The sequence below is a fragment of the Ostrea edulis genome, chromosome 1 (assembly GCF_947568905.1).
Source record: "Ostrea edulis chromosome 1, xbOstEdul1.1, whole genome shotgun sequence".
Taxonomy (NCBI): domain Eukaryota; kingdom Metazoa; phylum Mollusca; class Bivalvia; order Ostreida; family Ostreidae; genus Ostrea; species Ostrea edulis.
The window spans coordinates 34,130,976-34,203,064 of record NC_079164.1 but is presented as its reverse complement, the minus strand read 5'-3'; the positions used below and the strand labels follow the sequence as shown (position 1 = coordinate 34,203,064).

The window sequence follows — 72,089 nt, the reverse complement described above, 5'->3', positions numbered from 1 at the left end:
GCATCAGGGAATACTGTAGTGTGTAGAACATCATGGGGGTTGTCATGCCTTTTTGTCAAATACTGGTGAAAACTATTGGATTATTTATAAAGACCAGGATTCCAGAGATTGCGAACCTCCGCCAAGGTTCCCCAGTCTCTCCTTGTCTGTGACTGTTCTTGTATACACAGATAGCTTCCAAAATTTATTCAGTTCTGGACAGTCATAGAATTTAAGCTATCGTTTGTGAAAATTTGAATGAAATCCAAGTTGTAATAAATGCATGTACATGCAATAGGATCGAAAGTACTGGTAACTGATATGGCAAAATGAATTCTCATTTGTACTAGTAATTTTTTTTTTAATGAAATATTCATAATGTCAGTAAAATACACAGAACCAAAAGGGTGTAATTGGTCAAGAGATACACAAACTTAAAAGAGATTCTTGCCTAGTCTACAAATACAGTACTGTTGTTGCATTTTGTTTTTTAGGTGATTTTTCCCTCCTTTCCTCAATCTATTGGTGAATTACTATTTAGAATATATGTTGGAAAACAAATTACAAAAATTGCAGAAGAAGTCATGATTCAAGATGAATGACCTTGATTTCATTTTGTGTCCTCATATATTATACATTTTATGTATATCACATTGAATTTACTGATTTATTGATTTTTATTTTCTCTTCTCTTTCCAGATCAATTCATTTCCTCTTCTCTTTCTCTTTAAATGAGTCAAATGACATAATATTGTATGTGCTTTAAAGTTACAGTTTCTTCAAAGAGTTTTGTGATTTTTCTCCCTGATACTCTGATTGCTTCAGTGTTTATTGATCACACATTGTGCAATGTTTGTTCCTCTGTGTACTTTGTGATATTTGTATTCAGCACATTTCTGATATTTAATACTTCTTTGAAAATACATGAATGTATTATTTATTTAATTATGATATATTTAATATTTCAAGATATGATCATGTTGAGGTGACATTGATCCTGGACAGTCACAAAGTCACGGCTGTTGATAGACTTTATATTTTCAGAGAAACTTTCACTGTATAACGTAGAACCTTTAGATACTTTAACACCCCCCCCCCCCCCCCACCACACACCCTAATTCAACTGCATATGATGTAACAGTATAGTTATTGACTGGGTTTGAGGACAACAGCTGTTTTGTTTGACCCGAGAACGGATCTGTTGCCCGAAGCCGTAGGCTTAGGGCAACAGATTCATTCGAGGGTCAAACAAAACAACTGTTGTCCGAGGACACCGTCTATAACTGTTTTGTTATACATCTTCATTTTTTAAAGGTTGTTTTTACGAGATGCACATGGTTTGTTAACTTCGAACTTTTAGCAAGACAGTGTAAATTTAATTGCGTATGTTTATCAACGAATCCACTAGTTTAAAAGAAAACATACCCAATATCCGAATTAATAATCAATCTTTACATTTTTCGTATTCCTGTTTAGCGTTTCATCTAAAAGATTCTGTATTTCATTATCAGTTAAATCACTGAACCTCGCCATTGCGTAAGCAAAGCAGCAGACCGATAATCACATGACTTGCGTAGCCAATGGAAAGAAGGCAGACTATTGCCTGGTCAACAGATCGTAAACTGTTGACCGGTCAATAGACATGAGTGTGAGAATTGGTTTAACAGTTAAAATGTTAGTTCTAAATCGTATTAGTTTTATATAGGAAAGAAAATGAAGGTGTATAACAATAAATACTAACACAATCACTGCTTTTATTATCAGCCCATACAGAAGATTATCCATCCAGTCTATTTTGGTATACCTCTGTTTGGACTGAGTGCCCACTATAGTACACAGTAAGCAAGTCATTTATAGCTTGTTCAGTATCTATCACTTCCAGAGAATAAGAGCTACATCATAACTGTTATATATGTATTGGGCAGGTAGTCTCCACTGGTTTGACCTTGGGTCTAGGTGAAGGTCATGCAGAGGAAACTTTCAAATGTCTGTGTTTTAGCCTTTGTGTCTCACTCATTTGTTTTCAAATTTCACAAAAAATGAATTCTGTGTGACTAGTGCTTTGTACAGCACGGAGTGATAATTGTAGCATCTGCAATTTTACAATGTTGACTATAGAGGAGCATCTTGTAAAATATAATTTTGTTTTCATTAAAAAATCAGGGTGCGCAGTGGGAGGTAAGCAAAATGATTTCTTTTTTCCATGTAGAAGTTTCTGTAGAAATCGAGGAAGCGATGGAATGCATGGACACATACAAAATTCGGGCAATATCAGGTTTTAAAACGCTGTTTTTGGGGGGATTTTTGGAGTTGGGAAGAATATTTTCAGTATGTCTTGAACAAGCTCTTAGTAATGTTTGCCTTACTATAGGCAATTGTTATTGATTGGAATGTTCATTTGATTGGTACATATAAAGTTGGTGATGGTCCAGTGTTGAATTCATTGTGTAAAAACTAATTCTTTATCAGCTGGAAACTTTTACTGAAAACGTACTCCACCGCTTCTTTAGAAAATTGTGCAAGGATTTTTCATTAATGTTGGTCCTAATCTATGTCCCCCTGATTAGATTTTATTGTATATAAGTGTAAAGGCAGATACAGGAAATGGACTGCAATGATAGGCAGACTAGTCAGGAAGGAACTACCTGGGACATGTTTAGTGAAAGACAAACTTTATAATAAAATTATTATAGAGAATGGTTTTTAAAGAAAAAATTTTTAAGAATACTTCAGGGAAGTTACTGTTGGCTAAATTTAAGGAAAACTATTTTAGATGGGTTGGGCAATTTTTGTAAAACAGTAATATTTTGTTTATTAGTCACAAGGTCACCTACTAATTGTGAATACCGCATCATGATGTAGTAGATGTACTTATAGTGAAGTGCTGACAGCAGTCATAGTCAGTAATGGTGGCTTACTAACTGATATGGTGAATTTTTGTAAAACAAATTTCAGAAATCAGGTGCAGTTCATGCAGATGACTTGCCATTTTAAGCTTAATTGTACTATTTAGGAGTGGTAATGGAGAACACATTCTGTCTAATAAACTTATTGATGAGAATTTTACTAGATATTGATATTTTTCATGGAATAGATTACCAAATAATGAACATCCCTATTGGATTAGGAGCAGATATTGGAGGGGGTTAGTTTCAAACTTACAGATAAAATGACAGATCTAAGACATAAATGTCTTTTATTTTTGACATATTTATAGATGCATGCAAATTTTAGTTCCTCCATAACTAAAAGTGCATATATTGTATTTAATTTGTATTGGAGTAGAATTCGTTTCCTGTGATTATACAAATAGATAAAAAACCAAATATATAAGCTCCATTCCAGCCAGACCAATTTACAGTGAAAGGCATTCTCAGATTTTGCATAAGTCGCCTCGCCAGTTTCTTTGTTCCTAGTGAAAAAAAAAAACTGTTTGTTAGTCATTCAGTATTATACAGTGTAGATTTCATTTAGAAAGTGAATTATTTATTTGTTGAAAATGCCAATGTATTCTGTGTTCATTTCCGTCTCAACTGCTGAGTGGTTTGATTGTTTAACTTTCCATCTGGACAAGGGAAGGGTGCTTTTAGGATATTGAAGTTATAATATGTATAAATATTTGATAAGTAATTTGTTAATATATTGTATATTCGCCATCCCAAGTCACATTTATTGTGACATAAGGTTTGTTAGTTAATACTTTTATATGATAGTGCTTGCTATAAAACTATGATTAACCCATTAATAATTCAAATCTGATAATGTCACAATGTTAGTACATGTAGTTGTACTACTAGTACTGCTAGTACTTATACTACTGTGTCTATGTGTTTTTTAAAAATACACATACTATTGCTTCTATCAGATATACTTTGTAATTATAAGTATTCCGCAATACATTCCCGCTGTAAGTTTATTTATTCCACTGGGTAATTTTTCTACTGTACAACCCCCCTCTGTTTTTTGGTTACTTTGAATAAGATCTTGTTATAAGCCATTTTATATATACATATTTGGTTTTTGAATGTGTTCATGTTTAATCTGTGAACTTGTTATTTGTAATATTTTCTACAAATAAAAACCCTGTTGACATTTCTGTTTAGCGACTCGTTTCTTGAGAACAATATTTAGAATTTGGTTTGTATTTCCCACCAGTAAGTTGCTGGTGTGTAACTACTGTTGGGTATGTTAGAGCTGAAGGCTCAAGTGAGCTTTTCTGATCAAAATTTGTCTGTTGTCTGTTGCCATCATCGTTGTAAACTTTTCACATTTTCATCTTCTCCAGAACCATTAGACCAATTTCAACCAAACTTGGCACAAAGCATCCTTGGGTGAAGTGCTTTCAAGTTTGTTCAAATGAAGGGCCATGTCCCCTTCAAAGGGGAGATAATTACAAAAATGCAAAGATAGGGTGGGGTCATTTAAAAATCTTCCTCTCAAGAACCACTGGGTCAGAGGAGCTGAAATTGACATGAAAGCTTCCTGACATAGTGCAGATTCAAGTTTGTAAAAATCATGACCCCCAGGGGTAGGATACCACAATAGGGGATCAAAGTTTTATGTGCAAATATATAGGGAAAATCTTTAAAAATATTTTCAAGAACCACTGGACTAGGAAAGTACAAATTTACATGAAAGCTTCCTGACATAGTACAGATTCAAGTTTGTTAAAATCATGGCCCCTGGGGTTAGGTTGGGGCCACAATAGGTACCATAGTTTTATATGCAAATATATATAGGAAATCTTTAGCTATGGACCAAGGTGACTCAGGTGAGCGATGTGGCCCATGGGCCTTTTGTTTTAAAATCTTGGTGCTGACCAATCTGACTAAAGTACAGACCTATATTATATATATAATATAGGTCTGTACTTTAGTCAGATTGGGTGCTGACTAAAGATTAAAGAAGCTGAGATCTTTCTTTTAAATGTGAGGATAGGTTTTGATATTGCAAAAATAAAATATTCTCATAGGAAGTCAATACCCCACCCACCCCTTCTTCCCGCCTCGTATGATAAAATGTTTTTAAAATTAACGAAGAAAACCCCGTGAAAAAATCATAGATTATGTACCCCCCTCCAAACTTTTCACCCCCTTCATTTTATATTGCATGCTTCCTTTTTGGCAAGGCGTACATGAAAGCTCCCCACTTCCTCTACCATCGCTACACGAATGTCTCGGGACACTCGATAATAAGGAAATCGTCTTTACATAAGAATCAGTTGGAGGAATACCGTATAGTAAAATCATGCCCCCCCCCCCCCCCCCCCCCCCCCCCCATTGCTCATTAGCTGGTAGTGCAGAACTGTATCTATCGGAGAAAATTTAGTGACAGATCAGTCCCAATATTTTCTCAGGACTACAGTTCTGCAGCTAATTCGCTGGAGCATTCTTGTTTGATTTTTACACAGACAAGGATAGTTTGTCATATTCAGATTTCCATGGTAACTTCACTGCCTTTACATAAGCTTTTGCAACAGATAAGGATTAATTGATCGAACTTTTAATAGTATAATGATTAAATGTTTTTTTCAAGAGGTCTAAAAATATATCATGGTTATCTTCTTTTTTCAGCAGTTTCCGTCTTGGTGATGTTGAATGTTCGGATATTCTGATTGCCGAAGTCGTGGGTCGATACGGGTTTTATTACTTACGTGTGTGAACTATAGAACATCGTAAACATGCACGTATAATCAGGGAGGGGATAAGACTGAATCCTCCACCTTCCCTCTCCACGAATTAGGATTTATGAAGATCAGGTACCCTCCCCCTCAGGTACCTCCCCCTTCAGGTACCCTTTCCCTCTTATTTTTGCTTGTTAAGATTTTTAGACAAGCTAACTTCCAATTTTACCCCCCCCCCTCCCCCAACTTTGAAAAGTGATGATGCGGGCTTGATGGACAACATTTTTGTGTGGTGTTGACTGTCGCAGACAGGAAGTAATAACACTTTAATTTCATGTCGATATTATTTTGGGGAAATCAATAGGGTAGGGGGGGGGGGCAAAATTGGTATAATGATAGGCGGATCTTCAACTCTTAGGTTTCGTAGGGCGTATAACAATTACACTTCCCACTTTCTACGTGGTTTAGAAAATTTAAGACAGAATTTGAAATACATGTGTACACGGAATACCAACATGCCAGCACTCAGTAGCACTTGAATAATAAGAATAAAGTACTCATGCAGAAAATTTTCCACTTGGGATATTATAACATATTTAAATATTCAGTAAATGAGTTATTGATTTTTTTTATTTATTTAAGTGCCAGACTTAATGTCATTTCATCCCTAAGGCTCTTGGTGAAGGGTAACAAATAACAAACACAGTGTAACTATGTCCCGGAATCAGCGACAGACACTGTTTGTGTAAGTGGCTCGTGGTTTGGGTTTTTTCTTTGGTGGTAGTGTTTTTCGTTTTGTGACTGGTCCTTTTTCGGGCTTTGTGTGCACGGTGTCGATGCGGCTTCTTCATTTGAAACATCCGTCAGTTAAGATATGTACTACACAATTGTTGACATTTTGGAGGTCATAGACTCGATACGATGTTTTAGTGACCCGAGATGTTCAATTGTCACCGAGCCTGTATTTACGAGGGCTATACGGCATAGTTTATTCGTTAAAATACCCATACATTTAGTTTCTAATCTATGTTTTATGTATATGCTAGCTTCAATTTAACTCCTAAAATCAGGACTATTAAAGGGAAAGGCGACCCAAAAAAAAATTCACATGATAAATGACAAGTTCAATTATATGATAAAGATTTTGTCATACTATTCTGTTAATATACGGCCTAGATAAGCTTCAATACTAATTTGAAAACGTTTAAAATTGATATTCCCGCCATCTATAGAGACTGCTATGATGTGGAACTCTTGTATTCAAGACCACAAAAATCAATAAGTTTGACGTCACACCCTCTGTTACGGTTTTGATGAGATTCTAAGATCATCAAAGATGTGCATGTGGCAGATTTTACCAATACATTGTTAATATGTTGATGACTTCCTGTCAAGCAATTAATTACACTAATGCGAAGGGGAAATGTGGAGGGGGGGGGGGGGATCTAGAAATTCCTGACCCAACCAAGTTATCTGATAAGAAAAGACTATGTAAACTGTGGATCCATCATTTGCGTAATGACAAGTTGGGGTTCGAGACATTTGTGTGGAGAAACGTGTACCGTCTGCCTGGTCTGCGACTCGACTGAACGTCTTCTTGCGAAAGAACGGGCTCAAATCTATACAGCTCCAAACTCAACTGTTCGTGACTTCTCATGTTCACAGTGCTGCTGATGAAATAAACCGGAACCGACAATGTGACGTCATAAATTAAACTTCAATGTCCGCTTTCTTAGCGGCGGGTAATTCAAAAATATTGATTTAATTGTTAAGCAAGGATTTTTGTTGTTAAAGACTATCATTTATGGTATTATTTAGTAATACACAGTGTACTTCATTCATAAAAGCAACAATTGTAGTTAGGGTTGCTTTCCCTTTAAGATCGAGTACAAGAGAAGAAAATGATTTATTGCAAAACGAAGGCGTTATAACGCGAAAATGAAGCGTCATAACGCGAAAATGGGATTTAGGAAAGGCTATTCCACTTTAGACAATATTATTGTACTTCAGTTTTTAACCAGTACTTTTGTCAATAGCAAAAAGAAATTATTCTGTGCATTTATAGATTTTAAATTTTAAATAGGCTTTTGATACTGTTTGGAGAGATGGACTCTGGTGCAAACTTTTGAAAAGTAGAATAAATGGTAAATGCTTCACATATATACAAAATATGTACAAAGATATAAAATCAAAGATATGTGCTAATGGTATATCATCCAAATATTTTAATTGCAATATTAGAGTTCGACAAGGAGAAAACTTATCCCCATTTTTGTTCTCAATATACATAAACGATTTAGAAGATTATTTGAAAGACAGAAATGGTAGTGGTCTTACTACAATTACTGAGGGTATTGAAGAAGAATTATTTTTGTATATGAAGATATTTATCTTGTTTTATGCGTATGACACAGTTATTTTAGCAGAGTCTGCAAATGATTTACAGTTAGCGTTGGACGAATTTGATAGCTATTGTAAATTATGGAAAAATACTGTGAATATTAGTAAAACAAAAATTGTAATAGTTTCAAAAGGTCGACAACCGAAATGTGTCTTCACTTTCAATGGTCTACATGTTGATACAGTCAATGAGTTCAATTATTTAGGAGTTATTTTTTCACGATCTGGTTCATTTTGTAAAGCAAAGAAACGTCTGTGCGAGCAAGCACAGAAAGCTACGTTTGGAATCATAAGAAAAATAAGATTATTTGATTTACCATTTGACTGTCAGTTAGATTTATTTGATAAGGTTGTGGTGCCTGTTTTACTGTATGCATGTGAAATTTGGGGTATGAAAATATTGATATTGTTGAACGTGTTCATTTACGTTTTTAAAACACATACTTAATCTTAAAAATAGCACACCAAGTTATATGGTGAAACTGGACGATTTCCTTTGTATATAACAATATTTACTAGAATGATCTCATTGGGCCAAACTTATCAACAGCAGTGATAGCAAATTGAACACGGTTATTCATATGTATATACGTAAATCGTCTGACGAAGGAAAAGTAACTAATCCATGGATTTCATTTTTGAAAAGTATATTAGACAAGTGTGGCCTCTCAAACATTTGGTATGAGCATGGAATACGAAATTATAACCCTATGTGGATTAAGTCAACTGTTAACCAAAGGCTACGAGATCAATTTTTACAAAAATGGCACGAAGATATATTTACGGCCTCAAAGGGGGTGATTTACAGAATTTTTAAAACAAATTTTAAATGTGAGGAATATTTGACATTATTACCAAAAAAGTTACAAAAAATCTGTAATTTTAGAACTACAAACCATCACCTTCCTGTTGAAGTAGGCAGATGGAGTAATATTGAAAGAAATGAACGCTTTTGTACATTATGCAAATGTAACCAAAGTGGAGATGAATTTCATTATATTCTGGAATGTAAAGCTTTGTGCAAATAAAGTAGAGAATTTTTAGATATAGAATATTGTTCTGCCCCAAACACAAACAAATTTTGTGAACTCATGTCTTCTAAAGATTCGGTATCTCCAAGAAAGCTATGTATGTTTATTTTGAAAATCAATAATGTTGTCTGTTCTCCAGATTTTTCATCTGTTTGACCCCTGTTATTGTATATATGTAAATATGTTTCATGTACCTCATGTACCATTCCATGGTTTTATTGAAATAAACTGAACTGAACAGAGAGTGTAATTGAACGTGAATCAAAGGCATCATGATGCAAACGAAAGATGTAATAAAGTGTACGTAATAACGTGAAATGAAGAATAACAAACGCAATCAAAGGCGCAAAAACGTGAATCGAAGGAAAAATTACGCGAGTAAAAACGTGAATCGATGGATGGATAGATAACGTGAATAAAAATGTAAAAACGTGAATCGAAGGATGAATAACGCGAATCAAAGGCGTGAAAACGTGAATCAAAGGATAAGTAACGCGAATAAAAACGTGAATCGAAGGACAAATAACGCGAATCGAAGCGTAAAAACGTAAAATCGAAGGATAACAACGCGAATTGAAGCGTTAAATGTGAATCGAAGGATAATAACGCGAATAAAAAAGTAAAAACGTGAACTGAAGTATAAATAACGTGAAGCAAAGGCGTAATCACGTGAAGTGAATATATATTAAACACAAATTAGTTTTTCTAAGCTCTGTATATTACCATGTAGCATGCAAGCCATTTAGACGTGACGTAATGTTTTGATCCTCTTCTACGAGGCACAGCAATTAATTATATCTCCCATTCATCAAGTTGCTCTGCTTTTGAATATGAAAAAGAATAATTCTTTTTATAACACTAATTATTTAAGAGATGCCACTTAATTTTCACCAGATAATTTTTAAACTAGGAAAGTACAAGATCCCCCCCCCCCCCCCCTAAATAGAAAGGGTACAGTCCTTATAATTGTGCAGTTTAATAATCTAGTTTTGTTGGTAAAAATCAAAGATCTAGGCGGAGGTGAGAGTCGCACCCCCCCCCCCCCCCCAAACCCCAACCCCAGTCACAAATCTAATGAGAGCAGGTTGATTTAAGAGAACATTGTCGTCTATGGATGGCGTTGTAATAATTTTACACAATAACTACAGTGTAATGTAATGATGGGTGTATGGTGGTTTGGTTTCAATAAGAGCATGCCTTCCTCGTCTGACTCAGTGCACATATAAAGAGGAATTGCATTTTTTTCTGGCCTTTCCGGTAAGCGGAAAAACAACGACAAATACATTCTGTTCTTTGCTGAAAAGACTTGAGAAGTTGTGATTAGTGTCTAATTTCCTCATTTGAAACCGGTGAAAAAAAGAAAATAACTTCGTTGCATATAGCTCATCCGTCTGATAACCTATATAGACAGGCATCCTCCCAACTCTGCGTAATATGTTTACTTCCTATGAAATATTCAGATATTTCCTAATGTATGACTGAGCTATATTTTTATTTATCACATGAAGATTTCTGGTTGACTGAGATCCAACGAACTATGACGTCATACTCACATTCATGTGCTTTCGTGGTGTAGATATAATGAACAGTGTCAAATCAATCTTGTATACAAGCATGGATCCCTGGATACACCAGAGGTGGGATCAGCTGCCTAAAAGGAGCAAATATCTCCTTGCATACCGGTGACACCCTCCTCGAGGTCTATAACATTTGATTTTTCCAATAAATTGGGAATTCCCTACTTGATAGATTGGTTATTAGGTTTTGGTCGTCCAATAGAAGCTCGAGTCTCTAATCACTCTCGACCAGGTCTAGCACTCTGGCTGTAAACAATGATGACCAACAAGGTATCGTTTTGTAAGCTCTAGCGATCGGTTTAAAATCATAAAACAATAATTGCTATTCTCTCGGTCCATATGATGCAATAGCTATCCACGAAGTACAGAATCTACCTCGCCCACCGGGCTTTGTAAATATTGTACTACCTAAGTAGTTAAACATCGTAATGACCTACCGGTCGCGGTAGCTCAGTGGTAGAGTGTTCGCCCCGTAACAGGGAGGTCTTGAGTTCGAGCTCCGCTCGTGCCATGGCCGCGTCAAACCTAAGACGTAAACATAGGTAGTGATTGCTCAAACGCCCGGCATTTAGAAGTGAGAATCATGGGTCTTTTGGATATGACCTTAAAAATGGAGGTTCTGTGTCGCGGTAGGTGTTGGCACATTAAAGAATCTTCACTGCTACGGTCCTGAGCGCTAAGCATAGGTCTAAATATTCGTGGTACTTCACATACAACTGATGACATGTCAGTATGAGTGAAAAATTCTCGAAGGGACGTGAAACAAATATACAAAACGTAAAAGAAAAGTAGAGTATTTATACTTTAACCCATGTATGGAAGGATCGGGATTTCAAAGGATAGATTTGTAGACATCAACTCCCCATTGTTAACAGTACGCATACTGGTGACATTGTAAATACAGACAGTGGCGTAGCTTCCATTGAGGCAACCGAGGCAGCTGCCTCGGTAAAAAAAAAAAAAAAAACACCTTTTACGTTGTTAAAATGTCGATAGTAATATTCCTCGGTAATATTCGAACCCAAGCTACGCCTATGACAGATGCTTGAACATACAATAAATTATCTTATTGCAATTGAAAATTCAGCAAGTAAAGATTTGTACATTAATGTACTGACTTTACACCGACACTTTCATATTTCTGTTGTAAATCTGTTCACCCTTTCTCTACCGCAACGGTCAAACTGTTTAATTTGATTGCGAGGATTTTGTAGTCTTTTAAAAGACACATCAGCTCATACATTTAGAATTTCCTATTTTTGACTCTAATCTAGTGAGAAGGGTCGTCAGGGGCGTAAATTAACCTTCAATTTGGAGGAGGCAGGAAATTAGGCGGGGGTCTGATTTTGTGCACACTGAACACGTTTCGTGCAAAATCCTTGATTCTAGGGCCTTCTAAGATGTTACTTGACTAACTCATTCTAAAAGAAAGATTTGGAATGCTTTTTAAGGGAGGTATCATGTTCTTAGTTATTGGAAACAACATAAATTCTAATGAACTTTAAATTTTAATTTTTTTTTGGCTCAAAAGTTGGAGGAGGCAGCTGCCTCCTCCGCCTCCATGTAATTTACGGCCCTGGTCGTGATATATATAATTCAGGGGTTGGGAAAATCTGCACTTACTTATTTGACCTTTGATCCCGTCGATCTCTTTGAGGTTGTAAGATACCATGACAAATTTCATGAAAAATGTTTCCTGTCAAATTCCTAACGACATTTTATGTCATATACCTACCCCAAATCAGATTTAAATCGATTTTAAAGATATTGTCATTTAGTCTTTAAAAACCTCTAAAATGTGCCGGTAGAGAAAGGGTTAAGTGAGATTTTACCAAACTTTCATGATATCATGTCACTTGAAATACTTGTCCATCATGGAAAGATGAGTTCTTTTGAATTTCATCTGGTTCTACCTTCAATTTAAGTGCAAACAAAAATCGAAACCTTTTAAACTGATTGGAACAGCTCCGTAGATGAGGCGGAACTCGTCAAAGAAGAAATGAAAAAACCCAAAAGAGTTGAAATATTTTTTTTTTTTTTTTTTTTTTTTTACATGTAACGGCAGATCATGTCACCATCTAAATATGAAATAATACACTTCAAGGCATCTAAGAGCAATGGATGTTTCATTCTGCTTGGCGAACTTCAAATTGACTGCACAAGGAAAAAGTACAGCAAATTTCCCCAAGTCAAGTCGTCTGGTTGTCTCCAATATTCCTAGTATTCCTCAAAATTCATCACGAAAACATAAACTTTGAAAACATGGTAAAGCAATGTAGGAAATATCAATGAATATATCTACGAGCATTACAACAAAGGTGGAGGAAACCAGGGCCGTAAATTAACCTTCAATTTGGAGGAGGCAGGAAATTAGGCGGGGGTCTGGGGGCCGCCCAGGCCCCCAGACGCTGAGCACATTTTGTGCACACTGAACACGTTTCGTGCAAAATCCTTGATTCTAGAGCCTTCTAAGATGTTACTTGACTAACTCATTCTAAAAGAAAGATTTGGAATGCTTTTTAAGGGAGGTATCATGTTCTTAGTTATTGGAAACAACATAAATTCTAATGAACTTTAAATTTTAATTTTTTTGGCTCAAAAGTTGGAGGAGGCAGCTGCCTCCTCCGCCTCCATGTAATTTACGGCCCTGGAAACTGTGTATTTGCATTAATTTTCTAAGTTCAAGGGCCATAACTCGGCAAAAACTAAAAGGACTGCAACAAAATTCGAACTTGGTCTGTAATTTGTCAATGTTAAGGCAATGTACCAAATATCAAATGAATATCTGCAAGCATGACGAATAATAGTGCGGAAAACTGAGTAAATATGTATATGTGTCATTTCTAAGTCCAAGGGGCATCAAATTCGAATTTCATCTAAATCATGTCATGATAAAGCAATGTACCAAATATCCAACGAACATCTGCAAGCATAACGAAATAAAATTGCGGAAAACTGGGTATCTATTTGTCATGATAAAGCAATGTACCAAATATCAAAAGAAATATCTGCAAGCATGACGCAAAAAAGGGCAAAAAACTGATTCTCTGGTATTGACAGACGTCCAGACGGACGGAGTGCGCAAACCTAAAGTTCCCTTCGGTTCGGTCGGTAGGGGACTAATAAAACGCAGGAAATTCAAGATTTATATCTTTGATATAAACTTGATGTGCCTCAAAACACTAATCCATAGTAGTATTGAAGGAAATATCGCTCACAGTAAGTTGTCTGCTGACATAGATGCAAATCCTGGTTGAATCATTTTCATAACTTACACACCAGTACATCCTCGGAACCTCATGAAATTTTCCCTTTGTTACACACCCATGAAATTTCCCCTCTGTTACACTACAGTCGAAGGTAGTGAAACGATGAGAAAGCACGGGGAGTTCCTGTGATGGGAGCTGTAGGATGTAGGGGAATTATTAATTAAAGGGACTGGTTCACGTTTTTCGAAAGAAATGTTTTTCACATATGATGTTAAAAATTCAAAATATAGCTCATTTAATGTTGACAACCAAAATTTGGGTCGTCTGAATGCAAGGATAAGAGCAATATTTTAGCTTTGATTCTGTGTTATGTAAACAAAGACTCGAGTCTTTAGACAGTTTATATTATGTTACAATGCAGTGTTTTTGTTCGTCTGTTCTTTCATTAGCTCCTTCATTGAACTAACCAATGCATTTTATGTTTCCATTAAGTACCACCCGGTCTTGGAAGTTCTGAAGAAACGTATTCCCATTCTTCATACTAACCCAAGAATGACCGGGGTCTTCAAAGAGCCTCCTATGGTTACCTTCAGAAGCCCTTCATCAGAAGTCATTCATCTAAAGTCATGATGGCGCGACTCAAATTGGAAATTCCTTTGCCCATTGGGGGCTTCAAAACTTGCACTGATGGCAGACGTCTAGTGTGCAAAGACAATGTGAGCACGGACAGTTTAAAGAGTCCTGTCACCAGCCGATGCTACCGTATTGGGGATACATCCTGTAACACGGACAAGTGACTCTACCTCATAAGCTGCAAGGTCTGTGACAAACAATACTATTATAATAGATGAAACTAGGGATCTACGTAGAAGGATCAATAACCACCGGTCTACCATTAAAACCAAAAGGGTCATGGAACCCGTTGCCGAGCATTTTAATCTTGCAGGACGCAGTTTGGAAGACATGACAGTAGAGGTAAGACATGACAGTAGATGTTATTGACCAACATTCACTGGACCGAGAAGAAGAGCAAGGAGAAACTATGAATGCTTAAGACTTTTATTCCGCCTCAATGGCATGGGTAAACTCGATGACTTCAGCAGAACGAATGTTGCCTAACTTACTCAGTGTTGTTCTGTCTACGTGGTTAATGTGACATCTCCTCTCTCTCTCTCTCTCTCTCTCTCTCTCTCTCTCTCTCTTAAAACTTCAGAGAATGTATTTACCTGCATATTCTTATATTTAAAAGAAAATGTCTATCATCGAAAATTCTCCTTATCTATATCTTTTTGTAGAGAGACACCAGTATTCTTTTAATGGATTTATATCTAATTCATTTGATAAAAACTATCAATTACACATTTGTTTCGGTTAGAAAATCCATGTATTTAGTTATATATTTGCCAGTAATGCTGGACTATCTTTTAAATATCATAAGAAAAGAACCCCCATTAGAATCGCTGTGCGGAGTAGACCTGTCAGATAAGCACTACGGCAGATATAATCCGAGTAAATGAAGAAACTCGATGTCTAATGAACACAAGTCACTGTATAAGCAGCTAGCTAATTATGGGGCAAATAATGAACATATCTTAGAAGACAGCAGACTTCAATTGGAAGGAAAGTGTTAGTCTCCTATATTGACGACTGTCTTGGGAAACTGTGAGGGAAGATCATATAACAGTTTTTATGAATAGGAAATACAGCAGACCATGGACTCGATATTCCCCAAACCAACAAAGAACATGTGTTTTGTAACAAACCCATTGGTTTCCTCAATATTCACCACAATAAATGTATTGTAGATGGTTAGAATGGGATTCGCATATAATTAATCGTTTTACGTCCCCCCTTGAAAGTTGTCTTCATCATATTAGTTAGAAATTTGTACATAAAAGCCCGACACTATGACCGAATTACCCAATATCGATAACCTTAAATTGTAAAAAGTGCTCCCTCTCTGTGTTCGTGTGTCTGTCTGTATGTGTGTGTGTAAATGTTTATTCTTTTGCATCGATGGAGTTAGCTATGGTTCAGCAGAACGCGCACTTGACCGTTTGACCAAAGGTCTGTGTATGCGTATCACTGTATAAATTAGGTTACATTGAACCCGGCTGATCAATAGGTTGGTTACTTGATCCAGCGTCACAATCAACACACGTTACCGCTCTGTTGAGAAACCGCCATGAAAGAGCTCGATTAGTTTTCTTTTACTGCGGGGAGCCTTGTGTATAAAGTACGTGCACACCTTTTGTCTCTATAGGTGATAAATTAGAACAGAATCTGTCACGCGGATCAAATATCTGTAATACATACCAGGGTAAAGTGATAGATGTACCTGAATTCTAGATTATCACCGCAAATAAGTTTGCATTATTTTGTGTTATGTAAGAATTCAAAGACTGCCACTCCTGCTTTCACAGCCACACGAGGAGATGCAGCGACCGGACATGACTCAAACTGGTACAGCCATCGTCTCTCGAGACGGAAGGAGGCCGACGACGACGATAAGAATTCATAATTGTCACAGTCATATAATGAACAGTTAATTAAAGAAATGCTGCATCATACAATAATTCGAAATGCAAACATCCCCAACTTTGTCAAGAAAATAAGTCGGCTCAATGTAACACAATAGCACAAACAATCCATAGCACGAATGAAATCATAAATCTTCTTTTCCCTTATATACAGAATATGCTTTGATTCTTACGAAATCATAGTACAAATAGCATTATATCTTTTCCCATAAAATACTCATCTTTTGCTAGATGTTCATATTTAGGAAAATAAATTAATTCTTGCACTTTTCTGGTAGATTTATTGTCATTATGACTCCCAAAGATAATTTTTCACTCACGTGAAGACGTCACCATGAGCATTAGGTAAGCCCTACAGGCTATATAGCTCAACCTGATGAAGTTAGCTTTCTTCGTTATGTCAGCGCCCACGGCGACTCGGGACCTCGGTTTTAAGGAGAAATAACATATCATAATGATTGACTTCGATTCAAAACAGAAAATTAATGGTAAATAAATATCCCTTGCCTTTGAAATTCATCACATAGTCGGGTAGCTCAATGGGTTAACACGCTGACTACCGATATGAAGATTTACCGTTTTAACGTTTTTAGGCGACTTTTTAACTAAAACTGCATTTTGTTTTCACTGAACCAGGTAGGCCTAATTTAAATTTTTCAATTTCAAAATATCAATGTACATATCATCCACTTTCCACCCTTATCAGTTTTCTCTAGTGTGTCATTCATCCTTAAAGGCGTCACTCGAAAGACCCGTGACTTTCACTTTTAATGCCGTGCCATTGGTGAAAGGACAGTCTTGAACTATTATGACTCGGCTCTGTCGCGGTCGAGATTTGAACCAACACCTTGAAATGATATCTTTCTTTTCAAACATTGTTTGACCGGAAGTGGTAGCTAAGCGCTAGGGGTACGTGCTCACTTCGCAACCTGGAGACCCAAATTGGATTCTTGATCCCGGCGCCGCAGTCGAACCTACGGCGTTTATAATACATACATGTGTACAAGCAGTCATTATTCCTTCGCCAATTAAGCGTCCCACAATTACAAGTTAAATTCACTGGTGTCTGGGATTTATCATATCAACGGATTCTCTGTCACAGTAGACAAACCCTCACTGCTAAGATTTATTGATTGATTGTATCTTGTTTAACGTCACACTCTAGAATTTTTCACTCATATGGAGACGTCACCATTGCCGGTGAAGGGCTGCAAAATATAGGCTTATGCTCGATGTTTACGGCCATTGAGCAGGGAGGGATCTTTATCGTGTCACACTTGCTGTGATACGGGGCCTCGGTTTTTGCGGTCTCATCCGAAGGACCGTTTGAGTGCCATTCATAGGTTGGTAGAACTGCACCTAAAGCATGTGATGTATCTACATGAGTGAATGCAAACAAATCGAATACTGTTTTACGTAATTCACGAAAATAAAAGGGAAACTGAGAAAATAGAGTATCTGATTTCTCAACAGACTGCCGTTATTACAACAGTTCTGCCTGAAATGGGCTCTATTTTCTTATTTATTGAATGCTTCATTTGTATTGCCGCCATATACTTCTCTATTATGATCAAGTGGAAATGGAGTCATCTTTGTAAGCAATGGCTATTAATTGTTTTCATTACCGATAATGCCGGCTTGTCCTGAGGGAGGTTTACAGCGAAACAGAGCCCAACATTGGTACAACATCAGAACACTACCTGTCAACTCTGATATTAACCAATCAAATGATTAAAAACGCTGATGTAATAACCTCCGGTTTACGATGCTTAAGCCGCCAGTCCTAGTTACATCGGCTATATTGAATTGTGCTCACTTCCTTTCACGAGAGATGAATATATTGGATGGCCACCACACACGTAAACGTTGATTTATGGACGTTGTATCAAAGTTAATATCAAATTTCGCCGACTCCCATGTTGAAAATGCAATATACATTTTTTTTCTTTATGAGAAAGACTTAGAACTGCATGCAATAAAGTTTGTCAATTGTCAGCGGAAACACCAATAAAAGGTTACACAGTTGATAAGAAAGTACAAAATTGAAGACTAGAGAGAATGTTATACCAACTTATCAATCTCATGTACGTGTCGTTGAAAATCATTTCGAAACTGAAAGACGAAAAATCGTAATCCCTATAAATAATACTCGAAAGTATGCAACTGCTGACTAAGTTGAAGGGCACAGTCGTTAGGTGACCCCCGGGGGATGGCCAAACACGAAGCCCCCCCCCCCCCTCAGTTCAACACCCATTTCTGTACTCTAAACTTAGAATTTAATGGATTATCGTGGTACGATTCGCTGCAGTGATTATTTTCCTAAACGATGATGTATTTGTCGCTGGTCGACATGTATTCTAACAAAAGAAAACGATAATCAATTAAATTCTAAGTTTAGAGTACCAAAAAAAAAAAAAAAAAAAAAAAATTAAAATTTAAAAAATCGATTTTTTAAAAATTTTATTTAATTTTTTTTTATACGTTTCTGTACTCTAAACTTAGAATATAATTGATTATCGTTATAACGAGTTAATTATCTCATTATAACGAGTTCGTATCTATAGAGACGTTAAATCAAAAGGATTTCATCTATTTAAAAACTCAACATAACGATTAGAAATTATTGAAATCTATAAAAATAAAGTCATAGAATCATTCATTACATTGGATGTGGGAGAGAAAAATCTCACTGAGTGGACAAGATTCGCCATCTGGTAATTATATGAATAAATAAAATCTCTGGCTTAATATAGACGATTATTTTACGATGAAAAACATAACAAATGAATAGGTGACGATGTGTTTTCTTGAATACAACAAAAAGACGGAGTTGAAGTGACATTATTATTAATTATCGTTTTAATAACTAGTCTAATTGCAAAAATGGTTTGTCATAGTTGTAAAGTTAAATTGGTATTTGAGTGAATGGTCAGCAAGGCTAGATGTATATTCAAACCAATATATTATATAATCATTCGTGAAGATATACCAGGAACATGTAGCAGTAGCTGCAATAATGTAGCCCTCTTCGAGATGGGGGGGGGGGGGGGGGGGACTTCAACTCCCTAGGATCTCCGTAATGGTGCAAATGCGGGGGTATTTTTTCCAAGATAGCGATTTTTGTCCCCTTTATTGATACGACAAGTACTATTTGCAGGAGGTAAGATTTAAGCGATCGTGCCGGCATCTTTAGCCAAATTTCAAAGGTGATTTTTAAAGAGGATTCTTAATTTTTTTATTTTCCACAATCCGGAAAACAAGCCCCTGTATTCGGGACCTCTCGGTTCCTTCGCCAAGCACCACGACATTAGAAGTGGAAGTCGTGTTGTTTTTTTTAACGGAGGTCACATCTCGTACTAGGCCTTGGCATGATCCAAAAACCCCGGTGTGCACAACGGCATTCAGTATCGTCCATAGGTCAAAATTTGTGGCACTTCACCTAAAGTCGGTGACGCGACGTTTCTCTGTCCACGGAGTATTAGAGTTATCTTTCTTTGCATGTACTTTTTAACGTCCTTTTGGTTTTCTTAGCATAACTTAAACTCGAACTCGAAGTAAACTCTGTTCTTAGTACAGCGTGGTTATATATATATGGATGGCAGTAGTGGTTAGACAAAATAATCATAATGATCTCTCTTCTGAATGTTCGTTTTAATGAGAAAAATAGAATTTTTAATGCCATAAAACCTATGTGTTTTGAAATCGACTGGTGCATGGTGGTCCCAGAAGTTGGGCGGCTCACTTTAATTATTCAACAATATTTTGAGTGACGATGCATCATCGACCATATGTGACGTGACGACTCCTGTCGGTTCCCCTCTTACATTGATGAAACATGACCCTGGGCACGGTTTGTTTGTTCTATTAGTCTCTATACAGGAAAGTCATGAACTCCAGCTGTTCCGTCTAAGTTACCGTTGTCGACCTCCATATCGAGGACGGGATTTCCTCCGGTTACCAGCACAGGTGCTTGTGGACAGGACTTCCGGTACCCCCCTTCTTTTATTTTTAAATGTTCAATTCCTTGGGTATTTTGGACGTATTTTTGATAAAATATGTAACTTCAGAGGTTATCTATTTCAATGGAATACACAAATCTCGCATAGAAACCGTTTTTAAAAATGTCATATCACCGATCATAATATATGAACAAGGTGTGCAACTCAGCCAGCGACATGCTGAAAAAATCTACACCTCGCTGAGAAATCCTATTGAAAAAACACCAATAATGCATATACCAACTGAAAAGAACGGTCATTCTAAATCTACTGATGATTCGTGGATTACATGCATCGCTATTTGGTGCGCAATAATTACTTCACATCGCCCAATTTCATCGTTTTAACCTCGCCACTTCTCATTTCTGACTATAACGAACGGAAGTTGTGATGTTGGAATATTTCTGTCGCAGCCAACTATTTTTAGAACGAGAAAACCCGAGACGAGGTCTTCCGAATACCATTAGCTACACGAAAATGGAAGAGAATACCGATCATAGTAATCAAGTCTAGCTACATGTAATTTCATTTAACTGGTCAAGTCGGTTGTGGAAAGACTAGCACATCCCTCATAGTGTTGGGTAGGTAATTTATCATGGAAATCAGAAAGAACCATGAAAGCACAATATATTGACACTGTTCCACATTTCAGTTATAAGGCCAACTATATAGCATTGGCTAACATTCGTTTTTTAAAAGGAAACAAAATAGTTTATCAAGCCCCTTACATATGATCAGATCCAAATTCGATTAAAAAGATAAAAAGTAGGGGGGGGGGGACAAATTAATTGATAAAGGAATGTCAAAACTTTATGTTATAACTTAAATATAAGATTAAACAAATATCAACAACCAGCACTTGTGCATGCATCGCACACATATTTTGTGTATAGTTCACATCGTGATAAAAAAAAAAACTACCGGCTTCTACCTCTACCCCACTCCCAATATCATTTTAGATAATTATAATCAAACATCGATCTGTTCAGTATGACCTAATCACAGGGGTTCAGGCCCCCACCTTTCTCCGAAGAACATACATGATTCGACTTTTTGGTTGAAACTCTCTACTGCTTATCAGCAATGTCTTGCAAACACAATAAAGTCAACCCATGTAGGTTATTCGGGGGGGGGGGGGGGGGGGGGATTGTGTCAACACCATTATGATCCAAATCATATCGTATAGGGTTAAGACTTTACAATGATAGTATATTTGGATATATCAAAAGTGGTATGGTTCCAATAATGTGTAAGTGTGCATGTCTTTAAAGTCTTTCCACAACCGATTTGAAATATTTTGATCGGTATTCTCTTTCCTTTTCATGTAGCTAATGGTATTCGGAAGACCTCGTCTCGGGTTTTCTCGTTCTAAAAATAGTTGGCTGCGACAGAAATATTTCAGCATTACAACTTCCGTTCGTTATAGTCAGAAATGAGAAGTAGCGAGGTTAAAACGATGAAATTGAGCGGTGTGAAGTAGTTATTGCGCACCAAATAGCGATGCATTTAATCCACGAATCATCAGTAGATTTAGAATGACCGTTCTTTTCAGTTGGTATGTGCATTATTGGTGTTTTTTCGATAGGATTTCTCAGCGAGGTGTAGATTTTTTCAACATGTCGCTGGCTGAGTTGCACACCTTGTTCATATATTATGATCGGTGATATGACATTTTTAAAAACGGTTTCTATGCGAGATTTGTGTATTCCATTGAAATAGATAACCTCTGAAGTTACATATTTTATCAAAAATACGTCCAAAATACCCAAGGAATTGAACATTTAAAAATAAAAGAAGGGGGGTACCGGAAGTCCTGTCCACAAGCACCTGTGGTTACCAGTACTTCCATATAATACAAGCATTTCAAGTTCCTATTCTACAAGCATTTTATAATCCGTACGTTATCAACCATCGACGTTAATTCTTTCCCCATATATTTCTCATGACGATTATTAACGGAGAATTTAATCGCATCCTCTGATTTCCTTCTCATACGTGTTCAGCGTCCTACACCTATGTCAGATATAAACATCGTTATTCTAATGATTACTGTATAAAACTTTTATGATATATACATCGTTATACTAATAATTACTGTATAAAACTTTTATGATATATACATCGTTATAGTAATAATTACTGTATAAAACTTTTATGATATATACATCGTTATAGTAATAATTACTGTATAAAACTTTTATGATATATACATCGTTATAGTAATAATTACTGTATAAAACTTTTATGATATATACATCGTTATACTGATAATTACTGTATAAAACTTTTATGATATATACATCGTTATTCTAATGATCACTGTATAAAACTTTTATGATATATACATCGTTATTCTAATAATTACTGTATACAACTTTTATGATATATACATCGTTATTCTAATGATCACTGTATAAAACTGTTATGATATATACATCGTTATACTGATAATTACTGTATAAAACTGTTATGATATATACATCGTTATTCTAATAATTACTGTATAAAACTTTTATGATATATACATCGTGATACTGATAATTACTGTATAAAACTTTTATGATATATACATCGTTATTCTAATAATTACTGTATAAAACTTTTATGATATATACATCGTTATTCTAATAATTACTGTATAAAACTGTTATGATATATACATCGTTATTCTAATAATTACTGTATAAAACTTTTATGATATATACATCGTTATTCTAATAATTACTGTATAAAACTTTTATGATATATACATCGTTATACTAATAATTACTGTATAAAACTTTTATGATATATACATCGTTATAGTAATAATTACTGTATAAAACTTTTATGATATATACATCGTTATACTGATAATTACTGTATAAAACTTTTATGATATATACATCGTTATACTGATAATTACTGTATAAAACTTTTATGATATATACATCGTTATTCTAATGATCACTGTATACAACTTTTATGATATATACATCGTTATTCTAATAATTACTGTATACAACTTTTATGATATATACATCGTTATTCTAATGATCACTGTATAAAACTGTTATGATATATACATCGTTATACTGATAATTACTGTATAAAACTGTTATGATATATACATCGTTATTCTAATAATTACTGTATAAAACTTTTATGATATATACATCGTGATACTGATAATTACTGTATAAAACTTTTATGATATATACATCATTATTCTAATAATTACTGTATAAAACTTTTATGATATATACATCGTTATTCTAATAATTACTGTATAAAACTTTTATGATATATACATCGTTATTCTAATAAAAACTTTTATGATATATATACATCGTTATTCTAATAATTACTGTATAAAACTTTTATGATATATACATCGTTATTCTAATAATTACTGTATAAAACTTTTATGATATATACATCGTTATACTAATAATTACTGTATAAAACTTTTATGATATATACATCGTTATTCTAATGATCACTGTATAAAACTTTTATGATATATACACCAATGTTCTGATATTAACAACTATATAAAACTTTTATGATATATACATCGTTATAGTAATAATTACTACATAAAACGTTTATGATATATACATCGTTATAGTAATAATTACTACATAAAACTTTTATGATATATACATCGTTATACTAATAATTACTACATAAAACTTTTATGATATATACATCGTTATACTAATAATTACTGTATAAAACTTTTATGATATATACATCGTTATACTGATAATTACTGTATAAAACTTTTATGATATATACATCGTTATTCTAATGATCACTGTATACAACTTTTATGATATATACATCGTTATTCTAATAATTACTGTATACAACTTTTATGATATATACATCGTTATTCTAATGATCACTGTATAAAACTGTTATGATATATACATCGTTATACTGATAATTACTGTATAAAACTGTTATGATATATACATCGTTATTCTAATAATTACTGTATAAAACTTTTATGATATATACATCGTGATACTGATAATTACTGTATAAAACTGTTATGATATATACATCATTATTCTAATAATTACTGTATAAAACTTTTATGATATATACATCGTTATTCTAATAATTACTGTATAAAACTGTTATGATATATACATCGTTATTCTAATAATTACTGTATAAAACTTTTATGATATATACATCGTTATTCTAATGATCACTGTATAAAACTTTTATGATATATACACCAATGTTCTGATATTAACAACTATATAAAACTTTTATGATATATACATCGTTATAGTAATAATTACTACATAAAACGTTTATGATATATACATCGTTATAGTAATAATTACTACATAAAACTTTTATGATATATACATCGTTATACTAATAATTACTACATAAAACTTTTATGATATATACATCGTTATACTAATAATTACTGTATAAAACTTTTATGATATATACATCGTTATTCTAATGATCACTGTATAAAACTTTTATGATATATACACCAATGTTCTGATATTAACAACTATATAAAACTTTTATGATATATACATCGTTATAGTAATAATTACTACATAAAACGTTTATGATATATACATCGTTATAGTAATAATTACTACATAAAACTTTTATGATATATACATCGTTATACTAATAATTACTACATAAAACTTTTATGATATATACATCGTTATACTAATAATTACTGTATAAAACTTTTATGATATATACATCGTTATACTGATAATTACTGTATAAAACTTTTATGATATATACATCGTTATTCTAATGATCACTGTATACAACTTTTATGATATATACATCGTTATTCTAATAATTACTGTATACAACTTTTATGATATATACATCGTTATTCTAATGATCACTGTATAAAACTGTTATGATATATACATCGTTATACTGATAATTACTGTATAAAACTGTTATGATATATACATCGTTATTCTAATAATTACTGTATAAAACTTTTATGATATATACATCGTGATACTGATAATTACTGTATAAAACTGTTATGATATATACATCATTATTCTAATAATTACTGTATAAAACTTTTATGATATATACATCGTTATTCTAATAATTACTGTATAAAACTGTTATGATATATACATCGTTATTCTAATAATTACTGTATAAAACTTTTATGATATATACATCGTTATTCTAATAATTACTGTATAAAACTTTTATGATATATACATCGTTATTCTAATAAAAACTTTTATGATATATATACATCGTTATTCTAATAATTACTGTATAAAACTTTTATGATATATACATCGTTATTCTAATAATTACTGTATAAAACTTTTATGATATATACATCGTTATACTAATAATTACTGTATAAAACTTTTATGATATATACATCGTTATTCTAATGATCACTGTATAAAACTTTTATGATATATACACCAATGTTCTGATATTAACAACTATATAAAACTTTTATGATATATACATCGTTATAGTAATAATTACTACATAAAACGTTTATGATATATACATCGTTATAGTAATAATTACTACATAAAACTTTTATGATATATACATCGTTATACTAATAATTACTACATAAAACTTTTATGATATATACATCGTTATACTAATAATTACTGTATAAAACTGTTATGATATATACATCGTTATACTGATAATTACTGTATAAAACTTTTATGATATATACATCGTTATACTAATAATTACTACATAAAACTTTTATGATATATACATCGTTATAGTAATAATTACTGTATAAAACTTTCTGTTTCTGGCCACAAACTGAGAATTACTTAAAAGAAAATTAAAGATTCATATCATGAAAGGCGAAGATAACGAACAGTGATCAATCTCATAACTCCTATAAAGGTGAAGATAACGAACAGTGATCAGTCTCATAACTCCTATAAAGGTGAAGATAACGAACAGTGATCAGTCTCATAACTCCTATAAAGGTGAAGATAACGAACAGTGATCAATCTCATAACTCCTATAAAGGTGAAGATAACGAACAGTGATCAGTCTCATAACTAGCAATACAAAATGGATAGTTGGGCAAACACGGACCCCATCCTATATCTTCACCAGTCAAACGTTATTAATTCGTTAACTCGCACTAACCTTGACATCAGTCGCTATATAAAACTTGGGCTCATTGGATGCAATCCACTATAAATAACACATCCAATGAAATCACTGCATCTTATTATGGTGTACATGGATATAAATGACGCGATCTCATACTGCTGTATTGATAAACACGCACCATTGTAATTTTTACGCCACTAATTACGTTTATTGATAGTAGATCAAGTTTGGAAACCTTTTTGCTTAATACAATATTGCTTAAACGATTGAAATTAATAGCCATAGCCGTAGGTATCAATACACATGTTTTTATTTGAATATCTCGCTTCGCGTTGTTATAAATAGAACCACATTCTCATTGGTTCCCATTCAATCAGAACGAGCCCGACTTTTTGATAATCACTGATGTCAAGGGTTAGTGCGAGGCAACGAATCAATAACCCTTGACTTGTGAAGATGATCATCCTAAGACTTTTGACGTTTCCGAGCGTTGCATCCTTATTGGAAATATTATTCACTATTTCTTTAAAGGTATAGTTATGTGTAGATTTTCAATCTGTTATCCTGATGTTCTACTGGATCTAAGCACGGCACTATGGGTCCATAACGAAAAGTAATGTTTTTACTCTTTTATTTTATGACCCATCTGATAATTTTTCACTCGTCTTTCAACATCACCAGCTGCTGTTCCATAATTACACATATGCTTGGCGCTCAGGGCTATAACAGTGATGACTATATATCGTGCTAACGTCTGCCGAGACACGCGGAACCTCCGTTTGTAACGTCATATCCGAAATACCGGCGACATTCATTTCTAAGTGCCGAGCGTTTGGCGAAAGGACAGTCACTACTTATTTTGACGTCTTGGGTTTGATATGGTCAAGGTACAAGCAGGGCAAGAACCATGGTCTTCTGGTATTAAAGAGAACGCCGTAATCACTGGTGACGACAACCGATGAGGACACCGGTGACGATAACATCGAAAAACACTGACGAAGACGCTGTTGAGATATGTTGAAATAATGGTATGAAATAATCACTGCAGAGGTGCTATATTAATGGAAGAGAAGAAACTACGCCTCCGTTGACAATGGTTTTCTCAGGGCGAAGCAAAATTATTTGAAAACGAAAATTTAATTTTAGTGCCTAATGAAAGAATATAATTATGATATTACATATGTGATTTTTTTTCTAAGATATATGCGCGTTTCTAGGTTTCATTTTTAAAACACTTGAATCGTTTATAAACATTCGATTTTAAAATCGTATGATTGAGACTAAAAGACATTGAATGTTATATTTTCTGTTTCTAATAAGTTCTTTATGTTGTTTAATTTGGATGACCCATAAAATAACTTTGTTTTGGCGGATGTAGTGTACCAGTGGAGCTCGGTGTTGGAAGAAACTGGAAAAGTTAACTACTTGATTTCTAGCCGGCTACTACAATGAAAAGGATGAAGATAAAGACCAATGATTAATCACAGAAATCCTGTAAAGCATTCAAAATTCGAGACCAGGGCTAACTCGGACCCCTGAACACACCAGAGGTGAGATCAGGTGCCAAGGAGGAGTTAGTATCCCCTGTCGACCGGTCACATCCGCTGTGTTCCCTCTGTTTTGATCAAGTAAATGGAGTAATTCGTTGTCAATATCAGTGTGAAAAGAAGGACCTAGCAATTTGTATGAAACACCATTCAAGTTAGAAAAACTAACAACTAGTAGCCGGTCATTTCAAGAGAGGAAGACTGCGGCTTATATTGATCATCTACAAGAAACAGGCTAGTGGGTTTGACTATAAAAATAGATGATGAGAAAATGATAAATACAGCAGGGGGTGCTTACTCCTCCTCGGCATCTGAAATATTGATATCAGATTGCTATACATAAAGATTAGTAAATTTTACATCAAAATCTGCTATAAAATTTAGTTAAGCCAGCCACCCATTTTCAAGTTTTCTTGTAAAATGATAAAATAAAAGTACCCAGAACTTCCTGATATAATATTTGGAGTTTTATTAACTTATACCTTGTGATGGTATCATTTAATCTTCCTTAAGCAATCTCTAGTTACTGGGTGTTTACTTAATTCAGGGTTTCAGATACCATGCTTGGGAATATCGGACAATTTATGGAATATTCAAATGTATGAAGCCCCGAATTACATTTTTCTTTTAGGTAAACATTCAAGTACCAAAGATTTCAATGGAAAATTGAAAGTTAAGGGTATTATCCATCATCAAAATGGATAAGTTTCTAAATTTTTCAAGCCTGATATCAGATACTCTGTGCAATACTCTCATATGAAAATGTATTAAACACTGAAATTATCATCTAATGGAATCAAAATGGATTTACGGCGTGCTGGATGCCGAAGCTATGGACGATAAATCTCAATCACTAGGGGGCGTGTACTTCTTGCCGAGAGCGCTGTGGGATAGGTAAGACCGGTCAGCGCGCGGGAATCTCCTTCATTAATCTGATGGTCTGCACATTAAATGTCGTCTCTGTAAATATTTCATAACATCCTTGTATAATGCATGTCCTTATTCTTGTCTTCTACTACTTTGATTATTCTGTCATAACAAGAGTTTAGTGTAAACAGCAAAAGGAACATAACTCCAGATTACGCTGTACGCTATAAATATATATATATATATATATATATATGATAATATAGATAAAAGTTTGAGTATTGGATTTTATTTTTTGACTTTAGGCCATGCCAATTTGTAATCTAGTTCGTCGGATTCGCCGCTTCTATTTGTAAAAAATCCAAATTATAATATTATCAAAAAATAATATCCGCCCGCGTGTTAAAAAATATCCGTAAATATTTTTTTTAGTTTTTACAACAAGCGCACAAATAACCTTGATGTATATGCTGACAAATGACAGAAGCGCGGGCTCTCGAGAAATCCTAACAGTGTAATACGGTTAAGTTATTCATGATGTCTATCTTAATATGTACGATACTTCATAACACTGGATTGGAAGTTGTTCCTTATGCTGGAATCGAACTGGAAGCCGATGAAACTTTTGAAGCACTATTCGATACCACTATTTAGAGAACATTGATAGCGTATGATTGATTGTTTGATTAGCCTATATATTGACTGAAGTCTCTCTTTAGAATATTTCACTCACATGAAGACGTTACCATTGCTGGTGAAGGGCTGTAAAATTTAGGCCTATGCTCAGCGCTTATGGCACTGAGGGATCTTTATCGTGCTACACCTGCTGTGACAAGGATCTCAGTTTTTGCAGTCCTATCTGAAGGACCGCCCCATTTATTCGCCTCTTACAACAAGCAAGGGGTGCTGATCGATGACTATTTTAAACCGGACCGACAGTTAACGACAAATTCACAAAAGGTTTGGTGACGTCATATCAAAATTCAAGAAAATGCTCAAAGCGATGCAATGGATCTTGCATTTGCAATGAATGTCAAAACTGAATGTGTCCCTAGCAATATGCATATCTCTGAATCGAAAGTTTGTAGAAATGAAACTTAAATAAAATTCTTCAAAAAGACCTTATCAGTTAATGTTGCAAAGTACATGTATTAGGTATAAAGAAAATAAGTCTTTGAAACCTGAAATACTTCTTATTTATTGTAAACTATATCAACAAAGTTGAAAAATATTAAGTTTATGTGGTAAACAAATGATATCTGATGATTTTAGATCTTTATTTTTAGGCGCCCGCTTTTTAAAATCACACTTAATTCAATTAAAAATATTTATATTTCTTGTATTCGCTCGCCTCATAATTTTTATCTCCAAAATTAAAAATAATATTTGTAAAATAATTTCGCCCTCTCGCCTCACTTGTTTTGTTTGAAAATCCGAAGAACTATTTTACAAATTGGTGTGGCCTAATGTTTCTGTCCTTCCAGATAGTCTTGAGTTTGGTGAGCGCTATGGTGGTTTGGCTATTCTGGCGAGTATCTCAGATTTGGACCCCTCGTCGCTGGAAATGGCTCCGAGATATTTGAAGTTGTTAACAGTGCCCAGCCTCTCACCACTCACTTTGATGTCAGTGCAGATGCCTTTGGTGTTGATTGTCATCAGTTTGGTATTTTCTGTACTGATCTACATCCCGTAGACTGTATATGTTTTATCCAAGAGTTCTACAAGCTTTGCAAGTTCTTCTCCTCCTGCAAGGTCGTCTATGTCATCGGCAAAACGCAAGTTGGTAATTGTTCTGCCGCTAATGCCGACTGTTCCACTGTAATCTTCTAGTGGGTCAGCCATGATCCTCCCCAAAACGATGTTGAATATTTAAAGGTAGGGGAAAGTATGTATCCTTGCCTCACTCCTACTGTGGTACTGAAGTAGATTGCGCTGGTTGCCTTGTCATAGAGGTGTTCGATGACTCTGATCAGGTTAGCATTGATGTTGTACAGCCTCATGGTGGCCTATAACGCTGCATGCCATACTCTATCGAACGCCTTCTTAAAGTCAACAAAGACGTGGTAGAGGTTTCGATGGTGTTGGAGGTACCTTTTGCACAGTATCCTGAGGTTGAAAATTTGCTCTATTGTGTTACACGCTATTCAAACGCATGCATGTTCTTCAGCAATGATCTCTGTTTGTGGCTTCAACCTATTCAGCAGTATCTTCAGCATGACCTTGCTTGAGTGGCTAATAAGACTGATTGTGCGGTAATTCTAGCACTGTTGTCGATTGCCTTTTTGGGGGAGTGTGATGATCAGGGATTGTGTCTATGATGTAGGCCACTTTTCTGTCTGCCGGATCTTGTTGCAGATGATCAGTAAGGCACTGTTCATTGCTTCTTCTCCTGCCTGGACTTGTTCTGATGGTATTTTGTCCATCCCTGCTGATTTCCCCTTCTTCATCGATCTCACTGCTGCTTCCACTTCTCGAAGGATGGGATGGTTGTCGTTGTTGGTTGCAGGAGGTATATGTAATACAGTTGGGTCTTCTGTGGTTCTGTAACAGTATAGGTCGGAGCAATACTCAGTGAAAAATGTGCTGATCTTCTGTCAGAAACCTTCCAGCTTTGTCTTGGTAATCCGTCCTTGTCCCAGTGTTTTGTTCTGGTCAGGTCTTTCACCAGTTGGTGTGCTTTCTTGCTGTTGTTCTTCAGGTTTCCTTCTATAAACTGGCATTGTTCTTCTATTCAGTTCTCCTTCGCTCTTTTCATACTGGGTCGAGACTTCTGCTGGTGGACTGTTAGTCCATGAAGGTCTCTACAGCCCAGTAGCTAAGTACTTCGTTACTAGCTTGAAAATACGGATGTATATTTAATTGCTGTGATAAAATTTAGAAATTCATTTCAAAATTAGGGATTACCTCCCTCATGCATAGCTCTACTCCTTAGACGAATTTGACTCCAGTCTTTGGCACTCTGTTGTTTTTAGTTCTTACTAGTTTATTGTTATTTCGGATTCCCAATATTTCAGCTTGAGCATCATTGAAGAGACATCATTTGTTGAAATGCTCATGTGGTGCATCAAAATTGGTACCGTATAAGTTTTACATAATTGTTGGTTAACAGCCCGGTACTGCTTTGCTCCTTCTGGATCACTCTTCTTCTTCATTTCTCTCCGTTTTTGATACGAAAATCACTCCTCTTCATATACTGAAAGCCTGAATATATTTTTATAACGTAAATATTCATCTACTTATGATATCCAGAGAAAACTTGAAAGCTGCGACAGAAATATTCCAGCATCACAACTTCCGTTCGTTATAGTCAGAAATGAGAAGTGGTGAGGTTAAAACGATGAAATTGAGTGGGGTGAAGTAATTGTTGCGCACCAAAGAGCGATGCATTTAATCCACGAATCATCAGTAGATTTAGAATGACCGTTCTTTTGAGTTGGTATATGCATTATTGGTGTTTTTTCGATAGGATTTCTCAGCGAGGTGTAGATTTTTTCAACATGTCGCTGGCTGAGTTGCACACCTTGTTCATATATTATGATCGGTGATATGACATTTTTAAAAACGGTTTCTATGCGAGATTTGTGTATTCCATTGAAATAGATAAACTCTGAAGTTACATATTTTATCAAAAATACGTCCGAAATACCCAAGGAATTGAACATTTAAAATTACAAGAAGGGGGGTACCGGAAGTCCTGTCCACAAGCACCTGTGGAAAAGAATGGTCGTTTTATGCCTTGTAAAGTAGTGTATAAAAGTGATAAAGTTTTAGGCCTTTTTTAGACGGTGACTATTAATAGCCACTGTTTTATGCTGCCGCTTTTGTGGGCGTTCCTGTAGTGTACATGTGCATATTTCATAGGCGCCTGGGTCAAGGCTATTGCATATATGGAGGAAATTCGGACTTCGAATAAATATTTCTCTTCGATCTATGGTGTCTCTTTTTACATTTTTTTTATGTTCCAGGAAGCTTAGATACACGTGTCATTATCACAGAACACTAATTTATCCACGTTTTGAAAAATGTCTTATCCCACTGATTCATAATATATAATTCATTATATACATGTATTATGAATCGGTGGGATAAGACATTTTAGTGTTCTGGGCATTACGCGATATCAAGTTCTCGCGTAAAATAAGGAATAACAATTATTCCTTCACCTCGTGGATTTCGGCACCTTTAAGTTAAAATCAAAACGGAATCAATCGGTCAACGATAATAACAGCAACAATTACTTTGTGCTAGCCTCAAATTACTGATGGTTTCCATCCGTGAATTTTTTCTCTTCTTAAATCTATTCATATTTTAAGATCTCCAAAGATTTATTTCAACTCAGTATCCCTGAAAGGCAGGTCTTGTGTATTACCACAGGAGTGTGAAATTTTATCAATAAAATTCACTTGATTGACCAAGCCATGAGCCACGTGTTAGCATAGCGAACAGGAATGAAACGCCGTTTTGGAGAAATCGAGAATTTCGCTTTGAACCACCGCGCAATGAAATTCAGAATATAACTCGTCAGTATTTATCACTAACAACATTGCCTACTTAAATTTGCCTCTTAACCGCTCTCTAATGCTGTCCGTATCACTTTATTCAATTCCGTGTAAACATTGACTAAAATACCGAGGACCCATTGCAATACGTCATATTCACTCCGGGCCTAAATTGCAAACCCCTGTAGTATTACTCTCTCTGTTGATAAGATTAGCTGGTATCCCTTAAGGCGGATTATTAGAGCAATCCTAGAAATCGGACTAATTAATTTAGTATCCCTGAAAGGCAGGTCTTGTGTATTACTCTCTTTGTGCAGCATTCTTGAACTCGGGTGTCGGACAACAGGGAAGTCCACTCTGTCCCACTTGGACATTCAAAGTTCCACTAAATGCACCTCCTACACAAGAGAGCTCTAATCTCGAAACAGGCTTATTGAAGAGATCATCAAATCATTTATACCGAGCTCCAAATTCATTTTTGCAAGCAATAATTTCACCACATTGATGCGCACATCAATTGAATTTATGAAAGCAATGATTGAATTGATGCGCGCATCAATTCAATTATTGTTCTTATCAATTGAATTATCTAATCAATTATTGCTCTCATCAAATTAATTAATGCGTGCATCAAATCAATCATTGTTCTCATCCATTGAATTAATGCACGCATTAATTCAATAGATAAGAGCAATGATTGATTTGACGCGCATCAATTCTAATATTTCGCACAATAATTTTATTGATGAGAACTTTAAATGATTAAAATTATCTTCAATTATTTGAGTTTATGTTAATATGGCGCTCCATACTGGTACATGTAACCAACTTTTCCTTTTTCATGTAGCGAGTTACTGATAGAAACGCTTTGTTTTTCTTAAGCTGAAGGACAGGTAGTTGACTTTGAAATAGCCTGAACGAAGATCGAATGAAAGGTGAAGACAACGAACAGTGATCAATCTCGTAATCTGATGAAAGGTGAAGACAACGAACAGTGATCAATCTCGTGATCTGATGAAAGGTGAAGACAACGAACAGTGATCAATCTCGTGATCTGATGAAAGGTGAAGACAACGAACAGTGATCAATCTCGTAATCTGATGAAAGGTGAAGACAACGAACAGTGATCAATCTCGTAGTCTGATGGAATCCTGATTTGCATGGTTCGGAATTGCATGAAGATATTTCAATACAATACCTAATGAAAATGTTTTTGTATATTGCATTGACAAATGCACACGTTTGTTGTCATTGGGAAAGAGACTTGCTATCCTTATCTATCAAACAAACAAATAAAATAAAATAAAAACCCAATAATAATAATATAAAAAAACCCTTTGAAATCCATCAATGTTAGGAAGAAAATATTTGAATGGTCTCATTCCGATTCTCTTGATCTTCTCTTAGATAAGGGTAAAAGTGCAAAATTTGTTTGAAATCATTCAGATAACGAGGTTAAATATTTACACCACACATACATACAAACTGTACATAACTACATTATTTATCTGTGCACAAGTGATTTACCAAATCAAAGTATATCAATATCTATCAGTTGTTAATGAATTGTAAACCCTGTAATTATCACCCCGTAACCCACGAGACACAAACAATTTAACCCGTGGAGGAAATTTTGTGTTGTCCTTGTCAATAAGCGCATTCAATAGAACCGCGAAAATCAATCGAACTGTTCAAGTTAGACCCACATTTAAATGTACATGTTTCAACATTTAAAGGTCGTCTGACATAAGAATTTAAACCTCTCATTATATATACTTATTATCACAAAGTTTGAGGTAAAAAACAAATCGGGACAATTCGTCAATACTTCATCTGCACTGTTCGGTAAACGACCTCGAACGTTAAAACACAGGAAGAACAGATTTCGATAACTCATTTGGAGTGCGAGTTTTGCAAGGTAAGATATCCTACAGAAGAAGTGCGAAAGGTAGCTCTTCTTTTCAGACGCCATATTGATTTTAAACACAGCATGGTTCCTTGCATTACATGTCTTTCTTTGTAGGTATCCGTGAAGCGGTTATAATGAACTGCAGTATCCCGGTGTGTGCAGACGTGGATATTTTACCATTTACGCCGATTTCTTCTCCCTATCACGGCTTCAGTGCAAGACTAGAGGGCGAACAAACCTGTCTCTTAACGCAGGTGATAAACGTAGGAAACACACTCATAGCAGTGGACAATGAAAACAAGAATATTAAAAGATTTGACATCCGCTCCCGGACTTGTGTGGATCACCTACTGTTGGATGACCCTTGCGGTGCATCTCCTCTTCTTCTCACAAGTCACGTGATAGTGACGGAACCAGAAATTAGAATGTTGTCTTTCATTAGTATGGAAGGAATTATGAATTTGAGTTCACGGAGAAAGACGGAGAAGAAATACCAGCCCGTGTGTTGTGTGGACGAGGAGAGACTAGTGGCTGGATGCTGCGAGTTGGGAGAAAGTTCAGTGGACATATTGAACTATATGGGAGTAGTTTTAATCACTGTCAGTTCCTGTGTGAACAACTCTGTAGTGTTTCGAACGCCAGCTAGCCTGACTTATTTGCCGGATGACTGTGTCGTTGTCTCGGACTCTGGCCTCTGTAAGGTTGTTGGAATTGGACTGAAAGGACAGCTTAAGTTTATCTTTGATCCAAAGTGCATACCAAGTGGAATAACCGCCGACAAAGACAACAATGTTTATCTGTGTTGCTATGACAGTAAATCTGTGCAGTGTCTCAAATATGAAAATAATCAATTATATCAAACGTGTTCAGACTTCACTATCAAGTGTCCACTATCAGTGACGACCGCCAAAAACTATCTGTACGTTACGGAGGAGATGCCAAGCGATAAAGTTACCATATTAAAGGTCTCTTACAATCATATCATCATCAGTATTATTTAGATAGATAATGTATAGAGAGGTATAATCAGATAAAATATGCGTTTTGTGCAATGATAGAATTAAGATTTCCTCCAGAATTTTTACACCATTGGGAAAAAAAAAATGTCAATGACCTCAAGGAAATGATTTATAATTCGTCATTTGTCGATAATGTTTTAAATTTGTGAGTAATTACAGACTTCCTTTGTAGGCTACGGACGAAGAATTGGACATAGAGGAAGAAAAAGCATTAACTATATCGAACATACACTTAACGGTTTTAAAACAAGACAATGACGTCATCGAGTGAATAAAACACATCCAAGGAGGTTACTGGATAAAAGGTTACTGCTGCTGATATTGAAAATATACTTTGCTATGAATGCAAAATTGAAATCATTTTGTGAATAAATAATTTTATTACATTTTCAACAGTGCAATTTATCCATTGAATAAAAATAATATTTTCACAGATGATATTTTCACAGTGTGAAAATAACAACCGGGACTACTTGCCGCAATATCCATCCGCGATACATAAGATTACCTTCAATTTAAACTATATATAATAAATTTTTCATGGTCGTTTATTTGAATATCCCAAAATAATTTAATTTTCACTTGGGGAATGTACTTGATCCACCCATAAAAGCATAAAACTGATGCGACATGTCAGATGACGTCATGTCATATCGATTGACTCTGAATTGCTTACATTTTACTGTGTTGGATTTAATTGGCGACAATACTGCATGCTATGGTAAGTTATAACGTACTTTAGCAGTTGTACAAAAGCAAGAACTGAGACTTATAGCTTTTTCTTGGTTCATGATGTATGTTGTGTGATGTCAGGCCTATGTTTCTGTCGGAGCAACTCAAAAGTCGATCTTGTGCTGTGAAGTAAACAGTAGGCCTATATAAATGTAGCCTACACATACCTTTTGCTATCTAGATTAGTTGCAAACTCCACCTTGCGTTTTCAAATTTGATCAATAAGGTACATAAGAACCAAGACGGCAATTTCTCGCTTCGTCGGTTTGTTTGCAAGTGAATCCTTGCGCGGTGCAAGTGATTTCTAGGGCCTATTCATCAGTGTAGAGGGATAGCTAAAATTGCTGAAGGGAAAATTGAAGGAAATGTAATAAACAGAAAATTCAAAGTTTTTGTTGTTGGATATAAAATTTATACACTCGTGAAACAGGAATTTTTTTTATATTTCACTCGTGCTAATATTAAAAAAAATTGTCTAACTCGTGAAATAAATTCTATATCCAACAACAAAACATCTCTCTCTCTCTCTCTCTCTCTCTCTCTCTCTCTCTCTATATATATATATATATATATATATTCAAACATGATGACAGGACAGTTTCTCGTTTTGTTCTCGTTTTATATACAAAACATGATTTAAACTGCTTACATTGTATTCACAATATACGAGAGATTACACGTGTACAATATCATTTACCACAATTCACAATATATTTCATCTAACAATACTATACATACATCACGTGACAACATTACAAATCCATTACAAACAGATCTATCTTATTGCAAAATACTTCCATATAACAAACGCTGTTGTTACCCAAAGTATTACAAATATACTAATGATGTTTACAGACTCGCTACAATACGTTGTCTGTAATCATTGCGAGTAATTCATACATATAAATTTCTATATAGGTCCGCTTTGTTCTAGTGATATTTAATGAATATATTGAAATGATGGTTCTGGGAAAGCGCTATCCGAAATTCTGGAAGAGTATGATTTTGTAGTACTGGGAGTTATGTGAGTTTAATTACTGTGAGTATATCATACGGGATATTTAGTGGAAATATTTATGGCTGGAAGAGCGAGGGTGATACAACTTAGAGTGTATGAGTTATCGAACATGATTATTTTGATTTCCAACTTTAATCACGGAGTACTTGTAGTGTTGGCAATGAAGGATTTCGGGAACCCCAAGTTTCATTTTATTTTCAACATTTAAGTAAGACGCATTCGTAAATTAGTATTTGTCAGTGTTTTATACTGCCTATATTGTTCAATCCATTATTCATTTAAACACAAAATGAATAGACTACATGTATATATTTGTTAACTTTATGTACGGGTGAGTAGAACAGTGTTGCTCGCCACTACACACATCATACAATACTGTCTCAAGAGATGTCAATGCAGAATAAATTTGTCACTGTTTTAGAAGTGAGTATTACACTTGTTTCTTCGGAAATGAAGACTAAAAGGCGAACACGTTTTCCGGTACACGTGGCCAGTAATATTGCAGCGTTCCACTAACAATACACAAAATATGGTAACAAAAAACATTCATGGTCCTTTACATAATAATGTTACACTTTGAGGTATATTATGAAAACCTTTTAAAACTCAGTAAGTGCATGACTTATTTTCCGTCCATTATTGATTAAGGCACTTGACAATATGTACACTGTGCCAATAACATTGAGGTATACATTGGATTAAATAGCATTACCATAGTATTTTGGTTTTGCCGATATCGAGATGCTCTGGGTACACAATGGGTTTACTAGTCGAACTTTACACAAACAGTTTTTGTAGGTAAACTTTCAGTGAGCTTTTGTTAAAAAGGAAGAGTTTTTCACTTTCCAGCTTAATGAGAATTAAAATTCAAATGCCTGGATAAGAAAGTAAGCAAATTTATAATCATATTCCACTCATTGCACCAGTCACATTACACAGCGTCAAACGGAAAGAACCTGCGTCCCCTTTATAATTTTAAACGATGAAGATTTTTTTAACCAACGCGCAATAGCTTTCTCATGACTAGAACTTGGACTAGAATATAACATACATGTACACATTCGGTTTCCGTGGGAAACGTGCACTTCCTACTCGGTGTTTTTGTACACCTCCGTTGCAGGCCCTAAACCTTCTCTCCGATGACAATGCCGCCATTCATTCGGACCACGTGATACCCATCCGTTGCCTGTATTCCTTTGTCATTGGTCGGAGTTAAAAGGAATCTCAACCTCTAAAATTCAAGACAATCATTTTATTAATATTTCCCTTCATTTTCAACTAAAAAGAACTGTTTGAAATCGCTAAAAAGACGATTTCACAAAATCATTGTTTTAAAAAATTATTTCCCCCTATCACAAATCTCTCAGGGTAGTATATTTTCAATTCGTTTTGATATTCTAATCCCCCCCCCCCCCCCCCAATAATTTCAAGGAACAAATTGGTCACCTTAGTATTAGTTAAAAGTATCACTAGCCAAACGGCTGCGAAATCTATAATAAATTTCTCGTTCTAGCTGCATATACCTAAGCTAAATTCTAATAGCAGCAGTACAAAACAAGATGTGTTCTTAAAAAAAACAAATGCTCCTGAAAGTGCCCATACCGTGAGCCATGCTGATGGAAGACTACATAATGTATGAACCAGTCGCGGTGGCTCAGTGGTAAAGCGTTCGCTTCGTAACCGGGAGGTTCTGAGTTCGTGAACCGCTCGTGCCATGGCCACATCAAACCTAAGACGTAAACATAGGTAGCGATTGCTCCTTCACCAGGTGTTCGGCATTTAGAAGTGAGAATCACGGGTCGTTTAGATATGACTTTAGAAACTGAGGTCCCGTGTTGCACAAGGCGTTGGTTTGTTAAAGAACCTTCCTTGATTTGGCCTTAGTGCTAAACATACCGTAGGTTTAAATTTGTGGCACTTCTCCTATAGCTGGTAACATTTCTGTACGAGTTAAAAATGCGTAATACAACCAACATAATATATGTTATATTAACACAACATAACTATTTTGAACCCGCTCAAAGTTGCAAAATTCATAATTTTCGGACAACCTTTTCTGCTTTTCCTAAACAGATATTTAATTTTTATGTAGTATCAGCACAATCACAGAAACTTTAATTTATTTTAAGACATACATATACGTATCTATACAATGAATCCAAAGAAAATCGATGTTAAGAATGAGTGTTCAATAATACATGATTGTTTATTACCTAGGCATGAATCTATCTAGATGTTGATATCTTTACCAATATCTATAATTTATTTTTGTTTACTAGTATCAGATAGAGCATTCGGTTTTTCTTAACTTTGGATGGTATCAGTTTTCTTTTTTGATAAATTTGTCATGTATGACTTCATCTTTCATTTTCATATGTGTACAATGCTGTAGATTGACAAGAGAGTGTTTGCGAAAGACGGTGTTATTTGTTATGAGGTCCACGCACTACTGGTGATTCTTAATCTTTGGAATGGGTGTCCATATGCATACTTAATAGAAAAAATAAATAGCGTAAAGTAGGATAGGTCTTAGTTAATGCTGTTCTGCTTAAAGAATTATGCACTGGGAGTTGTAAAGCCAGTTATTAAATTATTTAAAATTCCTGAATTCACAACATTTTGTTTTCATATAAAGTTTCATAACTCGTGAGAAGTGTTTCGTTGTCTGTTTCATGTCCCTCTGAGATCTTCGTAGCAGCAAAGATTCTTTACCATGCCAACACTTGCCCTGGCATGGAATCTCAGTTTTTAAAAATCAAAGATTCTTGTCTCTAAATACATGTACCGACCGTTTCAGGAAAAAACTTCGTCTACCTTGACGTTAAATTTATGGAAAATGCACGAGGCTTCCCAAGGGGTGAAATAAGATAGGGGAGATATGATGCTTGAGAGGGAGATGAGAAGTTTTGTCATTCCTGACACGTGACTGTCTAGACCAATCAGATTACGCGTTGCATAGACGTATACTAATAACAATTTATTTGGCAACTAGACAGTTGAAAGTACATAATTACAGTTCACATGTAAAATTTCATAGATCATTAATTCATATGATTATTAACATTATTACACTACTTTGAATCGAACTCTACAGAGCTGAAAAAATACATTTTCCACTGAAATAAAAACAGATTCAGAGTTTCGAACATTTTTCTTCCGTAAAAGATCTGTTTGAATTCTTCTTTGCGTGACTATTATACAAGTTGAATACGACACGTGGTATGACTCTAGTTTAAAATACAATATTTTCATTTAATCCTGATAAAGTATCATTTATTCGAATTCATACAAGAAACTCACAATTTTTATCATTCTTTCAATAACACCCCCCTAATTTTTTGGTTACTAGATCAGCGCCATTTAACGGGATTTTTTTTTCTATAGAAAGTGCCCAATGGGGAGTATGCACAAACGTCTGGATGATCGAGATAACGTTAGGTTGGTTGGTTCTATGTTGTTTAATGCTCCACGTGAGAATTTTTCACTCATATGGAGACGTCACCATTGTCGATGAAGGGCTGCAAAATTTAGGCCTATACTCGGCGCTTACGGCATTTGAGCAGGGATAGATGGATTTTTATCGTGCCACACCTGCTGTGACTCGGGACCTCGGTTTTTGCGGTCTCACCCGAAGGACCTGCCCATTTAGTCGCCTCTTACGACAAACAAGGGGTACTGAGGACCTATTCTAACCCGAATACTCACGGAATTGAGAAAACGCTAGCAGTGCATTAATCATCGAGGCAGTTGGTTTACACCTAAGTCTAGAATTATGAGGATTAGTGGGATTTACCTCCATTGGTGATCCTCTTGCTCTGATAAATGCTATAATTGCGAACAATGGAATACATAGCACGGAGGACAGCGCCACACACCAGCCGATGAAGTTAGCCTCCCATGGGTATTCGTAATTGTCGTATCTATGCGGCGTGTACTGGACCAGGCCGAAAATCATGATCCACTGTCAAAATCAATGCTGCCATTTAAATCTTCTCACCGTTTTTTTTTTTCTTCATTTTATGAGCAAATAGGAAATAGGTTTAAACAATTATTAAAATAAGAGCAAAGGAATCAGAAAGTCATCTCAACTTGATTTTCTTTGAATATGAATAGGAGTTATATCCCATTTCTTACTAAAATAAATAAAGGTGCGATGAACTTCCAACAAACTTTCCAATATATACCAGCAGGATGACCGAGCATTGTTCTGATATCGCTTGAAAATCTCTCAACACCTGTAAAAAGAACCAGAGAAACACATCTGAATATCTAATCTATAACGCATTTGTGTATCTAAAACACTTAAATATTTTATTGAAAATAAATATTAACGGTAAATTAACAACTTAACTTTATGACAAATGGGATGATTGCAGCTTCCCCATCGTCAACTTCCCATATTTATATGGCAATATTCCATTATCACCTACATATGGTGTTTATTTCTCTCAACTGATTCGATACGCAAGAGCTTGTTCTGCGTATGATTAGTTTTTAAATCGAGGCAGGCTACTGACAAACAAGTTGATATTACAGAGGTGTTAACAGTCTCATTTAAAGGTAGCATTTCGTAAAATATAATGATCTAGTTTGCCAATACAACCTATCATTGGGTCAAATGATGTCTGACGTGCTTCATATCCATTGTTAGGTTGTTCTTGGCGCATTGATTTTGACTACAGATTACTCCATTTACCTGATCAAGATATAGGGCTCACGGCGGGTGTGACCGGTCGACAGGGGGTGCTTACTCCTCTTAGACACCTAATTCCACCTCTGGTATATCCAGGGGTCCGTGTTTGCCCAACTCTCTATTTTGTATTCCTTATAGAAGTTATGAGATTGATCACTGTTCGTTATCTTCACCTTTCATACAATGCATTATCCATTTACAACAGCATTATTGCAATGCATTTTACTATTTCAACTAGATGGACAAGATAACGTTAAATATATAATGACACTATCATTGAAGTTAGATTTATCTCAATCATTACCCTTACATGCCAGCTTATTAGGTTGTTTTATATAGGTAATAGATACTGAATGGATCTAAACTTAAAGATTTATGACCCATTCCATGTCACCATCAGGCAGTACTTAAGATAGGTGTCACTGAAAATGATAAAGGCATCAAATCTGATTTTAGTTTAACACTTGATTATACAATATATACAAAAAGTAAATATTTCTTTCAGACCATAAGTAAATAATGCAGCAATGATTTCAGGGGAAATAATCCTGTCCTGTTACCTATAAAAACATAACAATAAGTTGTAACGTTAATTCATTTCACCCCGCTTTCTTCCATGTTGTAGGCCCATCATTTAGTTTAGGGATGGAATAGAGATTCGTTCCACCAGCTTCAAATGAAACGTTTTTAATTCTTTGAATCATTTTACATTCTAACCACACTTCTACAGCCAGGTCTGAGGATGTCGGAAATTGAAATGACAGGTGTAATATACTAGTTTTGGGTTTTTGACATAAAAGGCCCCACCTCTTGCATCCTCTAGAGGCCCCGCCTCCTTTTCAATATGGAGCGCCATTGTCAGCATCATACACCACGCCTTTTCTAACACGAGGTCTTCACATAACATATATGTACTTCGATGAAATGCTCTTGTTCTATTGTTTTTCTTAAAGAAATGTAACATTTCTCTATTCTATTTACATGCTTTCATATTGGATTATAACCACTATAAGTTATTTACAGCATATATTTTCCATTTGATTTTGCTGTAAGGCGTTTTGTATCTGAAGGACAGAATGTTTATACTGTTTCTTCCTGTCTTTCTCTTTTCTCTCATCTCCAGTGTTCTCCCTCACCCTTTCCCATTTTCTACTCCGCTCACCTTCCCCTACTTAGACTCTTGTATCTATTAAACTAAAACATACCATATGCCCAGGAAAGAACCAAACTCTCAAAAAACACTGCAAACAGAATGGAATAGCCGGCAGCGTATTTGTCCATCAATGACACGACGTAAGCGCCACCCTGCAATCAGACACGTCATTCTCGGTAATATTAGCATAACCATACGGGACACAAAAAACTGGCATCAGGTTCACTAACGATTTAATTTTCTGTCACAATTCTATTGTACTTTAAGAGGACTGTAATTCCTTGTAGACCCATTTTACAATGCCACTGTGATTTTTGGTAATGAAATTGTGGATCAAGGCAGCAAATTATGAAAAATATCGCATTCTGTAGTTATGCAGGGTACATTCTTTTTCAATTTGACAGTTCGGCTTTAAGCACCGTCTCCTCAGTTTCCGTCTGGGGTTACTCTGTAATTAGTGTAAGAATTACATTTCCTGTCACGGTAGATGTACCATTTTGTCTCTGACCCAAATACACTTAACGTGCATGTAGTTGGGTTTTTTTTTTTTTATTTAAGTGCATTTTAACTGAATGGTATTTTCCCGTCAGCGGTACAATATGCTAGCAAAACTGAATTATGGCTGGCCATTAAATATAGTTCAGGGTTGCGAAAGTTCCCCGAATTCCTGACCGTAATTTGAAATACATTTTACCTGATAATGGACTATCGATATATAGAGAACCATTTCCTTTATTAACACTAAATTATTCTGTACATTAGTGTAGTGCTGGAGTAAAACAGTGTTAAATTATTGCCTTTTATTGTCCCCTTTCTTTCAGATGAATTAATCATCGAATTATAATAAGATCACTGTATCATATATACATAACAAATGTCAATTGAAGAAAGAAACAACTCTATCTGATGCACGAAGAAAGGTTTTATATTCATACACGTCGTACACTTCCAATCATTTCACTTAAGTGAATTGAATAATTGGATGTGTGTAGTACTATGTATAGTATGTAAATATTCAGAAAACACATTTAGTTTGGAGCTTGTGAAGATTTTCATTATCATCAAGCATGGTGTTACAAAAATGTACATGTTTGAGTATTGGATTCTCTGGGTTAATCTGATGAAAAAATTCATAAAATTCCTTTATATTTATACTGAGAATTGTTGACAGAAGAAGGAAAAGGTTCAGAAAAAAAGTACAGGCATCTGTTCAAATTAGGGATAATGTTCAATAAAAAGATTTAGAAACACGTTTCATTTTGAATTGGCTGTGACGATGATTTACCTGTGTGCAGAACGCCAGTCCTACAATCATGTACAGTGCAAACAGGGCTCCCACAAACAGTTCCCGGTGTTTTCTAAGTATCGGAAACTCGTCAGAGATGGCGGTAATTATAGCCTCCGACCCTCCAAACTAGAAAATAATTACAAGCACCTGTATGTCTCTTAGTACTGGAAATTGAAAAATTCTACATTGGGAAATTAAAAGTACTTCTCATGACATACCGAACTATCTAGTCCCAGGGTCAAAAGCATCAAGAAAAATATAATGGACCAAAAAGGTGCTGCAGGAAGTGTTGCTATGGCAGCAGGATAAACAACGAAAACGAGACCGGGACCTATACAGACAGAAAAATAAATTTTTAATCAGAAAGAAGAAGCAAAATTCATTTTCAATATTCAATATACACATGTACATGTAGACCAAACTTTGTCACTATATTCAATTTCATGGTGGTATTCGTAATCATTGCTTGGCAGAAGAAATAGAAATCTAGAAACTGATGTAGGTTACCTTCCGTTGCTACATTCTCTATGGGTAGATTAGATGTCTCAGACATGTGCCCCAGTATCATGAAGATGACGAAGCCAGACACGAAGCTTGTCAGGCAGTTAATACTGCTGGTGATTAAGGCATCCCTGTTTTTAAAAAAAAAGAGATGGTCATATGACATGGGAGGGGGGAAATCAAGCTTGGATAGAACATAGAATTATGAAAACTTATTCCTTTAACTGTTTTGATATAACAGATATCACATGGACGATTTAACCGAATGTTGTAAATATACCTACTCTAACTTGAACAGTTATAAATGACATTCAGCGATATGGATCTCCGTAAAATTTGAAAACGCTTCAGAGTTCGGATTTGCTTTGCTCGAAGTCCAACATATATGGAGCAAAGTTTTACTGATCTAGCGGGCAATATGCCATGTATGCGGGCAATTATATATAATATTTAGTGGTGAAACGAGACAGATATTAATGTATGTCTGAGATAATAATGGCAAATATTGTGTCATAAATGTATGGATATTTCTAGACAAATTGATATTACGAGGGTCGTTAGGAAAATGTCAAACACACTATGCTGTGTAGAATTATCTGTGTTCAATTAAAACTTTCGTGGATTCCGCAATTTATGGTATTAGACGAAAATATCTTGCGGAGTTCCTCTATGGCTTACGATTGAATAATAATCACCGAATTTATCGAATTCGACAAAACGTCTTTTCAATAGATGTACCCTCGTTACAGGATCGGAAAATGTAAGAGCTAATTGCCACAAGTCAGTCTAAATAACTTTTCACTTAATTCTAGCCCGCAATCGTCGTCGACTGCAAATAAAACGTATTGGTTCCCGTAAAAGGATTCTACTGTAAATCAAACAACCAGGACAAGAATTACAGGGAATTTCCAAAAGAATGAGTGCATTTGTATAATTTAATTATTTGTAATGGAAAACGAAAAAAAAAATCTTTTTCAGCGAGTCAATGATGAAGTGTGATATATTTTGTACTTTATAAGAATACTTAGTCTCCGGAAATTGATTTAGAAACATTAAATGAAATTGATCCCGTTTACCATTACATTCCCAATACACATACACTATAAACATCATACACTCAACTTAGTGAAACAATTGCTCTAGTAGTTTCAAAGCATAGGAAGCTTGCTTAGCAACTGGAACGTCCAGGGTTCGATTCTCCATTCCGGCGTCGCGTCAAACTTAGGTAGATTGTTCACCAAGCGTCCGGCATTAGAGCAATAAGCGCCTGGCATTAGAAAACTGAGCGCCCGGCATTAGAACACTGAGCGCGAACACTGAGCGCCCGGCATTAGAACACTAAGCGCCGGCATTAAAACACTAAGCGCCCGGCATTAGAACACTGAGCGCCAGACATTAAAACACTAAGCGCCCGGCATTAGAACACTGAGCGCCCGGCATTAGAACCCTAAGCGTCCAGCATTAAAAGTGTAGACTGTCCCTACTTCACTAAGTGCCCCGCCTTAGAAGTGTGAAAGTCACGGGTCTTTCAGATATCACCCTTAAAACGTGATACCATAAATAACCTTCATTGCTATGACATTGAACGGCACGCACGTGTCAAAATTTGTGGGACTTCATTTAGAGCTAGTGACGTCTCAAAATGAGTGAAAAATTCTCGAATGGGACGCAAAACCAGAAACATTACAGAACAATCAGTATGGGAGGTGAGTGTACAGTACAATGTTTAATTAAACTTTTATCTACTACAGTATAATATTGATACTATAGTTGATTATAGTAAAAATAAATAAATCATATTTTGATTTATTCTGGAAAAATTTCAATCTTTGGCTTCATTTCAGATGTTCGTAGTTTTGTTCCGTATGATTATATTTTTGGTATTTTATCTTAGTCTAAAAAATACGTCTGCAAAATTAAATTAACATTTAAAACTTTGATCATTTTAGTACAAACTTTGAAAATATAGTTTTAAAAATATAGTATAACTTTGATTAACGACAGTAAAAATCTTTGATACTCTGACACTTGTATTAGTAAATATGGTGATGCTATATTAAATCATGATAAACGAACGGTACCTATAATCTACTATAGGATAATGAACGGTACCTATAATCTACTATAGTACAATGAACAGTACCTATAATCTACTATAGTACAATGAACGGTACCTATAATCTACTATAGTACAATTAACAGTACCTATAATCTACTATAGTACAATGAACAGTACCTATAATCTACTATAGTACAATGAACAGTACCTATAATCTACTATAGTACAATGAACAGTACCTATAATCTACTAAAGGATAACGAACGGTACCTATAATCTTCTATAGTACAATGAACGGTACCTATAATCTACTATACCTGTAGTACAATGAATGGTACCTATAATCTACTATAGTACACATGAAAGGTTATCTTCAGTTTAGTACATGTATATCAGGAAGAGGCTAAAGTCGTCATATTTCCAATATTGACAAATATCATAACATGATCAAGACTGAGGGGACCGGTCGATATGGGATGCTAACTCCTCCTAGGCACCTGACCGCACCTCTGGTGTTCACAAGAATCCGTGTTTGTCTTTTTTCTCAATTTTGTATTTCTTATATGAGATCGACCACTGTTCGTTATCCCAACCCTTTTCACGTATTAAAAACTAGTAATAGTATTTTAAAACGTGACAGGAAGTTTTTTCCATCAGATATTATTGCTGATTTGATTATATCTGGTAAATTTTCCACAAGCCAGTAAACAAAATTGTTAAAATTACCATTGCTTTCCTTGTGACCATAAAACACTAGAACAAATTTTCTACAAACCTGTTAACATTAATGTTAATTTGATTGTAAATTGAAAATCTCTACAATCATACACTGATTTTATTTTAATTGGTAAATGTCCGAGTAAGTGTTCTATAAACCTGTTGATTTCATTTAACTAGGAAGTTTATTTTATACAAACCTGTAAACATTATTGTTGATTTGATTGTAACTGGCAAACGCCAACAGAACCCCAAATCCAGGTCCCAAGGAAAAAAACACCTGTGTAGCGGCGTCTACCCAAACCTGCAAAAACAAATTGTTTTAGCGGCATTCGTATGTGAGCATCTGTAGTGCTGGAGCAAGAGTGGCAATCTATTCCTACGCTAAAATATGAAAATCTCTATCCATTAACATGCATAAAAGAAGAGCCAAACCACATAACACCTAACAGTGAAAGGCTCCCGTTGCGCAAATTTTTTAGATACGCTAAAATAAGTAAACACACTGTGCTATTAGTTAACCTATTGCTCGCGAACTTGATATAGTAATTTTCACGAACACCTGGAAACATGTCGATTCATTTTATTCTTTTTTTGGTTTGGTTAATTTGCGTAATAGTTTGAGAATTTTTTATGTGTGATATATTTTGTGTTTTCTGTAAATAAACTTTAGATCCAGTGTTCTGTCAATTTTGTACAATATTCTTTTATTTGTGGATATATGACCATATTATGGATTCATAGACATTGAAGACATGAACTTTTAGGTAGCCTGTATAGTCCATCACTGATCTCATTTACTTAAAAGTTGTACTCAGGAAAGTTTTTCTAATATACTATGGATTTTCAGATAAAAAGCCTGCAGATTAGGGTTGAAGCAAAGCCTTACGTTGGAACTGGCAAGTCTGGTAAAGTTTGGGGTCAGGTAGTACTCAACTCCCTTTCCAGCGCCCTCTAGCGTCGCACCACGGATCATCAAAATGACCAACACGACGTACGGAAACAAAGCTGTGAACCACACTACCTATAAAAAATGGTGTGGAATAGATATATTTCATGGGTGGTCGATTTTTCTGAATTTCGTGGATACCCCGATCTCGTGAATTTCAGCGACAATGAAATATACAATTCATACAATGAAATCATATCCACGAAAGTAGATCCCAGCGAAATTGTACAATCTTGGCAATCTACAAATATTGGCCTCCACGAATATAAACGATTTTACCGTAGTGCGATAAGTTTATGTACATCACACAGTGTGTAACACGGATATGATAAACATCTCCCGTTCATTCTCTCTCTCTCTCTCGATGAACAAGCAACATATTACATGGATTAAAAAAAAGTGTGTTTCTAAATTTGCAGCAAAATGAATTTGCTGTCATAATAAAGATATATATATATTAAATGGTAAAATCCCAAATACTTTAAACGAGAAGGCAGGGCCCCTGAAAATGGCCACTAAGCAATTCGTTGTGTCAATGACACTCTAAATTACCAAAACAGAGGTCGTGGTTTCATCCACGTGGAATAAAGGGGGTATTTAGAGCCTTCGTTGCTGGTTGAGAAGGTTGGCGTCATTAGAGGAGCTAGATGTTGTTGATTGTAGATAATGATTCTTACTTTTCCCGACATCTTAATCCCTTTCCAAAGGCTGAAGTAGCAAATGATATACACTGCTAACAAGCACAGAGCAATTTCCCAATTAATGGAACCGACGTCAAAAATCCCGCCACTTTTGTCCAGTTGCAGAAATCGATTGCTGAAACAAACAGCGATGACGTTTCGTTAAAAACATTTTACGTAAATATTTTAGTTTATTTCAATAACTTCAGTATTAGATTTCATTGTCTAAAACGATTATCTCATTGTTCAACTCTGACAATGGTATAAGTTGCTGTGGAGATATGAACATGGGCCATGCCTAGAGTTTCAAATAGTGTGAAAAGCAGAAAATTCGCTTTAAAGGCTATTCGTTCTTTTGATCCTGTATCAGAGTATACAGTTCTCTTGGAAGACTACACAAACATATTGAAAATCAATGTAAGGACTAATAAATAGAATTGTTATCACAATGGAGTTATTTCTGCTTAGCAATATTCTCTGTATATAATATAATCGTCAACATCTGGTATAACGTGATGGTAACGAATACGACGAGTCTTCTGACATTTTTTATAATGATTTTGCTATTACACGATGTTTTCTTAGAGTAAGCACATATTTCTACTAGTATTATATTCCAGTTGTCCTTACTTGAAATATTCCTCTGCTGGCGAAATTTTTCTACCTTCCGTGTCATTAGTACTGTTTGTAATATTCATGTCCTCTACCAATGTAGATATTGAATTAAGTACAGTAGTTCCTTCATAAGTAATGTTTGAATTGTTTCCACTAGATGGCGCTGTATTTGACTTTCCTTCATAACAATACTCCGTATTCCATTCATGGCCACACTTGGCCCATGGAAGCTCACTAGTGAACGAGGAGAACAGGAAGTGGATGGACCAAGCTATCACAACATTGTAGAAAAAGTCTGTGTAAAAAGCGATCAACACCACTGCCCATCCGATCCCTAAACATTCAGAAGAGACGTTGTAATATCAAATTTAAACATCAAGACATTTCAAACAAATGAAAATAAAGGGATGTAATACATGCATTACCGTGGAATCATTTAAATTCGTGGGGCTCAATTTTTGTGGATGGCTAAGATTTTATATTTAGGTTGAGGTGTATTATCGTCGATATATGGTTGCTGTACATGGAAGCATATGATTTGTGTATTTCATCGTGCTTTGAAATTCATAGGATAGGGATACCCACACAAAATGTAATGATTCCATAAATGTTTTCAAAAAGGGAGAACGAATATACTAAACATATATATCACATAGTACCTTTGAATAAAGGACACAGACGGCCCCAGCAAGTGATTGCACCGGTTTTGTTGTATTGACCTAAAGCCAATTCCATGTAAAAAAGTGGAATTCCAGCTGCGCCCAGCATCAGCAGGTAAGGGATCAGAAAAGCACCTGGCAAACAGAAAGACTGACACCTGTCACAAACCATCCGACAAAAGCTATGTTATATTGTCATTCAGTTGTACAAGGTACATATATTGCGATGTATGTACTACCCTCTTCATTTCCATAAGGAAATCTATGAAGTAAACATTTCTACTCTCGATTATAAAAATTTTGCTTTCGATTTATTTAATTTTGTCTACATATTTTGTCCCTTTCAAAGTAGTCAAATGAATTATAAAATCTCGGTGAATCTAAATTTACTCGCTGTTCTCGGGTATCAAAATATAGCTTTTAGTGAGCATAAAACGGAACGAAATTGTTCTTAAATGCGTCTACACGAAAATAACAGTTGGTAAAATTGTTCTTGTAAAGAGCATTACCCCCTCCGTTTCTATAGCAGAGATAGGGAAACCGCCAGACGTTGGCCAAGTCCACGGCAAACCCAATGACTGACAACAGGAAGTCAATCTTAGTATCCCACGTCTCCCTCTCCTTGTGGACATCCTGATCCTCCCTCTTTTCTACCAGGGAGTCTGTAAGGGAAAAAGAACCTTTGTACCAAAAGTGTCTATCTTGGGAATTTACATTACCGCATTCTTTGAAATGAAATATTACCTTGGGATAATTTGACTTGTAAGGTTGTCTAAGAATAATTGATACGAATTATTTAGTACTTCATAAGATTTACATTGAATTTCCATGGGCACAAATTGTGCTCTTTTAATTAAATATCCTGTTTTTGTATTCTTATGAGGCAGAAGTTATTCAAAAGCTTTATTCTGCATTATACATATTTGTTTTGCTGTGCTTTTCAACTTGACGTGTAGATACTAGTAGTGAAACGAGTTTTATTTATTGACAAAATTCATGTCAATGCGAGATATCCCAATGAACTCAAGATAAAAAAAAAAAAGACACCACAGAGTCTTCCACATCTGCTTCATATCTGGGTATTCTACTGAGCATAGACATTAACGGCAAACTAGCAACTCAACTTTAAGACAAATGGGATGACTTCATCTTCTCTATTGTCAACTTCTGATAATAAAATATAACAATATTTTATATTTATATAGCAACTACATACAGTGTTTATGTCGCTCAACTGATTCTATACGCGAAAGCATGTTCTGCTTATAATCAATTTTTAAATCGAGGCAGGCTACTGACAAATAAGTTGATGTCACAGGGATTTCAAAAGTATCGTTTAATGCCAGCAAATTCTATGATCGTTATAATGATCTTATTTGCAACTACAACCTCCCATTAGGCCGAATATTGCCTGACCTGATTTATACCAATTTTTAGGCCGTTCTTACATACTGACTTTGACTACGGATTATTCCGCTTACCTGATAAGATATAGGGTTTACGGCATAACACGGAACACTTACTTATTCCAAGCACTTGATCCCAACTCTGGTATTTCCAGAGGTCCGTGTTTGCCCTGCTCTAGTTTTTGTATTCCTTATGTAGGATTAAAGAGATTGATTACAGTTCATTTTCTTCACTTTTTCATAATTGTACATTGATACAGATTATTTAGTCAACACGGAGAACAATTGCAAAAGGACAACATCCATTTAAACAAATTCCCTCTAAAATATGATACTCATTCCCCATTATAGGATTCTCTTGAATTCTAATAAGAAATCTAACATTCACTCAGAAAACTATTCTTTTCAAAATACTTTCTAAAGAGGTTTTTGTTGTTGTTCTACCAGAAAATTTATATCACGGTATAAGGTACTATTATTATCTTTCGAGGTCTTCCGCCTAAAAGAGTCAAAATATTCTATTGTTGTTATTATAAGAATCATTCCAAGATCGCCGTGGTGAACTTGTGACTCCCCAATAGGACGGACGTCGTGGTGCAAAAGCCGACATATCGTATTATTCAGCGAACTGCTGCAGGCAGATTTGGGGAATTCATCACATATTTACTCCTTTATCCAGTGTGTATCGCCTATTATATATATTTTGGATATTACAAAGGTTTTCCTACGCCGTCATCACATATGTACCTAACTTTTAGACTGGTTACTTTGTTTATAAACATGTCAGAGAGAAAAATTCTCAACAATGCTGATCGACCAGGGGTCAAAATATTATTAATAACAAATCACAGTGCTCGCAAACATCCACAACAATTCTCGGGATTCTCCACGCACCCTTTCGAATCCGTACCAATGTAGAGAATCCATACTGAATCTATAGACTCCGTACCGGATTTATAGACTCCGTACTGAATCTATAGACTCCGTACCGGATTTATAGACTCCGTACCGGATTTATAGACTCCGTACCAGATCTATAGACTCCGTACCAAATCTATAGACTCCGTATCGAATCTATAGACTCTGTACCGAATCTAGAAAATCAGTGCTGAATGTGGAAAATCCGATCTAGAGACTAGAAAAACCGCACCGAAATCGTTTCTTCTTATCTACTTAAGAATCTATATCAAACGACTTTTCTCAAAAGAAACTGTTTAAAAATTATTATCCATATTTTGTTCATTCTTGGAGCCGACCACAGAAATTTATTCATTAAGTATTGTGTCTAACAGTAAATCTGATTCAAAGTCGAGACGTTTATTTTCTCTTCTAACGAATCTGTATTAAAATCTTATCTCAACAGAAAATGGTTAATCTGTTTTGCACTTCTCTACAGGGGAATTAGTGTCATATGCACGATCTGTTGATACCAGACTCTTATTTCCAGAAAACATGTTAAATAAATTGTCCTTAATGTTCCTGGAGAACAGTAATCAAAACATATTACTACCAAACACATTATTACAATTCTTGTGGATGAATCTTTTGTCCAAACGTTACGTCACATCTTTAGCTTTAAGTTACTGTACTTATTCATTTCTAATTTGCATGTGTACAAGAGTTTTTATTGCTGATTCATAGATTCAACATTGACATATTTTCTTATTTCAGAGTCTATTATTTCCAAAGTGTATCTTAATCAAGGATGTGTAATTTTCATCGTATTATTAATTCCAGATTCAAAACTATTTAGAGCATATGTTCTGACTGTTTTAGACTTTGTTTAATATTCCAATAACATGTTTTAATTTAAGAAAGGTGGTGTATTTTTGTTTGTTTCACGGAAGTAGATATTTATATGTACGTCATCTTAATCCAATCAGCATTGTGACCCCTGTGTACTCTATCATGTATATTTGATACTCGCCTTTTATAAGTTTTTTAGTTTCTTTGTTAGCTTTGTCACAAATTCTGTACGTTTTACAATATTTACGCTGCCCATTTCCTCTTAATTAGCTCCAGGGCGCAACGGAAAACTTATTAATTTAGATGTACCAGTACTCGACTTACCTGATCAACCCGTTTTTGTAGATATACGGTATTATGAAAACAATAAAGGCTCGTGAACCATATCGCTCAACAGAACTATTGTGTTTTCTCCACGTTTAAAATAAAAGCCTTTGTATGGCCCAATTGGGATTCCGGGGACCATGGTCTGAATTGCACCATTTTTTCTTGAATTCCTCGATAAACTTAGCTATGACCCGACCTCTCCCAAACAACCAAATTTCATGTTCAAAGTTCATGTTGAGAACAAACTTAAATTAATACCTTGAGAGAAAAATTAAACTATATATTTTCCCATTATTAAGGGATCCCTGTCTAGTTTGTCGGGTATGTGAAGAGATTAACTACAGTGGACACATGATGTTTCGGAGAAGCCGGTGTTGAGGCAAATTTTGACTCCCATAGAATAATGACCGGGGGTCATTTTTCGACGTCGAAAAATGACCCCCGGTCATTATTCTATGGGAGTCAAAATTTGCCTCTACACCGGCCATTATGCATAAACTATATCACGCTTTCCGTTGACGTCACTCACATACCCAACAAACTAGACTGTTATTTTGAAATAAAAATGAAAATATAAAATCGACATATCATTTTGCATGGAGTGAGAAATGAAGTTGTAGGGAAAAGAACACATTGGGTTATCACAGAGAAACAGCTGGAAATGTAGATATACAATGTACATGTATATACGATTTTTTGGGACAACCCTCGCATAACTATGTAAACCTCTAAACGGAGTGGGGGAGTGTAATTTAATATAAGGTATAAAGGCCAAAATAAATTTTAAAACTCTGTAAATATTTTGATGCAATTGTAATGTGTTTCAGGATTATTTAATGTACATGGAATTGCTTACCCATCTGAGAAGATTTTTCTATTTTCATTCCAACACTATTAACCTCGCTAAACCTGCTGAATACACATTGGTAAACACAAGATAATAGGTGCTAGCATCTGCTCGTCTTCCACCATTTTTACTTCAGAGCTTCAGGTCAGTCTCCACAATTGTATTTTTTTTTTCTATTTGACTGGTTGTATCGGAACAACATATGAACTTTCTTGACAGCTTTATACTGTAAACATGGTAATCTGACATTCTACAGTCTAATATTTCTTTTTCTTTTTTAATAATCCGAATTTTGCTAAATGAAGGTTCTACATAAACTACCATGTCTATGTTTGGATTTTGATATTTAAAGTTTTTTTTTTTTGTTACAACAATTCTCCCCGATGCTCAGTAGATGCCGTGTACACAATTCTCATAACCATCGTAACATGAGAAATTCACAAACAGTGTAGTATATAGCGTGTTGATGTTATACACCTCAGTTTTCATTAACATACATTACATGTTTTCAGTAGACTTATACTATATGTATTGCATTACATTATAGCAGTCCCTTGATGTGTAAGTTTATTTATGATCTTTTTATGTTTTCCCCCTTCTGTTTGGTTAAAATAGTATTTTCACCAGTATGGCAGCATGAGTCTGTTATACTAATAGAATCTTTTTCTTGTTTATAATTTCCATACAATCTGTTTTCTTTAAATGTGTATTCAAATGCAACGTACATGATCGTTACTGACTTCTGTAATGCATCGTACTAAGTTTAATGGTTCTGAATGTTTCTTGTTTACTTCAGAAATAATATATGTCGATTGGAGATAAACATTAAGTTTGCAGGAATTGTTTGGAACAAACCAGCTTTTCGTACAAACTTGTGGCGAGGAACAGTTTTGTTTTCTTATTTCATCCCAGAATTTCCAACTCTTTTTACCAACCTGATGTAATGAGAATTTGATAATTCTTTTCAATTGACAAACTCTACACAAATCCTCAACAAAAAGACTTGGTATCCTATATTCGTTTATGTCTAACTACAACAAATGGATTGTACAATAGCGAAACTAAAAACCTTGACAAGGTGTCTGATCCTATCTTCAAGCCCTGATTTATGAACTCAAATTCGCATGGCTGATATTCAATGTTTTTTAATTCAAAATTTATTAGGGAAGCAAATTGGCACACGTTACGTCGCTGTTTTTTTTCTTCTTCTCTTCTTCGTTATGTTGCTTGAACCCCATTCCGAAGTAAGCATATATCAAAATCTGACATGATTTAGCAAATTGTTGGAAGTTTTCCTGAACAAAAAGAAGCTGAGGAGATAAAGGGACGACCCTTTTAACGACCCCTCCCGCAGTTCATGACATGTCTTTGTGTTTGACATATGAAAATGGTTCATGTGATGACGTAAAAGAAATACTTCAGTTCAAATTGGGTTTGAGCAATAGTATAATGTTGCAATGTTAGAAATTATAAAGATTGTATAACAATGAAGACATTTTTAAAAGAGACCTCCCCGTTTTCCCAGGATCTCTTCTTCTACCAGATAAAAAAGAAATTCCCATGGAGATGCGAATCTCGACTCATGTTTCCCAATATACGAGTTTCGTTTTGTTCTGTAGAACAGAACAAGAATGTTGGAGTCTTCATTTCTACTAACATTTACAAATATTCTGGGGACTGCTTGATATTAGATATTAACACACGAATTAAAAAAAACTTTTGAAGTTCGAAATCAATCAAATACCCTATCTGGTATTGAAACATTTTACATGATTTAAAATATCCATTTTAATCCACGTTCATTTCAAAGTAAAGATCAATTGCTATCAATATCTTTAAATAAAACTTGCTAATTGAAATGTCAACTTATTTCTCCATATTAATATCGAACTTTACAGAATCACGCCGGTTCTTCAACCATGGTCTACTTACTGCTAGTCTGGATACTTCCTACAATTTACCATTACTTGATTTATTACCTATAGAACCAGAGTATGTACCTTGGATGATTTCATGGAGAGAGAGAGAGTGCGAGAGAGCGAGAGACCTATATACATTTTACTAACGGTGGGAAAGTTGCAGTTCTTTAAGCGATTTTTTTTAATTCGGTGATGAGAAAGCAATATGGATTTCTTCGCGATGTTTTCTCATTAGGTGTTATTCCAGAACTCGTCACTACCCCAGTACACAAACAAATCGCAACACAACATCAACACCTATTTTGCTGCAGATTATTGGAATTTGCCATCCGATTAGGTGCTGCCTGGGATGAATGTTTGTTTCCGCATTGGAACAACCACTGATGGTTATTACAAAGACGGAAAGCAACACAGCAATTGTTCAAATACAAGGATTTACATGAAAGTACCATTAGTGGGGTAGGCTAGGGACTACAGAGCGAGTAATGTTGTAGCTTATGACATAATGAATAATGAAAAATATAACTGAAAACTTTAGCATACATAAATAAAAGAGTTTCCATATAGTAATACTATTGGTATCAAGATTTTGTCGTTGACTGATTTTGGACCCCATTCAAAATAGGAGTGAATTAAAAATCAAGTTATACGGGGTTTTTTTGGAGGTGGTTTTTCTTTTAAATTACCTTCAAGTTTTATAAACCACATCAGTGGCGACATGACAAAAAGTATGGATTTATGATCAAAATAGATACATGTAGCTCTCACAAAATCTTGTGTATGGACATTTTTTCATTCCATGTCATCATTTTAAAATAATTAAGATATTAAATTGTCACCATTACATTTAAATCGTGGTTGACAGGCGATTCGAAATGTAATGTTTTTCCAAAGATTTGTAAATAAAACCCGAAAAAGAATATAAAAAAAAACCTGCGATAAGAAGAATTACAGCTATCAGATATCTTTATATGAATGAAATGTAAACTTCTGGTTTTGTATCTAACAATAAGGGTTACTAATTGATTCCACATGCCAGACAAGACATGAAAGATGACAATGGACCACGGGTTGACGCATGGAGAAAAACCTCGCATGTCTATAACTTGTTTGACCCTACCTTGAGGTAAATTCTTGTTATTTTCTGTAGAGTCTGCTTTTGTGTCCAGTAAACCTCCATCTGAATCCTTGGAATCCATGCCGATTACGTCACGTCATTCATAGGTAATCACACACCTTGAAACAAGACCAATTTACTAAATGAATGATAGATTTACACGAACCTGCCACCAACGCCTGCGTGTAACACAATGTGCCAGTTTTAAACATTAATTTCAGTTCGATTTCATTAAATATCACTCACTGTTTCCCCGACACAATTTAACTAGAGCGCTGTACTCCATTGAGACATATCTATGGAACTGCTTATCCATTTGGTTACTATGCGTGAAAGTTATCTGAGAGTAAACATGTGATTTACTGTTTCTTGCCTATTGCATTTCATCATGGTATTTCTTATCTTGTTCCCCGGAAAATATTTGGTCATCACTGAAAAAGTATCCCGCTCCGATTTGATAAATAACTTTAGCAGCTGGTGAGGGGAGCGAGATATTTTACGGTTATGAAAGAGTTAATTGCAAGTGAGCATTTTGTATCCATATGTTGTAAAGTGCGAGGAATGATTTTGACTTATTAACAAATTATCATGTTTTATTGCTTTTGTCTGCTTTATCGCACTTGTTGCAGACCGGAAAATTGAATAAAAATATAATGTTTTAACGCTGTGTACTCTCAGATACTTTCATATAGAGGATCAATTTGGCAAACAAAACAAGTACTTACTCTGTGTTGCTGGTGCGCCTGGTCTGGGTTGCGTCCTGATGTCGCTGTAGGTTGCATTACACACTCCTACTCTTATACCCTGGTCGCAATATGCTCACACCAGAACGAGTGACCTGATTTAAATACATACAAACAGTATTGAGATTTTTTTGTACGTATTCAGAAAATTTTTCTTCAACACAATCTTGTCTCCACAGTCGTGTCTATTGTGTGATAATTTGAAAATTACTATTTCCCTAATTCTTTTCTCTTCACCCTTGGGTGATGCGGACTGAGGGTTTATTTACGAGCCTGCTTTTACACCTACAGAACACATGGGGGTCATGCGAGATACCTGGTGATACTGTCCGCAGATTTAATCTGGACGACAGAAAACATAAACTAGATTCACTTTCGCTTCACTTCTGTCAGGTAACAGCTTGCATGCGTACATGTACACTCTCTGTACTAAAGAGGTCCGAACGCTGCATTAGGACGTGGACACGGTTATTTCCCCGTGGCTATTATCAATTTATAAGTGTGCTATAGAAATATTGTTACAGTACATGTATATATTTGTTTTCTGTCTGTAGATTGTGATGCTCAGAGCTATGGTCACCAATCTCCGTTCTACAGGTGGGCCCTGATTACTGAATGGACGACCACCTTGTCGTATTGAGTCTACCGAACTTGATAGAGTTTACTTAAAAGATCATGTCATTTAAATAGATTTTGAATTATGTCTCCTTCAGTTATTTTTGAGAACTTAATAGCAACAGAGCAAATACTTAGACTACAAAATTTACATATAAACAAAGATAATTTATTCTAGCTTTCTTTTGATTTCTTTTACGTAATTTGTTTTCGTGGGGTATAAAATTTCTCTTTTTTGTCATTTTTTTCACAAGTGTGTGTCAAATATTTCAAATATTACGCGAAAGCAATACACAAACCGCGTGGATTAAAGTATTAGATTCGATATCGCATTTCCTCGTTAGATTGCGATAACAGGTAGTCAATGGGTTTTTAATGTGCAATAAAATGTGGTTTTGAAATTTCACTCCATGCAGACCAAAGACGGGCGTTATATTAGATAATCATTGTGGTACAAAACAGTGACATAGATTTCATAGTATCATCAGCCATAGAGTCAGTTAGGACCATTTTTTAAAACCACATTTCCTTGTGAATTTTTTCAACTATATGTCCATGAACTTGTAATTACGTTCGCATTATGCATTTTGTTAAAATATTGTTACGTATGTACATATATGTATTTGCATTTGCAAGGGTTTTTCAAAAAAAAAAAAAAAAAAATTAAAAATTTAGCTTAGCTTTGCATCTTTTGGGTTTCGAAATGGTTAAGTATTTACTTCAGAGGGTTGGTAATCGAAATACATGTATATAAATATGTTTCTGTATTTTAATTTTATCATTATTTTTTTTTTTTTAAATTCATGTCGTTGCACCATACTACTCCGATGATCAAGGCTTCTAAAAGCCTTATAAGCTGGACTATTTCATCAATCAACGTATATATTTTAAAAAAGTGAACTTACCGGCTTAGAAAATACAATCCTCTTTACTATGAACTTTAAATACAAGACTTGTAAGAGTACTGGGGGTTCAGGAATTAATATTCAACTTTTGTTCTCACGGCACGGATTCAAATCATCGATCTACATCACGTGACCACTTAATACATTAGCGGGGAAAAATTGCTAAACGTAGTAACTAGGAGACTCGTAGATAAAAGTTTTTTTTACCGTGCCGGACAATTAACGGTTTGTAACGGGACCTATGAGGGAACGGGTTAGACGGAAGATAATGTTAACAAAAGTCAAAAAACCCGATAGAGATAAAGGTAGCTGATTACTTAACATAAATTACGAGCAGTGGATTTAATTGATGTAATAAATAACAATATTTATAAATGGAGTGTTGATTGCGTATTGATTTTAATTTTTTTTTACTCGGACAACCATGGATTGGTATGGCATTGGACTAGGACTTTTTAATGGCAGTTCAAATCAGGTATATTTTATCATAGACAGATGTCGTGTTTTCATAACTAAGTGCTTATTTGTATAAACTGTAAATGCATTGAAAGCGAAATAGATAATCAATCAAAAACCTTGATTTGATTGTTGGTGATTCTCTAGTGGAATTAAAAATAAAGGAAAAATGAACACCCGACTCATTTTTCAACGCATGTTGAAATGGAATACCATTTCATTGAATATAAAAAACCGACATTCTAAAAATTGGTTTCTTCATTTGTATGAAACAGCAGAGACCATAATGGATTTCTTGTTTCCAATAGCCTTATAAATGTGATCGTTTTTGTTTCCTGTATTTCAAGTCTATGTTTGGTAAAGTGACAGAGTTAACTCATAAAAGCAATAAAATGGTCATTCGTTTAATTACGTGTGTGTTAATAAAACGCTTGAAAAGGTCGGCTAACGCGCGCTGTACATCATAGCGAGGCAGTGAAACAGGAAAATATCTCCGGTCTTTTGACAATCAAAATAAGAGAACAAAGAAAGTCACATAAGTTATCCTCATCTTCACATATCATACAGTGTACTTTACACAATAAATTACAAATAAAACTGTTTTAAGTTTAAAAGGACTTTAACAGAGAAGGGAGAGACGAGCATGCGCACATGAGAAAGATCTCGGCATTTAAGAAATATTATATTTTAATATAGCGTGGTTGAAATAGAGTCACCAAGAATATCTAACTTAAGATTGTATCTATATTGATGTCTCTATCTTAAATCTCAAGGTATTACATTTATAAGCTTGCCACATGTCCGTGATTTGACTTAACGAATGACAAACCTTTATAAATATTACATTTCCCCAGTATCAATATCATCGTATGCGTGAGTAAGCATACAATAATGTAATAAGACTTTGAAAGTCTGAAACAAACGGTGAAAATTCAATGAAAAAACAAACACTTGTTAAAAAATAGATTGAGACAAATATATATATATACTTAAATTCAGTTGGAAACGTTGCCAAAGTTGGGGAGATGTAACGTCACCGGTTTGTCCGTCTGTCCGACGTTTGTCATTTACTAATGATGCTCTAGACCCGAGCTTGAGGACTCTATACTAATCACTTTATCTGTCTGTCCATCCACTCTTATCAGGAGATACGATGTCATCTATAATTTTATCCTCAAGCTTCATTTTCCGTACAGAAGAGGACAATGGGCAGAGATTTTGATGATATCAGGGATCATAGGTCAAGGTCACCGTAAACTAATGACCGTGACATTTTTTGTGATTACTTGAACTAATGACTTTAACATTTTTGGGATTATTTGAACGTAAGTTTCAACCAACACATTGAATAATCGATAAGAAAGTAGACAATTTAAAATTGATAGATAAGAGGTATAGACAACAAAGCAAAAAAAAAAAAAAAAAAAAGACTTTAAATTTTATGAACTGATGACTCACTAATACCGTTCAACTTGGAGGCAAAGATAGGGGGACATAAACATGCGAAGAAAAGAAAGGATTTGGAATGAGAGATTCACACCCTTAATGATATACAATGTAATATGGCAAATGGCCGATATATACAAGCGTGAATTCCAAAAAATCCCCGAAACTAACAGTAAGTTGTTGATTTTACGATTACACAAGAGGTACTGTGAGCAGTGCTCACTAAGAATACCCCCGGCTTCCCCAATCTCCCAAAGGATGTTGTTAATAGGTATAAATTACCTCTTTCCTGAGTGTAAAAAAGAAAGGGCATGACAAAACCTTGGGTAGTCTCTTCTCTAGGGAGAAATGGATAAGAGATGAAACCATATTTCTACTTCGATGTCTAGTGCGTTTGACCTTTGACCTTTTGACCCCAAATTCGATAGGTAACATCTTCGTCCCATTGGTAGTCCTTATGTATGATATGGTGACTAGGTAAAAAGGATAACACTTTAGAGCCCGGAAACCATATTGCTACTTCGATGTCCAGTGCGCTTGACCTTTGACCCCAAATTCAATAGGGAACATCTTCGTCCCATGGGTATTCCATATGCATAATATGGTGGCTGTAGGTGGATAGGATAACGCTTTAGAGCCTGGAAACCATTGCGTCTATAGACGGACAACCCGATTCCAGTATATACCCCCCCCCTCCCCCAACTTTGTTGTGGGGATATAATCGTGCGATATAATGAACACAAAACGTTGACATTACTGATACAAAAAGTGAACTGTTTAGGTTGCCCCGCTGTTTTATATGCAACAAGTGCAGACAGTTTTGTTTGAAAATATCCCTCCCCCCGTTACTTTATTTTTAGTATCATAACGGTGTTTTAATGTTGAGTTTTATCACGTGTACATCAAAATAGTTAGCAAAAATATGTAACAATGATACAACCATGTGAATAGTAATATCAGTATTATTTTGAACATATTTGTGGGGGGTTGGGGGTAATTATTAAAATAGGAAATAATTAAATCTCGCGTAATTTCAATTTCTTATCTAAACAGCAAAGGGTATATCTAAGAGCTGTATTTTATTTTCAGTTTGTTTAAAAAGCAAGTGTTATTGTACACACACATATGGTATTTAACTTGGGAGGGACATCGCATTCATTGTTTTGAATGAACCAATAGTTGATCAGTATGTCATATTGTAATTTTAAAATTTATTGGGTGGGTGTAAACACGAAAATTACATATGAGAATGATAACCCTTATCTGTTGATGACTAGTACGTCAACAACACACAGACAAATCTAGCGACTGGATATTCATAGTGGTCCGTCATGTGACTGACTGTAATATGTCAAAATTTAATCGAGCGATTTGCTTGATGAGAGCTCCCAATTTATTTAAACACGTAATATTTAGCGTAAGTCATAACATTTATACTGTTTAGAGGAATGTTGACTCTCTCCTAATTCAATATCAAAGCAAGACCAAGGTCGAGATTGGTACAGGATATTTTTTTTTACCTACATCCATGTTCATATTTCAACCTATTTATTGATATTTTGATATGAACGGATTTTACTATTTATTGATATTTTGATATGAACGGATTTTACTATTTATTGATATTCTGATATGAACGGATTTTACGAATGATTGGAACTACTGTAGACCAGTCACTGGATAGTCAGTCTACGACATCCCTCATTAGGTTGTGACGATAATGACTACACATTTCTGGCATGGCTTCTTGGGGGACAGTTTTGACACTGTTGTCCTCATTAGAGGAGAAGACCTGGGAAACTCTTGCCCAAAGCAGAAGGGGACAGTTTCACAGGTCTTCTTCTAGATACCGAAGGACAACATTTGAATGGAGCTCAAGAAGCCATTTAATAAACGTTATATTACCTAACCTATATCTGTACTTCCGGGATATAATTCTTTAATTCGGTAATAACAAAAACATGCAAGTGAGGGTAGCATTGGAAATTGTCAACCCGAGAAAAAACCATTGTCGACCGAGTTGAAGCGGAGGTTGACAATGGGTTTTCGAGGGATGACAATTTTCAATGTTACTCTCGCTTGCATGCAATACTTATAACATTTTGTATATTATACTGGATGTTATAACCTATTACGGTCAGCAATCTTAAAAAAAAAAGCGTCGTATGTTTTGATGATGAACCGTACGAGCATGAATTCCGCGCATTCAGCGTTTCTTGTAATTTCAAGTCATGTGTCCATTGTTACGTTCCATCACGCTGGAGGGCGTGGTTTTATTGTATAGAGTGATGGTATTTTTTTTTATCAAATGATTATCAATAAGTCAATCATTTAATGTACTTGACAGAATAATATTTCTTTTTATCTAATTTTGGAGCAATATCAACATCATTTTGTTATTCATTCTAAAACTTCCAGCAACAATGTCTTGATCACTTGAACGCTTTAACATTACTGAAATACTTAATCCATGCAATGATAAACAGTTGTTGACCGGGGTTGAGGGCAACATTTGATTTGTTGGACCGGAGTGCAAACTGTTGCACCAGGCCGTAGGCAACAGTTTGCACTCTGGTCCGACAGATCAACTATTGCCCTCAACCTCGGTCAACAACTGTATTGTTATACAAAAAAGTGGAAATATCGTAAAGCAATCAATCTCATAAAGAATACAAAACTAGAATAAATATGAACCCCTGGAAACACCAGAGCGGATCAGGTGCCTAGGAGGAATAAGCACCCCCTGTTGACCGGTCAAACCCGCCGTGATCCCTATATCTTGATCAGGTAAACGTATTAAAATCCACCTATGATGTCATTCTTTTGTTCGAACACTCCATTATTTTTCAGGAATGGAGTGTTCGGAAAGTAGGTCAACCTTTATACAAGTAGATATAAATGCATGCAACAAAAGAATGAAAAACGTAAGACATGATTAAAATGCACAAAGTTTAGTTTTTATTAATGTTTACAGTGGATTTTAAAGTGCGTCAATGTACGCATTAACTCTTACGTAATCCGTAGTCAAAATCAGTGTGTCAAGAACCAATCGGAACCCCTCGAATGTCTCGCGCACTCGACATAGATCTCGGATGTAATACGATGGCATCCATGAGCGAATTTGGTGCATTGCTGTGACGTCACAATTGACAATGCATCAAATTCGCTCATGGATGCCATCGTATTACATCCGAGATCTATGTCGAGTGCGCGAGACATTCGAGGAGTTCCGATTGTGTCAAGAACGCCCTAACAATGGGTATAAAACAAACCAGACATAATAACAGATAGTATTTGCAACCTCATATCCATAATTATTCACTATAAAGATAATGAATCAATTCTAAGAGTTCAGATTTATTCAGTCAACACTTGCTATTTCAGCTCATAGTGTTACTAATGTTTCCTTTCGGTCCCGGTAGCCCGCGCTAGAGGGAGTCTAGAGTTCAATCAAGGCGTCGTGTCACGTGTAAGCTAGTTAACATAGGTAGTTACTGTGGCACCGTAACTGTTTCTTTGCCAAGTGCCCAGGTCTTTCGGATTTGACCTTACAAACGGAGGTCCCGTGGTGGGCATTAGCAAGATAAAAAACAACCCTCACTCATACGGTCTTGATCGTTATCCAAAGGCCAAAATTTGAGGCATTTCACCTACACCTGATGACCCCCTCTATTGGGGAAAATTCTCAAATGGTATGCAAAATCAACCCACAAACAATAAAAAAGTACATTTGTTTTAATTTGACGCACACTATGTTCAGACGTGAGGAGGGAAAATGGCACAAAGTTCATGAACTTTTTATTTATGTTTTTTAAGATAATTGTTCATCATGTTCAGCACAAAAGCATAAGTATATAAAAAGCACAGAGTTTCTTCATAGGTGTATGCACTTACATATACTATTTTGAAGATTTATTGATGATTACAGAACACACTCTTCCACTGAGTTTTAAAAGTATTTCTGATACACTGAACCTTTTATCCTTAACATAAGAGGCAGATGGAATTTTTTCGTTGATCTTGATTCTGAAAATGACGTGGTTTGCAGTGGTCCATGAAAAAGTGATGATATCGAACAATGGTAAATTTCATAAATCCTATATAGAATACAAAATTAAAAGTAGGGCAAACACGGGCTCCTGAAAATACCAGCAGTGGGATCAGGTACCTAGGAGGAGTAAATATTCCCTGCTGACAGGTCACACCCGCGGAGGGCAATATATCTTGATCAGGTAAACGGAGTAATCCGTGGGCAAAATCATTATGTAAAATTGGTATGAACACGTCAGACAGCATTTATCCCAATGGCAGAAGATCATTATAACGACTATAGAATTTGCGAAATCTTACTTTAAACGAGACTATTGAAACTACTGTAACATCTACTATGTCAGTAGCCTGCAATTTAAAAATTGATCATACGCTGAACATGCCCTCGCGTACAGAATCAGTTGCGAGACATTAACACCAAATGCAGGTGATAATGGAACATTGCTATATAGATATGGGGAACCGGTAATATAAAATAAATATTGTACAAAACGTCCGCGGACAAAATATCCGAAAATATAAATTCAAGCAATACAAGATTTTTTTAAAATAACAAATCATACAAATAACATGAAAAACAACAATTTCATTTTTGAATGGACTTGAAAGTACTAGCTTTAAGATATATACAACAAATATTCGGATGTATTTAGCTATATAAATTGCAATGAAAAACAAACTGATGTTTAAGGAAAGCAATTTTTGGTGCTTAGAAATAGAAAATTTCAATAGCGATTCAATGTTCATTTTTCAACTTCAACTACCTTCAAAATATTGGAATAGTATACATGTAACTCACATTCAATGTCTACTATTCGAACGCGAACTACAAACATATCAGTGACTCTCAAGTCCCAAGGAGGAAAATATATTGAATTTAGACGACCATGTTCACTGCTAATGTTTGATTTTCAAATGTTTCCCTTCCGTATTGTAGATATCGGAATCACCTCCTGACTCTGTGTGCTTGACCCAATATAAATGGATCTATTGTAGTGCAATTCATCAAAAACTTTTACGGTACATACAGGTAGATATTTTTAATGCATTACTTGAAAGTGTACCTGGTAAATAATGGCCTCGGTTGATGATTTAAAAAAAATATCTAAATGTGGTTTACATAAACGCATTGAATTAACTTTTCTACATCTTAAAAATCGACAGAATTAAACACGGAAGGTAAGACATATTGTATACCCCGTCGATAACATTTCGCTAGGAGGTTAGCAATCTAATCTTTGACTGCAACAATTGCTGTTTAATGTAGTCAATTTGTTTAACAAGTAAAATAAATAACAATTATCCCTCAATCTGAGACTGTTTGTCGGAAGCTTTCAATGCAAACGACTCTCTTGTAAAGATCACAAATCTGATCTTCAGCTTCCCGCGCTTTCTGATCAATATCGTCTGCCCGTGCAGGAATTAACACCGGGATAGTAATCAATATTGTTTTATTCATTTTTGTTTATTGTGTCAACAAATAACTGTTTACACTGACAAGATATGCTTTACGGGCAATTATCCAGTCCGGGGTCGATGTGATGACTACCCCAGGACTGGAGAGGACCTTGTGCTGATTTTGCTCTTGACGTCAGATAATAAAACGTAAGTGCTACGTAAACAATTATAATGAACCAATTATTCTCTGAGGTCAAGCAGTGAGCACTATGTCTAAGAATTCTTTAGATTCCTTCTATTGCAAACTCTTAACTTAAAAAAAAGATGTGGACATATCGACAGACGTTGCAATACACCACAGCACAAGAAAATTGGGTAAATAGTATGCCATGTGTTTGTATGAATAACGAGGACGTGCATACATTCTAAATAGATATCCTATGTAGGATTCATATTCCCCAGCGAGGGACTTTTCAATCTGACATATTTGAACATCATAATCTCGTACCTTGATTCTTTCTGACTTATCTCTATTCTACAGTCCATTACAAAGCTAATGTCCAGCCATCGAATACATGTGCCTCTCATCTTTCCAAATATTATGGGACGCCTTTCCCTAAATCTGTGGCCTTTTGATTTGTTTCCTCGTGTACATTTGCTTCCATGTCTTAATCCCCAATCCCATTAGGAGACACGGTGACTTTTGGGCACCACTACGTAGTCGGTAGAGTGTGCACTTCGTTCATTGAGGGTCGTCATTAGCAGTACGAGTCACGGGTTTTTGGATTAGACCATAAACATTGAAACCCCTTGCCACGATATATGTCAACACGATAAAGAACCCCCATTCTTAACAACCTAAAACTTATGGAGTCGTAATTACCACTAGTTTTCCGCCCAGATTTTGAATATCGCACGACGATAGTCTCGCACCATGAAACCATATAAAGCACAAGCAATAACACGACCGCGAACGACAATGATTTGACTGCTTCAGGTTGGTTGTATATACTTTAACACCCCTCTCGATAATTTTTCACTCATATAGAGACGTCACCATTGCCGGTGAAGGGCTGTAAAATGTAGGTCTATGCTCGGCGCTTACGGCCTTTGAGCAGGGAGGGATCTTTATCGCGCCACACCTGCTGTGACACGGGGCTTCGGTTATTGCGGTCTCATCCGAAGGACCGCTCCATTTAGTCGCCTCTTACGACAAGCAACGGGTACTGAGGACTGGCAGCTTCAGGTGTAGACCAAAGAAATATACACTGGTATAGGTACTTCGTCACCAGAAGAGTATAAACATAAGTCACGCAACCAGTTGAGACTAATTGAACGTCAGTCATTCCAACGACAGGTTCTTTACAGTTGTACGTAACAGAAACTGTAGTACAGCAAGTTGCGGGAATCGGACGATTCCTGACTCGTGTTATTCGTGCTATTGGTGGTGATTCGATCGAGTGTACGATCCGTAGTATTTACTGCAACCTCAAATTGCGATTGCCAGCTGTGGTTGGAAAGTTGAATGACGGTACGATTAATCGATCACAATGACAGTCTAAGGTGCTCATACGACTAATGGTATGGTCAGACACATGGTGACCCGCTTTTAACCTTATCGTCAATCTTTTCGATCTCAGGAAGATCACTACCAGTAGCCAAAAGATGGTTGTTCTGTTTGACGTTAATATCAAATAGCGTCTACATCGCAATGGTACAGGTGAACATTCACTATGCCCCTAAAGGAAGATAGGAAACTCAACCAAAGTCTATTTTGTAACACTAGTATCCAGACATAGCGATGTATGTTTTGTAACACTAGTATCCAGACATAGCGATATTTGTTTTGTAACACTAGTATCCAGACATAGCGATGTTTGTTTTGTAACACTAGTATCCAGACATAGCGATGTATGTTTTGTAACACTAGTATCCAGACATAGCGATGTATGTTTTGTAACACTAGTATCCAGACATAGCGATGTATGTTTTGTAACACTAGTATCCAGACGTAGCGATGTATGTTTTGTGGCACTAGTATCCAGACATAGCGATGTATGTTTTGTAACACTAGTATCCAGACATAGCGATGTATGTTTTGTAACACTAGTATCCAGACGTAGCGATGTATGTTTTGTGGCACTAGTATCCAGACATAGCGATGTATGTTTTGTGGAGAATGACCTGAACAAGTGGAGGAAAATGAGGGCGTTGATAACTGGACACTTACTAACCTCAACAGAGAAAAAAACATCCAATTACATGTCTTTACGTTCAAATCTTTCAGGAATATTATCGCTTACAAATACTAGTAGCAATGTCAAAGGAAGAATATAAGCACCAGGTAGAATGTATAGAACTAAACACTGTCGTCAAAGTCTTAAACTATCAAATCCAGACACTCTTGTGGCTCTCAGTAACATTTTTGTACAGTTTTGAACATTTTTCAGCGTCCTAAGTCTATCGCACGATGCCTTTCAATACAAGTTCTACGATTTTTTCACGATAAATCTGCAAAATAAACCTGATAATGTCATGGGCGATATGAGGTCCTCAGATTTTCTTGGATAGTCCTACGATTGTATGTTAGACAAAAAGACAGTCCTGAGAGAATATTCCTCTTTCAGACGCTCTGCGAATATTGTGGGTTAATGTTCTGCGAATGTTGTGGGTTAATGATCTGCGAATGTTGTGGGTTAATACCCGACTGTAATTCCGATACTAATATACATTACTATCGTTAAAATGTATGTTCGACCTCCTGTATACATTTATTCTGCCTCTGATAAAAATCCTGGAATTTCATTGGCTTAAACCAATACTACATACAACAATATTATGCCTCTTACTAACCTAATATTATCAATATGCCCCTTACACGTGGTTTACTGACCACATATGTCTACTATGACACCATGAGAACATGTATACCCTGCCACTGGAGTCAGCGCATATCATTACATCATAGGTACACGAACACAAATGAATTCACTTTTGAATTTACAGCTTGTTGAAAAACTGTTGAAGGTTGTGTATTCGATAGTCCTGTTGTAAGTTGTGTATTCGATAGTCCTGTTGTAAGTTGTGTATTCGATAGTCCTGTTGTAAGTTGTGTATTCAACACTCCTGTCCTAGATTGATTAGTTTTTAGGGCAATATGGACCATGGATATCGCCCATGATTCTATAGTGCAGTGATTTGTTTTATATATTAATCAATAGTCCTGTCGTAAGCTGTGCTACATTGTCCGGTTGTAGGTTGTACATTTGGTTGTATATTCGATAGCCCTACAGTAGTTGTACAACAGCTGTTCGTCGGAGGAATGTTGTTCGACAATAGAATCGTTTTTTTTTGTGGAGGGAATATACACAATTGTAATAGGAATTTTGCTGTTAAAACCTTAGCCTACTACTACGTACAATATTCGTACAACATAATTTATATGTGAAATCTTACACGCAACTTCCAAATCTACCTCCTACAAACTTACGACAGTACTTTTTGTTTTGACCACGTCAAAATGTTATCGTACGTCAAAAATCATATTTTGCATAAGACGCAGGCTTTAGAAGACTTAACTGTCATTGAACTTAGTCATGCGACAAGTCTTTGCTAGTTCTTGAACTCGTTTGCGTATGAAATGACTTGCAGAATGCTAGATGCAAGACAACGACATGGCGTGGTTTGCATTGTGCCTACCATGCCAATGTATAGTATCAAAATGGAAAGTATGCA

At 35.4% G+C, this 72,089-nt stretch overlaps 3 protein-coding genes across 11 annotated transcripts in view; 2 read left to right on the top strand and 1 right to left on the bottom strand.

The window, feature by feature from the left end:
- Nucleotides 1-15,178, top strand: part of LOC125659110 (uncharacterized) — a 29,355-nt gene extending 14,177 nt beyond the window's left edge. For 5 of the 7 annotated variants that reach the window (XM_048890666.2, XM_048890674.2, XM_048890685.2 and 2 more), the window contains exon 2: nt 1-4,071. This exon is cut by the window's left edge and continues 1,014 nt beyond it. In XM_048890666.2, the coding sequence (XP_048746623.2) occupies nt 1 (1 nt within the window). In that variant the 3' untranslated portion in view covers nt 2-4,071. Of the gene's footprint in view, nt 4,072-14,311 lie in introns of those variants that run through there. The other 2 variants (XR_007363944.2, XR_007363942.2) reach the window with 1 other exon arrangement.
- A 19,976-nt stretch (nt 15,179-35,154) lies between these two features.
- On the top strand, nt 35,155-36,708 carry LOC125671934 (uncharacterized). Its single transcript, XM_048908926.2, has 3 exons — nt 35,155-35,305; nt 35,411-36,261; nt 36,488-36,708. The coding sequence occupies exons 2-3, from the start codon at nt 35,431-35,433 to the stop codon at nt 36,584-36,586; spliced, it is 930 nt and encodes a 309-aa protein (XP_048764883.2). The 5' UTR covers nt 35,155-35,305; nt 35,411-35,430; the 3' UTR covers nt 36,587-36,708.
- A 937-nt stretch (nt 36,709-37,645) lies between these two features.
- On the bottom strand, nt 37,646-61,241 carry LOC125659143 (sodium-dependent dopamine transporter-like). 3 transcript variants are annotated; one of them, XM_048890707.2, is made up of 16 exons: nt 61,005-61,239; nt 59,467-59,579; nt 58,745-58,860; nt 51,889-52,041; nt 51,380-51,514; nt 50,736-51,054; nt 50,103-50,241; nt 49,366-49,500; nt 48,677-48,780; nt 45,707-45,831; nt 45,418-45,530; nt 45,197-45,325; nt 43,964-44,063; nt 42,200-42,300; nt 41,859-42,026; nt 37,646-39,296 (listed from the first exon to the last, which is right to left on the bottom strand). In XM_048890707.2, the coding sequence occupies exons 3-16, from the start codon at nt 58,821-58,823 to the stop codon at nt 39,189-39,191; spliced, it is 1,908 nt and encodes a 635-aa protein (XP_048746664.2). In that variant the 5' UTR covers nt 58,824-58,860; nt 59,467-59,579; nt 61,005-61,239; the 3' UTR covers nt 37,646-39,188. The 3 variants fall into 3 exon arrangements, with proteins under 3 accessions (XP_048746664.2, XP_048746673.2, XP_048746684.2); XM_048890716.2 differs by lacking the exons at nt 59,467-59,579; nt 61,005-61,239 and adding an exon at nt 58,988-59,157; XM_048890727.2 differs by lacking the exons at nt 43,964-44,063; nt 45,197-45,325; nt 45,418-45,530 and having other exon boundaries at nt 61,005-61,241.
- Nucleotides 61,242-72,089: the final 10,848 nt, after the last annotated feature.

What these genes read in the sequence shown, in the direction of transcription:
- LOC125671934 (XM_048908926.2), top strand. Translation starts at nt 35,431, where the DNA reads ATGAACTGCAGTATCCCGGTGTGTGCAGACGTGGATATTTTACCATTT. An exon ending in ATAAAGTTACCATATTAAAG is followed by an intron (nt 36,262 to 36,487) that starts GTCTCTTACAAT and finishes CTTCCTTTGTAG; the next exon opens with GCTACGGACGAAGAATTGGA.
- LOC125659143 (XM_048890707.2), bottom strand. Translation starts at nt 58,823, where the DNA reads ATGGATTCCAAGGATTCAGATGGAGGTTTACTGGACACAAAAGCAGAC. An exon ending in CCAGACTTGCCAGTTCCAAC is followed by an intron (nt 48,781 to 49,365) that starts GTAAGGCTTTGC and finishes TTGTTTTTGCAG; the next exon opens with GTTTGGGTAGACGCCGCTAC. An exon ending in GGTTCTTTCCTGGGCATATG is followed by an intron (nt 42,301 to 43,963) that starts GTATGTTTTAGT and finishes TTCTTTTTACAG; the next exon opens with GTGTTGAGAGATTTTCAAGC.